Source organism: Ascaphus truei, chromosome 11 (assembly GCF_040206685.1).
Source record: "Ascaphus truei isolate aAscTru1 chromosome 11, aAscTru1.hap1, whole genome shotgun sequence".
Taxonomy (NCBI): Eukaryota; Metazoa; Chordata; class Amphibia; order Anura; family Ascaphidae; genus Ascaphus; species Ascaphus truei.
In genome coordinates this window covers 19,571,241-19,643,329 of record NC_134493.1, presented here as the reverse complement: position 1 = coordinate 19,643,329, position 72,089 = coordinate 19,571,241, and the positions used below count along the sequence as shown (strand labels likewise).

Here is a 72,089-nt window from a genome sequence, read left to right as displayed (position 1 = left end):
GACCTTCAACACATACTTCAGTCTGACTTTTTCAGACTCGAAAACTGGATTTCTCAAAACAAACTGTTTTTAAACACTGACAAGACTGTAACAATGGTATTTGGGACCAAGACTAAACTTTTAAAGCTTCCAGCGACTAAGCTCCAGATCAGAACCAACACTAACACCACCCTAACCCCTGTCACTAGTTTTAAATACCTAGGCATATGGTTTGACTCCCACTTAACATTCGGAATGCACATTGATACCCTGACAACCAAGACCTATGCCAAACTAGGGGTACTTTAGAGGAACAAATCCTCCCTAAGTCTCCTGGTCAGAAAACGTATCGCACAGCAGATGCTAATGCCAATTATTGACTATGGAGACGTAGTATACGGCTCAGCACCTCAAACCCAACTTAGCAAACTTGACACCCTCTACAATTCAATTTGTCGTTTTGTTCTCCAATGCAACTATATCACATCACTGTGAAATGCTCAAAGAACTAGATTGGTCATCACTCGAGTCTAGGCGCAAAGTTCACCTTTCCTGTCTTGCCTTCAAATTCTTTATGGGCAAGCTACCCAGCTACCTGAACAAGCTCCTCACCCCTACCACATGCAGCACCTATCATCTGAGATCAGACTCCAAAAGACTGTTCATGGTCCCAAGGCTCAACAAAGTATCCGGCCGTTCCTCCTCTTACCGTGCACCCCAAAACTGGAACAACCTACCAGAGACTCTCACATCCACCACCAGTCCAAGTTCTTTCAAATCTAAGGCTGTCTCACATTTTAATCTGGTCTGTAACTGTTTCATACGCCCATAATATATATATTTTCTTTAACTGTGCATGCAATGTCTTGTATATAATGTATACTGTACCCTGCTCCTTTATGTAACTATTTGTAAACATGTATTATTTGTCTTAACTCTGTGCCCAGGACATACTTGAAAACGAGAGGTAACTCTCACTGTATTAGTTCCTGGTAAAATATTTTATAAATAAACAAACTTCAGGCAAAGGGGTATCTATTATCTTGTTCCATAGAAGGTGCAGCTCACCCTGTACAAAACAGGGACTTATTTATTTTTTATTTTAAATAACCCAGCACGGGAAAGCTTTTGGATGTGTATTAAAAGGCAACTCATCCCCCCACATTTTTTTTTACATATAAATATCTGGCATATCTAGATACCAACATTTCATTATTAACCCTTTGTTATGAATGTGGCATAAAGTCCTGCACATATTTAACCATTTCCAATGTTTTATTTAAATTTGGGTTTTAGTAACAGAGTGCGATAAGCTTCTCCCCTCCCGCCACACGTAACCCCAGACCAGTCCTAACTTCCATTACATAAGAGAATAATAACATTCCCGCTGGGCAGATATAGATTACATTGGCATACAGGGCAGGCTCAGGCAGGCCACAAGATGCCACTAAAAATGATTAGAAATGGTTAAAGTGGCTTTTCTGCAGCCAAACAATATTGCTGTAGTAACAAGGAGTTTCTGATGCAATGCTGGGATCTAGTAAGTTTGAATGGGCATTGCTGTTTTGTGCGGTTAACCCTTTGGCAGAACATTTTACATCCTATTACAGAATACATATACTTAAGTGAGTGTTCAATATAACAGTGGCAAACAGTTTATTAAAAATAAACAAGATTTTTAAAGATGAAAGTTACCAAATTAAGCGACGTTTGAGTTAAAAATGCACTCTAAAAATAAGTAATATTAACTGAAGTTAAATCAGCGTTTAGGGACTAGGCCTATGCATTAAAATAAAGATATTAACACCCAGTTTTAGCACTAGGCATTGAAGCGTTTGCTTAGCAGAACACAGCTGACTCCTGACCCACGAGATTACAATATAGGTTTTTTTAGATAGCGATAGGATGAGGCATGGCGTCCCAATTCAGGCGGCCAGTGCATTCAGGACAAGGACACTCCAGCTTTCTCGCAGCAAAGGCAAGAAAACAAATGGTCGCTAGTAAACAGATCAGGCGTGAATGTTTAGGAGATACAGCTGCTAGTTATTCAACAAGAATCCTCTTGCCAGAAGGATCACAATACTATGGAAAGAGACCTCGCTCAAACCCCTAGATGGAGTAGCGTGCTGCCAAGGGAGTGTTGTGATGGAGATGGGGGAGTGTACCTGAGACAGGTACAAAAGGTCCCTTATATTGGCGCACAGCAGACCCTTATAATATACTATGGTCAGGGGTGAATGAAATGTACAAAGCACAAGATAAAATAAAAAAAGTTTATTAAATATTTTACAATGTTGTGTGGTGTAATTCACTTAGATAAAAATAGACTGGATAAGTCTATACTACTACTGGGTATCCCTAGTCGGTGCCAGTGTGGGATAGTGATCTCATGCCAAATGGCTCAAAATAGGAAGTGTTTGAGGCAGTGTGTGAAAGATCAATGCATACAAATGTTTACTGATACTCAGCCAAATCTTAATAGTGTGTGTAGCAAGTCTAGGTTGTATGGTAGCTGCCTGCACTGATGTAATGTGCTGATATGAAAAGGCTAAAATCCAAAACTAAACAGAAGAATTGGCATTGAAAAACGGGACAGGTTTTTTCCTATTGATTTGGCATTGAAAAACGGGACAGGTTTTTTCCTATTGTAATTGTAGAATCACCCTGTATATCAGATGGAAGATCCAGCTGGTGTATGTATCATGATTCTATTAGGTCAAATCACCATATAGAGATGTGGTCTTATACAGGTATACGTGCACCCTGTCTCAGCTACAGTTCTAACCCTTTGTAACTGAGGGAATCATTGCCAGCTCGCATATGTTAAATATAGTTTGTGGGTGAGCACAGGGAGCACTGTCAAAGTTGTAGCAGTGCTGGACACCTCTTTAAGTGGGTGTATCAAGGAGTGCACGATCTAGATATCAAGTAAAGATGCCATGAGAAGCACTAAACATTTCAGCAGTACTGTTAGGTAATACAAAAGTAGTGGTGTGTCGGCAAAGACCCGACATGCAGCATGTTTCGTCGCTGCTTGCGACTTCTTCCGGGGTGCACCCCAATGCACTGGCAATGATTCCCTCAGTTACAAAGGGTTAGAACTGTAGCTGAGACAGGGTGCACGTATACCTGTATAAGACCACATCTCTATATGGTGATTTGACCTAATAGAATCATGATACATACACCAGCTGGATCTTCCATCTGATATACAGGGTGACTCTACAATTACAATAGGAAAAAACCTGTCCCGTTTTTCAATGCCAAATCAATAGGAAAAAACCTGTCCCGTTTTTCAATGCCAATTCTTCTGTTTAGTTTTGAATTTTAGCCTTTTCATATCAGCACATTACATCAGTGCAGGCAGCTACCATACAACCTAGACTTGCTACACACACTATTAAGATTTGGCTGAGTATCAGTAAACATTTGCATGCAGTGATCTCTCACACTCTGTCTCAAACACCTCCTATTTTGAGCCATTTGGCATGAGATCACTATCCCACACTGGCACCGACTAGGGATACCCAGTAGTAGTATAGACTTATCCAGTCTATTTTTATCTAAGTGAATTACACCACACAACATTGTAAAATATTTAATAAATTTTTTTTATTTTATCTTGTGCTTTGTACATTTCATTCACCCCTGACCATAGTATATTATAAGGGTCTGCTGTGCGCCAATATAAGGGACCTTTTGTACCTGTCTCAGGTACACTCCCCCATCTCCAGAAGGATCACAAGCCAGAAATTTGTCCCCAGGAGGGATATTAACACCTTAGAAAACATGAAGTCCATTTACAAGGAAAGTTAAAATGGCAGATATTGGTTTAACCCTTTCACTGCCAGAGGCATTTGCCACACATAGTAGGTTACAGTTTAAAAAAAGGTCAGATGTGTTGGTCAACAGCACAGTATGTTATAGACAGTTACAGATCTAACATACAAATCCAACACTAGGTTGCTGAGGTCCAATATAGGACTGCAGCTGGAAGCAGTTACATGTGCAAGTGTTACTGGAGGAGAAGTGACTATTTACCTTCAGCTGGAGTTGTGCTATACAGTCATTGGTTTTACAATAAGATATCTACTGTATCTATCCTATAATTCCAAAAAGGATCAGGGGTTACACATGAAAACATTTTTCAAAGTGGTTATTAAGGCTGAATTATAAAGCAAATGAGGGGAAATGCATTATAGCAGCCATTATAAAAGCCTCCATATAATATTTTATCTAAATTCCTCCTCCCCCCCCCCACCCCCATAAAATAATTTCACAAGAAAATTGTAAATAGAGTAATCCAGGTGGGAAAACAAAAAATGTACTTTTTATTCTACAAAGCACTTCAGATCCAAGATATTTGTTCAGCAGGTAAGTAATCATGAGGGTTCCCCAACTTTTTTTTTTTTAAACAGTATCTCTGTACAATGCATACAGGCATATACAACAAATAATAAAATAAAAAAACTACAACCCTATCCATAGGATACAAGAGTATCACAATACAAACTTGGCTTTAAACACATTTTAAGGGTCATTGCTGCATTTAAAAAAAGATGGAATAGGAGAATCAAAACGATTAACCAGTTATCAAGCATTTTCCAAGTAGAGAGACACTAACAAAATAAAGCACAGCCACCTCACAGGTAACAGCCACCTCACAGGTAACAGCAACCTCACAAGTGACCTCACAGGTAACAGCCTCCTCACAGGTAACAGCCTCCTCACAGGTAACAGCCTCCTCACAGGTAACAGCCTCCTCACAGGTAACCTCACGGGTAACAGCAACCTCACAGGTAACCTCACAGGTAACAGCAACCTCACAGGTAACCTCACAGGTAACAGCAACCTCACAAGTGACCTCACAGGTAACAGCCTCCTCACAGGTAACAGCCTCCTCACAGGTAACAGCCTCCTCACAGGTAACAGCCTCCTCACAGGTAACAGCCTCCTCACAGGTAACAGCCACCTCACAGGTAACCTCACAGGTAACAGCAACCTCACAGGTAACCTCACAGGTAACAGCAACCTCACAGGTAACAGCCTCCTCACAGGTAACAGCCTCCTCACAGGTAACAGCCTCCTCACAGGTAACCTCACGGGTAACAGCAACCTCACAGGTAACCTCACAGGTAACAGCAACCTCACAGGTAACCTCACAGGTAACAGCAACCTCACAAGTGACCTCACAGGTAACAGCCTCCTCACAGGTAACAGCCTCCTCACAGGTAACAGCCTCCTCACAGGTAACAGCCACCTCACAGGTAACAGCCACCTCACAGGTAACCTCACAGGTAACAGCAACCTCACAGGTAACCTCACAGGTAACCTCACAGGTAACAGCAACCTCACAGGTAACAGCCTCCTCACAGGTAACAGCCTCCTCACAGGTAACAGCCACCTCACAGGTAACAACCACCTCACAGGTAACAGCCACCTCACAGGTAACCTCACAGGTAACAGCAACCTCACAGGTAACATCACCTACCCACCGTCTCCACCACTCTGCTCCCACTCACAACCGAAGTGACACAGGCACAATCACTTTGTTGCCATTAGTATCACATGTAAAGGCATCCACAGGAAGTCACTAGATCAATTTGGCGTGTTGAATTGTGGGGGTTGCTTCAGCTCATCAAAAAAGACTGAGCCATGATTTACAATACAGGTGGGAGTGATTTAATCAGGTAATTGTAGAGCAAGAGATCGCTTCCATTTTTCTCCCATCACCTGAATTGCTATTTGATCTTCAACATTGGAAACTGAGATCCAACAAGTTGATTGCAACCTAATTCCAAAGCCAGGACTGGCTGAACCTAGTATCTGCAGCCGGGTGGAAACTTTGAAAAATATTGCATTTAAAATGGTTTTCCAGTTTGCTCCAGATCCCCTTGTGGACTATCCAGGCCACGTTTAAAAAACGCGGGCTTAGCTGTGAGCTAGTAAGGGCCAACCCCATATAATAAGGGAAGAGGCAGAAAGTGAAGACTTTTTTTTTTTTTTTTAAATTAAAACCACTCCAGTGTTAAAATCTGGCATAGATTGACATACAATTGTTAGCAAGATCCACCTACAGTAGGTACAAGGAACGCCTGGGTGTTTCATCTCCTGCATGCATATAATGTGTCCCATATCCCTGATCTGAACTGATCCATATCTGAATGGAAGCCTCAGGCAGGTCAGGCGTGTAAATGACCTAACACAATAAACCCCTGCACTGGAGGAAGCCCATTCTTCCTGTCCCCAGGTGGTAAGCTTACTGTTATATACAGGAGTTCATGAATTACACTTTCATTTTTCAAACATATTTCAAATGATGCTGCACCACAATGGCAGGCTGCAACCCAGCTGGAAAATAAATGTAATCACATTTTTCTTAGAAAAATGTTTATAGGATTTCAGTATGATCTTAATGATATTTTTTATATTCGTCTCTTTAAGTCCTTTGCCGAGCATAGTGGACCCCTAAAGTTTGCGGGCCGTGCACCTGTTGCCCCAATTGTAGTTCAACCCGTTCCTTAATAAATCTGGTGCCGTTTTTGGTCCCCGTTGTGCAGTTAGAGACTGATAAATGGCGCGCAACGTGTTTCACACGAGAGGTTTCACATTATGGCCTAAAAGTATTTGTTTGTTTTAATCGAGAGGAAGGGACAAGCCCACCCAAAACACTGCCACTATTATCAGATTCCATGTGCAATCCCACCCAAAACACTGTCACTATTATCAGATTCCATGTGCAATCCCACCCAAAACACTGTCACTATTATCAGATTCCATGTGCAATCCCACCCAAAACACTGTCACTATTATCTGATTCCATGTTCAATCCCACCCAAAAACACTGTCACTATTATCAGATTCCATGTGCAATCCCACCCAAAACACTGTCACTATTATCAGATTCCATGTGCAATCCCACCCAAAACACTGTCACTATTATCAGATTCAATGTGCAATCCCACCCAAAACACTGTCACTATTATCAGATTCCATGTGCAATCCCACCCAAAACACTGTCACTATTATCAGATTCCATGTGCAATCCCACCCAAAACACTGTCACTATTATCAGATTCCATGTGCAATCCCACCCAAAACACTGTCACTATTATCAGATTCAATGTGCAATCCCACCCAAAACACTGTCACTATTATCAGATTCCATGTGCAATCCCACCCAAAACACTGTCACTATTATCAGATTCCATGTGCAATCCCACCCAAAACACTGTCACTATTATCAGATTCCATGTGCAATCCCACCCAAAACACTGTCACTATTATCAGATTCCATGTGCAATCCCACCCAAAACACTGTCACTATTATCAGATTCCATGTGCAATCCCACCCAAAACACTGTCACTATTATCAGATTCCATGTGCAATCCCACCCAAAAACACTGTCACTATTATCAGATTCCATGTGCAATCCCACCCAAAACACTGTCACTATTATCAGATTCCATGTGCAATCCCACCCAAAACACTGTCACTATTATCAGATTCCATGTGCAATCCCACCCAAAACACTGTCACTATTATCAGATTCCATGTGCAATCCCACCCAAAAACACTGTCACTATTATCAGATTCCATGTGCAATCCCACCCAAAACACTGTCACTATTATCAGATTCCATGTGCAATCCCACCCAAAACACTGTCACTATTATCAGATTCCATGTGCAATCCCACCCAAAACACTGTCACTATTATCAGATTCCATGTGCAATCCCACCCAAAACACTGTCACTATTATCAGATTCAATGTGCAATCCCACCCAAAACACTGTCACTATTATCTGATTCCATGTTCAATCCCACCCAAAAACACTGTCACTATTATCAGATTCCATGTGCAATCCCACCCAAAACACTGTCACTATTATCAGATTCCATGTGCAATCCCACCCAAAACACTGTCACTATTATCAGATTCAATGTGCAATCCCACCCAAAACACTGTCACTATTATCAGATTCAATGTGCAATCCCACCCAAAACACTGTCACTATTATCAGATTCCATGTGCAATCCCACCCAAAACACTGTCACTATTATCAGATTCCATGTGCAATCCCACCCAAAACACTGTCACTATTATCAGATTCCATGTGCAATCCCACCCAAAACACTGTCACTATTATCAGATTCCATGTGCAATCCCACCCAAAACACTGTCACTATTATCAGATTCCATGTGCAATCCCACCCAAAAACACTGTCACTATTATCAGATTCCATGTGCAATCCCACCCAAAACACTGTCACTATTATCAGATTCCATGTGCAATCCCACCCAAAACACTGTCACTATTATCAGATTCCATGTGCAATCCCACCCAAAACACTGTCACTATTATCAGATTCCATGTGCAATCCCACCCAAAACACTGTCACTATTATCAGATTCAATGTGCAATCCCACCCAAAACACTGTCACTATTATCTGATTCCATGTTCAATCCCACCCAAAAACACTGTCACTATTATCAGATTCCATGTGCAATCCCACCCAAAACACTGTCACTATTATCAGATTCCATGTGCAATCCCACCCAAAACACTGTCACTATTATCAGATTCAATGTGCAATCCCACCCAAAACACTGTCACTATTATCAGATTCAATGTGCAATCCCACCCAAAACACTGTCACTATTATCTGATTCCATGTTCAATCCCACCCAAAAACACTGTCACTATTATCAGATTCAATGTGCAATCCCACCCAAAACACTTTCACTATTATCTGATTCCATGTGCAATCCCACCCAAAAACACTGTCACTATTATCAGATTCCATGTGCAATCCCACCCAAAACACTGTCACTATTATCAGATTCCATGTGCAATCCCACCCAAAACACTGTCACTATTATCAGATTCCATGTGCAATCCCACCCAAAACACTGTCACTATTATCAGATTCCATGTGCAATCCCACCCAAAACACTGTCACTATTATCAGATTCCATGTGCAATCCCACCCAAAACACTGTCACTATTATCAGATTCCATGTGCAATCCCACCCAAAACACTGTCACTATTATCAGATTCCATGTGCAATCCCACCCAAAAACACTGTCACTATTATCAGATTCCATGTGCAATCCCACCCAAAACACTGTCACTATTATCAGATTCCATGTGCAATCCCACCCAAAACACTGTCACTATTATCAGATTCCATGTGCAATCCCACCCAAAACACTGTCACTATTATCAGATTCCATGTGCAATCCCACCCAAAAACACTGTCACTATTATCAGATTCCATGTGCAATCCCACCCAAAACACTGTCACTATTATCAGATTCCATGTGCAATCCCACCCAAAACACTGTCACTATTATCAGATTCCATGTGCAATCCCACCCAAAACACTGTCACTATTATCAGATTCCATGTGCAATCCCACCCAAAACACTGTCACTATTATCAGATTCAATGTGCAATCCCACCCAAAACACTGTCACTATTATCTGATTCCATGTTCAATCCCACCCAAAAACACTGTCACTATTATCAGATTCCATGTGCAATCCCACCCAAAACACTGTCACTATTATCAGATTCCATGTGCAATCCCACCCAAAACACTGTCACTATTATCAGATTCAATGTGCAATCCCACCCAAAACACTGTCACTATTATCAGATTCAATGTGCAATCCCACCCAAAACACTGTCACTATTATCAGATTCCATGTGCAATCCCACCCAAAACACTGTCACTATTATCAGATTCCATGTGCAATCCCACCCAAAACACTGTCACTATTATCAGATTCCATGTGCAATCCCACCCAAAACACTGTCACTATTATCAGATTCCATGTGCAATCCCACCCAAAACACTGTCACTATTATCAGATTCCATGTGCAATCCCACCCAAAAACACTGTCACTATTATCAGATTCCATGTGCAATCCCACCCAAAACACTGTCACTATTATCAGATTCCATGTGCAATCCCACCCAAAACACTGTCACTATTATCAGATTCCATGTGCAATCCCACCCAAAACACTGTCACTATTATCAGATTCCATGTGCAATCCCACCCAAAACACTGTCACTATTATCAGATTCAATGTGCAATCCCACCCAAAACACTGTCACTATTATCTGATTCCATGTTCAATCCCACCCAAAAACACTGTCACTATTATCAGATTCCATGTGCAATCCCACCCAAAACACTGTCACTATTATCAGATTCCATGTGCAATCCCACCCAAAACACTGTCACTATTATCAGATTCAATGTGCAATCCCACCCAAAACACTGTCACTATTATCTGATTCCATGTTCAATCCCACCCAAAAACACTGTCACTATTATCAGATTCCATGTGCAATCCCACCCAAAACACTGTCACTATTATCAGATTCAATGTGCAATCCCACCCAAAACACTGTCACTATTATCTGATTCCATGTTCAATCCCACCCAAAAACACTGTCACTATTATCAGATTCCATGTGCAATCCCACCCAAAACACTGTCACTATTATCAGATTCCATGTGCAATCCCACCCAAAACACTGTCACTATTATCAGATTCAATGTGCAATCCCACCCAAAACACTGTCACTATTATCAGATTCAATGTGCAATCCCACCCAAAACACTGTCACTATTATCTGATTCCATGTTCAATCCCACCCAAAAACACTGTCACTATTATCAGATTCAATGTGCAATCCCACCCAAAACACTTTCACTATTATCTGATTCCATGTGCAATCCCACCCAAAAACACTGTCACTATTATCAGATTCCATGTGCAATCCCACCCAAAACACTGTCACTATTATCAGATTCCATGTGCAATCCCACCCAAAACACTGTCACTATTATCAGATTCCATGTGCAATCCCACCCAAAACACTGTCACTATTATCAGATTCAATGTGCAATCCCACCCAAAAACACTGTCACTATTATCAGATTCCATGTGCAATCCCACCCAAAACACTGTCACTATTATCAGATTCCATGTGCAATCCCACCCAAAACACTGTCACTATTATCAGATTCCATGTGCAATCCCACCCAAAACACTGTCACTATTATCAGATTCCATGTGCAATCCCACCCAAAACACTGTCACTATTATCAGATTCCATGTGCAATCCCACCCAAAACACTGCCACTATTATCAGATTCCATGTGCAATCCCACCCAAAACACTGTCACTATTATCAGATTCCATGTGCAATCCCACCCAAAACACTGTCACTATTATCAGATTCCATGTGCAATCCCACCCAAAACACTGCCACTATTATCAGATTCCATGTGCAATCCCACCCAAAACACTGTCACTATTATCAGATTCCATGTGCAATCCCACCCAAAACACTGTCACTATTATCAGATTCCATGTGCAATCCCACCCAAAACACTGTCACTATTATCAGATTCCATGTGCAATCCCACCCAAAACACTGTCACTATTATCAGATTCAATGTGCAATCCCACCCAAAACACTGTCACTATTATCAGATTCCATGTTCAATCCCACCCAAAAACACTGTCACTATTATCAGATTCAATGTGCAATCCCACCCAAAACACTTTCACTATTATCTGATTCCATGTGCAATCCCACCCAAAAACACTGTCACTATTATCAGATTCCATGTGCAATCCCACCCAAAACACTGTCACTATTACCAGATTCCATGTGCAATCCCACCCAAAACACTGTCACTATTATCAGATTCCATGTGCAATCCCACCCAAAACACTGTCACTATTATCAGATTCCATGTGCAATCCCACCCAAAACACTGTCACTATTATCAGATTCAATGTGCAATTCCACCCAAAACACTGTCACTATTATCTGATTCCATGTTCAATCCCACCCAAAAACACTGTCACTATTATCAGATTCCATGTGCAATCCCACCCAAAACACTGTCACTATTATCAGATTCAATGTGCAATCCCACCCAAAACACTGTCACTATTATCAGATTCAATGTGCAATCCCACCCAAAACACTGTCACTATTATCTGATTCCATGTTCAATCCCACCCAAAAACACTGTCACTATTATCAGATTCAATGTGCAATCCCACCCAAAACACTTTCACTATTATCTGATTCCATGTGCAATCCCACCCAAAAACACTGTCACTATTATCAGATTCCATGTGCAATCCCACCCAAAACACTGTCACTATTATCAGATTCCATGTGCAATCCCACCCAAAACACTGTCACTATTATCAGATTCCATGTGCAATCCCACCCAAAACACTGTCACTATTATCAGATTCCATGTGCAATCCCACCCAAAACACTGTCACTATTATCAGATTCCATGTGCAATCCCACCCAAAACACTGCCACTATTATCAGATTCCATGTGCAATCCCACCCAAAACACTGTCACTATTATCAGATTCCATGTGCAATCCCACCCAAAACACTGTCACTATTATCAGATTCCATGTGCAATCCCACCCAAAACACTGCCACTATTATCAGATTCCATGTGCAATCCCACCCAAAACACTGTCACTATTATCAGATTCCATGTGCAATCCCACCCAAAACACTGTCACTATTATCAGATTCCATGTGCAATCCCACCCAAAACACTGTCACTATTATCAGATTCCATGTGCAATCCCACCCAAAACACTGTCACTATTATCAGATTCCATGTGCAATCCCACCCAAAACACTGTCACTATTATCAGATTCCATGTGCAATCCCACCCAAAACACTGTCACTATTATCAGATTCCATGTGCAATCCCACCCAAAACACTGTCACTATTATCAGATTCCATGTGCAATCCCACCCAAAACACTGTCACTATTATCAGATTCCATGTGCAATCCCACCCAAAACACTGTCACTATTATCAGATTCAATGTGCAATCCCACCCAAAACACTGTCACTATTATCTGATTCCATGTTCAATCCCACCCAAAAACACTGTCACTATTATCAGATTCAATGTGCAATCCCACCCAAAACACTTTCACTATTATCTGATTCCATGTGCAATCCCACCCAAAAACACTGTCACTATTATCAGATTCCATGTGCAATCCCACCCAAAACACTGTCACTATTATCAGATTCCATGTGCAATCCCACCCAAAACACTGTCACTATTATCAGATTCCATGTGCAATCCCACCCAAAACACTGTCACTATTATCAGATTCCATGTGCAATCCCACCCAAAACACTGTCACTATTATCAGATTCAATGTGCAATCCCACCCAAAACACTGTCACTATTATCTGATTCCATGTTCAATCCCACCCAAAAACACTGTCACTATTATCAGATTCCATGTGCAATCCCACCCAAAACACTGTCACTATTATCAGATTCCATGTGCAATCCCACCCAAAACACTGTCACTATTATCAGATTCAATGTGCAATCCCACCCAAAACACTGTCACTATTATCAGATTCAATGTGCAATCCCACCCAAAACACTGTCACTATTATCTGATTCCATGTTCAATCCCACCCAAAAACACTGTCACTATTATCAGATTCAATGTGCAATCCCACCCAAAACACTTTCACTATTATCTGATTCCATGTGCAATCCCACCCAAAAACACTGTCACTATTATCAGATTCCATGTGCAATCCCACCCAAAACACTGTCAATATTATCAGATTCCATGTGCAATCCCACCCAAAACACTGTCACTATTATCAGATTCCATGTGCAATCCCACCCAAAACACTGTCACTATTATCAGATTCCATGTGCAATCCCACCCAAAACACTGCCACTATTATCAGATTCCATGTGCAATCCCACCCAAAACACTGTCACTATTATCAGATTCCATGTGCAATCCCACCCAAAACACTGTCACTATTATTAGATTCCATGTGCAATCCCACCCAAAACACTGTCACTATTATCAGATTCCATGTGCAATCCCACCCAAAACACTGTCACTATTATCAGATTCCATGTGCAATCCCACCCAAAACACTGTCACTATTATCAGATTCCATGTGCAATCCCACCCAAAACACTGTCACTATTATCAGATTCCATGTGCAATCCCACCCAAAAACACTGTCACTATTATCAGATTCCATGTGCAATCCCACCCAAAACACTGTCACTATTATCAGATTCCATGTGCAATCCCACCCAAAACACTGTCACTATTATCAGATTCCATGTGCAATCCCACCCAAAACACTGTCACTATTATCAGATTCAATGTGCAATCCCACCCAAAACACTGTCACTATTATCTGATTCCATGTTCAATCCCACCCAAAAACACTGTCACTATTATCAGATTCAATGTACAATCCCACCCAAAACACTTTCACTATTATCAGATTCCATGTGCAATCCCACCCAAAACACTGTCACTATTATCAGATTCCATGTGCAATCCCACCCAAAACACTGTCACTATTATCAGATTCCATGTGCAATCCCACCCAAAACACTGTCACTATTATCAGATTCCGTGTGCAATCCCACCCAAAACACTGTCACTATTATCAGATTCAATGTGCAATCCCACCCAAAACACTGTCACTATTATCTGATTCCATGTTCAATCCCACCCAAAAACACTGTCACTATTATCAGATTCAATGTGCAATCCCACCCAAAACACTGTCACTATTATCAGATTCCATGTGCAATCCCACCCAAAACACTTTCACTATTATCTGATTCCATGTGCAATCCCACCCAAAAACACTGTCACTATTATCAGATTCCATGTGCAATCCCACCCAAAACACTGTCACTATTATCAGATTCCATGTGCAATCCCACCCAAAACACTGTCACTATTATCAGATTCCATGTGCAATCCCACCCAAAAACACTGTCACTATTATCAGATTCCATGTGCAATCCCACCCAAAACACTGTCACTATTATCAGATACTATGTGCAATCCCACCCAAAACACTGTCACTATTATCAGATTCCATGTGCAATCCCACCCAAAACACTGTCACTATTATCAGATTCCATGTGCAATCCCACCCAAAACACTGTCACTATTATCAGATTCCATGTGCAATCCCACCCAAAACACTGTCACTATTATCAGATTCCATGTGCAATCCCACCCAAAACATTGTCACTATTATCAGATTCAATGTGCAATCCCACCCAAAACACTGTCACTATTATCTGATTCCATGTGCAATCCCACCCAAAAACACTGTCACTATTATCAGATTCAATGTGCAATCCCACCCAAAACACTGTCACTATTATCTGATTCCATGTGCAATCCCACCCAAAAACACTGTCACTATTATCTGATTCCATGTGCAATCCCACCCAAAAACACTGTCACTATTATCAGATTCCATGTGCAATCCCACCCAAAACACTGTCACTATTATCAGATTCCATGTGCAATCCCACCCAAAAACAACCTGGATCTAAACTCATCACATGGAAGAATGGGCCTATTAAGAGAGCCCTGACACATAGGGAAGAGTGTCAAGCCTCTCACTATGGTTAGGGGGTTAAAAAGACCCCCACCTTGTGAGTGGGGTTGGTAATTCTCCGCCCCCCCCTCCTACCCTCCCCCATCTCTTTGCACCTCATTTTCCTGCTTAGGGATCTGGGTGGTGGAAAGCAGGTTAGGGGACAAAGGGAAGTGAAGAGGTTAACACATGGGGGAGTGCACTGGGAGAGGAGGGGAGGAGGGACTGGCAGCAGCTATATGGGAAGGAGGAAGCTTGGAGAGGTAGTCACAGGCAGCTCTGAGATCAAATATCGGTCCTTGTACTTAGCCATAGCAGAGGTTATTATGGCAGAGGAAGGCACCTGCGGAGATTCATCATGCTGGCAAGGCAGCGCGGCTCTGCTTGGCTCTGGGACTTGAATAGGATCCACAATGGAAAAAATGCCGGTGCACAGCCAATTTAAAAAAGGGAATGTGGTGACCAAAAGTATTTATTGAATGGTAAAAAACATGGAGTAGTACTGGAGCTGACACTAACGCGTTTCACATGCAAAGTGCTTTATCAAAGAGCTTGGCTCTGGGAGCACATGAAGCAGGGGCTCGAGGGGGCTGATAATCTGTGATCTGCTTGAGCCGGCTGGCGGCAAGAGTATGGCGGGAGTTATGGCGGGGAAGGGGAATGGGAAGTGCCTGAAAGTCTGGCCAGAGAAAGCTGTGAGTGAGGGAAGCGGGGGGTGAGCCTCCATGGTCGGAGCCTCTGGAAGCCAGACGGCTGCCAGAAGTGACGCCAGAGCGACGCCTGGCAGTCTGGGCCACAGGAAATCCTGCTCCCTGGAGCTGCTGAGGCCTCACCGGCAAGAAGTCGAGAGGTTGACCCTGAGACTAGAGTGGAGGATCCCTTTTAGAGGGGCGGTCCAGCACAGTGACACAGTCAACAGTGGTAGCCTCTGGCAGGATCGAGGGCTCGGCTTTTAGAGTTTGCTACCTTCTGCCTTGCTTCTCCTTCCTGCTTTCTCAGATAGCACTGTTTCTTACCTATTTCTTATTTTTATACATCCCCATACATTTTCCCTTCTTTTCCGTTCATGTTCCAACAATGAAACATTAGAAATTCAAAGAAGATTCAATTTTGTATGAAATAAGGAATTGAGTTAACTGCCTGTCTCAATTTATTAAGCCACAGTAAGCCTGGGACAGAACAGGGTGAACATGGGCCACACATGGCAGGTTTCACCGAGGGGGTGGCAGGGCAGCTGGGGGCCATTTTATGGTGTTTTTGAGGGAACTTCTTGTTGGTTGGGATGCTCACTGGCACGTTATGTGATTCAGGAAGTGTAAGAAATGCAATGATAATTATATTGTAATGTGTGAATCCAGTTATCAAGACAAAATGTAAAAGTATGCAGTATAATTGTCTGATGGTTTTTTTCCTATATATAACATATGTTGCATATTCTTAATTGGGATATATTCAGTTACATTGGAGAGTTATATTGAGGGTGCAGCTGTCACAAGGTTTTTTTTTATAGAGAACCCCTGTTTAGGCTGACACTTAAGTAATTATTGACAACTGTGGTCTTAGTTGAGGGAAAACAGAAGTTTTGAGAATCTTCCAGTACATATACCATATTTGGTTATTCTATGTATGGAGGTGTGGGCAGTTCATATGACATTAGTTTGAAGCTGTGGGACCTAATTTGGATAGAAATATATAGTAAGAGCTGATAAAAGGTATATTATCTGAATAAATATGTAGCACAGAGTGAGGAAGGAGAAGCACATCTTGATACCACGATAATGTAGCGAGAGACACAGATTGATTGATTTCACCAGGATGTGAGGACAGGAGGATTTCACCACGAGGAGAGAGACGGGTTAAAACCAAGATGAAGGAAACAGAAGTTTTATCATGATGTTAAGAATGATCCCACTCAGAAAAAAAGCAATGCAACCATTTTTAAGAACACCATAACTTATTTGGAACGTCACCACCATTTTGTACTATTTTTATGTAAGTATTTTTCTTCAAAATAAACATTTCTTTTTATGTGATGAACCAGAATTACTAAGGTCTGTTATGCTGGAGTAATTATGAAAGAGACTTAAAGGACTTTTTTATAGGAAGAAAGGGGACTTAGGGATGCTGCTTTCAGGGTGGCAGAAGCAGTGCTTTTTCTGGTAGAGGTGGTGGAAGTAAGGGCTTCTGAGAGTGAGGGACCAAGTGGCCAGGGGGTTCAGTAAAAAAAAGAAGAAACCGAATTGGGGTGTCGGGCTCCTGTTTTGCTCAGATTAAAAAATTCCCTCTGAAGTTCAACTTCAACTTCCAAATTCAGATTTTGAACCTGCAGATGTGCACATGTGCCCATCCTTTCTTTCATATTATTACATGTTTATACATCATGCTTGTAGATTGTAAGCTCCTTGGGGCAAGAAGCCCCTTCCTATTTTCTCAGTTTGTCTTACTGTGTGTATTCTTTTGTCATACAATGTTATTGTCCTTGGCCCCACATGGTACTACAATGCGGAATTTTTTTGGCACTATACAAATAAATATAATAATAATAATAATAATAATACTATATTGACCTGCAGAAAAAAATGACTTGCCCTCTCCCAATTAGTAATATACTGTACAAGTATCTTCAATTAGGTATTACAACCCTTGGGATTTGACCAGTGTTGATATATTCTGCAACAATGTTACCTCATTCATAAGTTAATTATTGAATCGTCATTACAAAATTAACCTTTCATTCTTTGGCTTTACATATTGGAGTCATCATTAGATAACCTTACTTGTCGCATTCCTTCCACATGAGACGTTACTATGGGATTATCTGATGACACATAGGGGGCTACTGTATGTATAACACAGGCAAAATCCTCGAAATTGGTCTTAAAAGCCTGTGTGCGCTGATCGCCATTTGTGAAAGTGCTCTTTATGCACTAAGTTCTGCGTTGGTGCGCCCTGCGACAGCTAATGCTTCCAGCTGGCACAGTCCTATGTACGGGTCTCTACTTTTTTCCTGGAGCAGCAGTAAAAAAAAAAAAGTTAATACTTAACGAATTAGTTCATGCTGACACCTCTGTTTTGACGTTTGTTTACTGCCACCTCGGAGATGGCGGTAGTGTGTCAATATTCCACAAAATATTAGCTATGCACCGATCTTGGTAACCAGTTTAATTATGAAGCAATGCATACACTTTTCTATAACATTTTCTGAGAAAGCGTTTTTAATTAAAGTATAAAATACAAATTTAAGAGACCTTTTTACAATAAAAATATATACATATAAATTCTGATATGTGTATATACTGTAGATATACATTCATAGAGAAATGTACATCAGCATCACATTGTGTATACACCAATCCGATTGGTTGGTGACCATGTGATGGCTGCTATTTTGTTTTTTGCTGAAGTGACATCATCTTAAAGGGAGAGACGCTGATTGGCTGCCTTCCCTCCCTTTTTGATGACATCACATCCTTACAAAAAGAGAACCTGTCACATGGTACACAAGCCAATCAGATTGGGGGTGTACCTTTTGACACTAAAATGTGACATCACAGGCCTTATATAAGGCCTTTCCCATTTGAAGCCAAGAAGACGACGGGGCAACATCTCCTCCCCTTTTGGATTATACAGCAGAGAAGACAAAAGAAAGAAGGAAAGAAAGAAGAAAACAACTTACGGCTCTTCAATTAACATATGATCGTGGACTTCTTCGCATCGGCTGTTGAGGAGCATTGCATCTTGGGTCAAGAGATGGTGCCCGAGTAGGATTCGGAGGGTGAAGACAGCAAAGGTAAGAAACATAATGATTGGCTTTTATTCAATTGTCTTTTTTTAGGTTGGCCATTGACTGCCAATGTGCTTATCTATGCCCCTTTCTAGGTATAGATAAGCACAGTGACAAGCAATGAATTTTTTGGCAAATGCTTGTTTTTATTTCATTTTTATGTATTGTATTTTTTGTGATGTTTATTTTTAGCTTGCCCATTCATTGCCATTCTGGCAATCAATGCCCATATTGGGGGCATGGTTTACCACTGTGACAATGGGTAGAGGGGGTGAGGTGGGGGTAGTTGCCCCGGGGAGTGTTGTTATGCCTCCAGGGTGCGTAGCGGTGAGGGGGTTAAATCCCTTAATTACTAAAGCGGTTACAAACGGCTAAGGTGATTGAGGGGTTAGTGTCCAGTAGTTTATTTTTTATTGTAATGTTGCTGCTCACGGAGGACGAGGAGGACAGTGATGAGGATGAGAGCGGCCTTCATCCTGGCAGGGGTAAGTACAACTTTAATTTACTTTATGCTGGCTGGATAATGCTTTATTTTTAATGGGCAAATGAGCTATTATCAATATCTGGATAATAGGTATTTTGCCCATTACTATCTGTATGTGTTAGGGGGGTTGTTGTGGGTAGAGGGGGTAGGTGTATGGTGCCCATTCATTGCCATTGGGGTTATCTTTGCTGCCATTGCATAGGTAACCCCACTGGCAATCAATGGGTGTATTGGCTAGTATTGTGCTTTAATGTTTAGTGGGGTTGGGTAAAGGTGGTATTTGGCCCATGGCGGGTGTTTATGAGCCCCTATGTTTGTTAGGATGTAGGGTTACCTTTTGTTATTTTCTAGTTAGGGAAGATGTAACTTTTAGAAAATATGGCCCCTCTGTATGGTTCTCAGACGTGTCCTACACACGAGGGGATGTGCTAGGTGAGTATGGGCATTGGAGTGTCACCCTAGGGCTGCTGCAGATGCAGCACAATGGTTGGTCATGTAGTCGGTATGGAATCCGCCATGGGTCGGACCTGGCACCCGCCTGCTCGTGGGAATCCCCATGACCAGACTAATGGCCCATCAGGATTAGCACATGGGGGTCCCTGTTTCTAAATATGACTCCCGCTGTGTGAATCCTACTTGACCGCATCAGTCTGTAAGAGACGTGCAGTGAGAGTAGACAGAATCAGCCACTCTCTTTGCGCGCCTCTAACAGGCGATTGTGCAGCTTTTGTTTTCATAACATATTATTGAAGCAGGGGATCTCCAGAGCTGAACCGCATTAATTTCAGCCCCGGGGACCCCCGGCTTCCCGAGTTACGGGCCCCGATATAGGGTGCCGGTATCTCCACAAAGTTTACATGTCCCAGTCACGTGACACGGGAGAAATAAACTTACTGGAGATACCCGCACCACATACCTGGACCTGTATATTGGGATGCAGGGGGTCCCCGGAGCTGAAATTAATGTGATTCAGCTCGGGAGAACCCCTGCTTCAAAACTATATAATTAAACTAAAAGCAGCTTCATTACCTTAGCTGCTAATCACTAATGTAATGAAGGGGTTAAACCAAACTACCTGATTTGTTGGTATAGGGGGTGGGTGAAGGAGGTAGTTGCCCCAGGGTGGGTGGTTAAGCTTACCAGGAAGGTTGCAAGAGGGGCTAAACCCTTCATTACCTTAGCGGGTACTACTGCTAAGTTAATGAAGGGGTTAACCCCTCCCACTACCAAACCGAGAGGCCTAACTACCCACCTCGGGTCAACTACCCACTATCACCAACAACTGCCCCCTCCCCCATCTCAATTTTTGCAGCAGGTTAGCGATACAAGATGCTGCATCTGTAGATGAATAGGTCCCCAGGCACCCTGTATCCAGTGGGTGGGGATGTGAACAGCTCTGCGCAGGGTGATGGGGTGTGGATCCTCCAGTAGGAGGGCACCCTGCCAGTACGTCCCATGGGATGGAAAGAATGGCCGTCAGCTAGGCAAGGGAATTCAATGTACGTGACAACAAGGTGACAAGTAATGTGCCTCTTTGGGAATGCGGGATGGGCACCCAAGGATGAAGTATGTTTGACTGTTCAATGTAAAGAAAAAGATAAACGTTCCTATTATTAATTCCACCTGCTTACCATTGCAGCCCTGCATGGAGGCCAGCACCCTGAGGAATGGCCAATAGAGACACTGAGCACCTGTACTGAATTAATACACTTTTATTGGCCCGGGAAAGAGGTGTTACATACATAATGTTTAAGCAGGGGGTAGGTTGAGATTTACTGAATCGATTAATAAACTCTTCACTAATTCCAGTTGCAGTGATCAGTGCCACCCTCAGGAATAAATAATTACTAGAGGAAGGACTTTTTTTTAAAAAGTTTAACGTTTGCACAAAACCAGAATGGAATATATCTACAGAAAATGACATTGCATTTATACATACAGTACCTTCTAAATGAGGCTATGGGTGTACTACCTATGGAAAAGCTTAGATAAATTAACAAAAAAACCACAATGACATGGTTCTTATTCCTACTGAAGAGAAACCACTTAAAAGTATATAGGAATTGTACTGTAAACCAAAATAAGGAGTTAGACCACTCGATTATATATTTATTACATATACAACAAATAAAAAAAAAGAATTAGACCTAATTAAATATTTGAAATTAACATTTCTAAAATGCCATTATTATTTTAGTAATATGTACAGGAAAGACATACCACAAGAACAATATCAGATCTATTGATTGATTTATGGGCGAAACTTCTGCTTTTCAAGAGGGAGGTCCCATTATAGTCTATAATGGCCCATTATAGATCGTTCAAACTCCTACTGTCTATTGGCAGAGTGAATTTGTTTCTAGGTTCAAAAAGGCACAACCAGTAAACTATTCATGCTATATTTATGAAAGTATATGCGTGGGACCAGAAGAAAACCCCATCAATGAAACGGTTGTGTTAACCCTTTAGACTCTTGAATGGTTAAGTAGTAGATCATTAGGAAGCCATAGGCATAGAGAAACCCCAACCTGAGCTCAGTATAAGTAGAATGCACTTTGGACATAGTGGACCTAGAGGTGATTTCCAGAGGTATTAGCACTGGACAATTTAACAAAACCAAGGCCCAGATTCACTAAGTGCTGGTAAACTTTAGAACAACTTAACTGTCATTCACTTGAACAAACATATAGCATTGAGTACCCTGCCAGCACTATCTATCTGCAGGTGACTTTACCACCACTAAGTGGCAGTGTTTGCACAAGGACACAGGCTGGATAGCTAAACGGATCCATCTATGCTCAAAGAAGCCTTATCAATAAAATACCTAGGGCATACCTCAAAGTCCGTCTTACTGGAGACATAGTGTCATTTTGTCTCTCTCTCTCCCTCTCTCTATATATATTTATATATATACTGTATATAATAAGGGCATTACTTATCACTACATTAATTTATTGCTTTAACTGTTAAGGATTAGTTTTTCAGGCATACAGTACGTTAGCCAGGATCTAGTATAGAGAGGTTGAGCTTTTGTTGTAGTAGTCAGATAAGGCTTCATTCACTGTAAGTAACGTGTATGCCGCGCTGTATAACCAACACAGCCTCTTTAGCCTGGACTTTAAGAAGCTATGTGTCAAAGAACATAAAGGCAAACTTTGCCACAAAATCCTTCCAAGTGTCAATGTATTAGGCCTTTTCCCAGCTCTTTTGCAGATTTTAAAACTGGTAGTGTTTACACGCGACTCAGCCAATGCACATATAAGGAATGTGTCTCAGTGTGGATAAGGTTCAGCCCCATTCTCCCTTTTACTAACGTTAAATAACCCTGCAATGTCTGACTTAGAGCAATGTCGCCTGAGTCTCATGGTTTGTAATGGCGTCTTCCTCATCGATGAACTACAAATGCACTGAGCCAATTCCCTTAGGAGATTCTTGATTCTGCCAATTTTGAACTGTGATTTTGAGCCTTTTGGTCACATTCTTCCGCTTTTACCTCCAGCATTTTGTCGGAGCACACTATTACTATTGAAAAGTACATAGGGAAGTACTAATGGCACTTGTCCTGTGGGAATGGGCCTGAAGAAGGGGTTCACCGCCAAAATGTTGCCCCCTTTATTTAATTACCCATGTGTCCATAGTCTCCACCTCATATCCATTTTTTCTCTTGCTCCTTTATTTAAACCACTCTGCCTGTGGACAAGTATTATTTATTTATCTTGTACTTATGTGCATTGTTGATTAGCATTCATATAGCTTGAATATATATATATATATATATATATATATATATATATATATATATATATATATATATATACACATTGTAGTATTGCACTAATACTATCATTTATATGGCTTGATCAAATTTGCATGGTGTCTATTGCACTGACTGTGTTATTCAGATTAGTTGATCTAAACTACTAGTAAAATATTGTTTTCTCACAACCATTTTGCCTTGATACTTCTTTGCTACTTTGAGTGCTGGGAACCATTTGTGTTTTCTTAGGATTTTGAACGGTCTCTTACAAATGTAGTGTTTCATCAAGGTATAGCCAACGTGTCGTTCCTCGTATGACCTTCATCAGGGGTGAATGACAAAGTGTCCGCTAGGACCACCGTACTATGCAATAAATTGCCTCCATTGCATCTCAACTTGTGCTTGGCTCCTCACTACATTCTTAATATGCTACTTGCTGTTGGTGGTGGGTTCAGCAGCTGCCATGTAGCTTCGGTTTTGTGAGTTTTGTTCTGTAATATTTTTCATTTCGTGGTGCATTAATCCACTCCTATCTTCTTTCACTTTCCATACATGAAAGAAAACATGTTATGTGCATGCACTCATACTTTTCAGGATATTGGGGCAAAATTACCCTACTTTTTCCACTCTTTGCCCTGCTCTTTAGATTGTAAGTTTCTACAAACAGGATGACCTCATCAATTCTAATAATATGCGTGGTTCTTAAATGTGTGTGTTTAATGTTATTTTCAAATTGCTGCATTTTGTCTCAAAGTGCTGCCCTACTGTATATAATATGTCAGCGATATAAATGAATGCTACTAAGTATGGTAATGTCCACATGTGGGTAATACCGATGTAGCAAGACTCGCTGTCTCTGGCATCGCAGTCGAAGAAGCAAAAAGAAACAAAATTCAGCGGTGCCAGAAACCGTGTCTGCTGCGATCGTGCTGTGGGGGGTCCATGCTCCTAAATGGGACCCCAGTAGTGTTAATCCTCCATTGCTGTGACCACCATGGTCACGTGAATTGTGGGTCGCGGCGGCTCCAAAGACACTTAGCTTAGCTACATTTGCACATTCTGACAAAATCTATAAAACAGACAACTGAACAAATATGAATGGCAAACAGGCCCATTGAGAAGTGGTTGGATGTGGTTGTGGATCTTGAATACATCCATATGTAGCAAAGAGAGTGAGTAAAAATGATTTCATAATGTAGCGTCGATCAAAATAAAAAAAGAAACATTTCACGTACATGGCAGACGGGTGTCGCTCAGCTCAGACTCATTGATAAAGACAGTACTGTACATGCACACATGTTCAAACTTCCCCTCCACATCATAGTTTCTTGTGTTTAGCGATAAGTTGATTGCAATTTGGGCAGAAATGATTCACATCTTTTATATCGTCAATGCAAAATGGAATGAGACAGCAGCCCAGCCAGCACCTGAAAGCAAACATGATTTTAATTTAACAACATTAAACTACTACAATATATTCAAACTCAAACAAGGGTTAAACACGTTTCCTAATCTGTAATCTGCCTGTAGCTATTTAAATAAATGTAACCTTACAGTAGAATACAATAATTGATAGCAAGTAGAACGATGGGACCATATTTACTTATAGTACTTGTACTATTTGGCAAATATGAGCTTTGAATTTATTTTTATAAAGCACCTTTCCCAATTAGCTTACAGCCCATTCATATGTATTTTGTAACAAAAAAACTCTAGAATTTAAACCAACAATGTTTTTGATCACTAAAGTATGATCATCAAATGAAGGTAAACATAATACATACAGTAATACAGCTTGTGTGTCCTGATCTGTGTGACTGGTTGATTTCAAGTGCTTGTTGTATTAAGTGTGCAGTTAGAACTAGAAGGAGTTTGAACAAGGAAGGAGTTACACAAGGTATAGTATAGTGAAGTACAGTTAATTGTTACTACTTATAACTCCAATGAGCAATAATGAGCAGGATTGAGAATGCCATTCAATGCACATCTTGCCACATGTATGTGCACTTGGAACAGCTGTTCCAAGGAGCATAACGCTGTGAGAAGTGTGTGCGGGTGGTCTCTTTAGAGTCAGAGATTGCTGATCTGAAGAGGCAACTTGCAATATTGAGGGACATTGACAATCTTAAAAGGGGTTCAGAGCTCACTGAGCAGGCCCTGGCTGGGACTAGTGGTGCAGATGGTGGTGTTGTGAGTGAGGAGCAGGTAGGTAGCTGGGTAACAGGTAGGCCAGGATTATACAGTCCGCTTGCTTGCGAGAGAGCACACGCATAGCGTGCAGTGCGGCCCTAGCACAAGCGATCTGTAAACTCTCCTTTCTAGCGATGTTCAGGTGATGAGGGGGCATGGCAGGGGCGCGGCCATTACATCATGCGGCTGGTTCTCCCTCATTGGCTGAACCGCTGCTGTGACGTGGTCATCGCTCGGCCGCCGCGCCAAAAGACAAAAAAAATCTTGTCTGTTGAAAGCATGGTACCGCCATCGCGCTCCGTCGTGTGTGCACGCGTGAGCACTAGGGACGGCCTCATAGCGAGTCTGCAATTTGTTTTTGCCGAACCAGCACCAACACACGGACTATAAGCTCAGCCTAAGGCAGAAACTTTCAGCATTCATAATTGATCCGATGGCACGAGCGACGTCACACACCAAATACAAACAAATGGAGGCCTTTGCGCATGTCCATGGATCGCGCATGAACGTGAGTGCCGAGGTGGTCGATGTGTGGCAAGACAAACCTGTTCGTATTTGCCGCGCGACAGCCGGGTCACGTGCGCAGTTCAGCCAATTGGGGTGAACCGTTGACGTGATGTCATGGGCACGCCCCCCCATCGCGCAACCCTATAGGACATGGATCTCCTCAAGTACAGGTGCGCGTGATGTCACACGCTTTGTCATAAGCATGTGCGAGCCTTCTATGGACCTGGCCTAAGAAAGGGAAGCAGGGTCAATAGAGAGCGGTAGGCCAGTTCTGAGCTGATCCATCCCAGTAGATTTGCCATATTGAGTGAAGGTATTGAGAGTGTCAGGGCAGTAATGGCAAGGTTGGGGGAGATTGATTCCTCTAGCAGCCAGGGGAATAGTTCCTCCAGCACCGAGGGGACTCGCGATGTTCAGATACCAAGAAAGATTGTGGTGGTTTGGGACTCCATTATTAGGAAGGTAGATAGGGCAATCTGTTGCCATGACCGCATGAACTGAACAGTTTGTTGTCTCCCGGGTGCTCGGGTTCCGCACATTGTGGATCGGGTAGACAGATATTTGGGAAGGGCTGGTGACTTGGCACCAATGACAAAGTTAGAGAAAGATGGAGGGTTCTAAAGAATGATTTCAGGGATCTAGGCCAAAAGCTTAAGGCAAGGACCTCCAAGGAAGTATTTTCTGAAATGCTACCAGTGCCATGCGCTACCGCAGGGAGACAGTCAGAGATCAGGGAGGTTAATGCATGGCTAAGAAAGTGGTGTAGGAAGGAGGTTTTGGGGTTTTTAGAGCACTGGGACTCCTTTTCTGAGAGGTGCAATCTTTATGCTAGTTATGGATTGCACCTCAATGAAAAGGGATCTTCTGTGCTAGGGGGGAGAATTTTAAAAAGGTTGGGGGAGATTTTAAGCTAGGATGGAGGGGGGAGGGACAAGAAACATAATTGAATAGATGGGGATATAGCAAGGGGTCATGGAGGTAGAATGGGGCAAGTGTGAATTTGACAAGCAGCGAGACACTCAGAGTAAATACAGATAATACTAGAAAACTTCTAAAGACTAAACCAAGAGGGCGCAGAAAAGAAGGAGCAGATAAGATAATAGTACAGGCTGAAAAAAAAACCCTGAAATGCATGCTTGCTAATGCAAGAAGCCTGACAGATAAAATGGGGGAACTTTAATTAATAGCTGCAAGGGAGCAATACGATATCATAGGCATTACTGAAACATGGTGGGATGAAACTCATGACTGGACAGTTCATTTAGAGGGTTATTCCCTTTTTCGGAAGGATCGGGCAAATAGAAGAGCAGGTGAAGTATGTTTATATGTTAAACCGGATCTAAAACCTACTGTAAGGGAAGATGTTTATAAAGGGAATTATGAAAATGTCGAGACCTTGTGGATAGAAATTAGCAGTGGAGGTAAAAGTATAAAGAAAAGGTTTGTAGGGATATGCTATAAACCACCAAATATCTGTGAGATTGAGGAAGCTAAAATACTTTTGCAAATGGAGAAGGCATCAAAACTGGGTCATGTTTGCATAATGCGGGATTTTAATTATCCAGACATAGACTGGGGAAATGAGATTAGCATTACAACAAAAGGAAACAGGTTTTTTGGGGGTGCTTAAAGACAATTATATGACCCAAATTATTGAGGAACCAACCAGGAGAGGGGCAATACTGGATTTGGTAATATCAAACACTGTAGAAATAATAACAAATATTCAAGTCCTGGAACATTTGGGTAACAGTGATCATAACATGGTCTCATTTGAAATACATTATCAAAAAACAAATTACTTGGGTTCAAAAAAGACTTTAAACTTTAGAAAGGCAGACTTTAATAAACTGAGGACTAAGCTACAAGGAATACATTGGAATTATGTTTTTGCAAGGAAAAATGTAGAGGTGCAATCCGTAAGATGTAGAAGATAAATGGGCAGTCTTTAAAATATTGTTAGAAAAGCATACTCATCACTGTATATATACCCTTGGGTAATAAGTATAAAAGAAATAAGTCAAAACCAATCTGACTAAATAAACATGTAGGGGAGGAAATGGAAAAGAAGAGACAGGCGTTTGGATATTTGAAGTCAGAAGGGACGGAGGCATCATATCAGAATTATAAGGAATGTAACAAAAATTGCAAAAGGGCAATCAAATGAGCAAAAAGGGATAATAAAAAAAAATTGCAATAGAAAGTAAGATCAACCCTAAAAAGTTCTTTAAGTATCTTAATAACAAAAAAATGAGAAAAGAAAATATAGGACCCTTTAATTGTGAGATGGGCAGGCAGATTATTGGAGATAAGGAAAAAGCAGAGGTATTAAACAAATTATTTGCTTCTGTGTTTACTAGGGAAGAATCAATTTCAATTGTAGTGCCACAGGAGGAAGCCACAACCTCCATATTAATGAACAATTGGTTAACTGAGGAAGAAGTTCACTGGCGACTTAGTAAAGTTTACGTAAATAAGGCACCAGCCCCAATGGCATACATCCAAGAGTTCTCAGAGAGTTAAGTTCAGTAATTGCCAAAACATTACATTTAATATTCAAGGACTCAATTTCCACAGGCTCAGTACCACAAGATTGCGTAAAGCAGATGTGGTGCCCATATTTAAAAAAGGAGCTACTGTAGATCACAACCTGGGAATTACAGACCTGTAAGCCTGACTTCAATAGTGTGGAAGCTACTTGAAGGTTTAATACTGGATAATATTCAGGAATACCTAATGGAAAACAAAATGATTAGTAATAGTCAGCATGGATTTATGAAGGCCAAACTAACCTTATTTGTTTCTTTGAGGAGCTATTAGGAATTTAGACAAGGATAATGCAGTTGGTGTGGTCTACTTAGATTTAGCAAAGGCTTTTGATACGGTTCCACATGAGGTTAGTGTACAAAACAAAGCAAATTGTACTCAGTAAAAATATATGCACCTGGATTGAAAACTGGTTGAAGGATAGGCTAGGGTCGTGAGTGGAGTACCTCAGGGATCGGTACTAGGCCCTCTGCTCTTTAACTTGTTTATTAATGACCTTGAGGTTGGCATTGAGAGCAAAGTCTGCATCTTTGCAGATGACACTAAATTGTGTAAGGTAATAGAATCAGAGCAGGATGTAATTTCTCTCCAGAAGGACTTGGAGAGACTGGAAACTTGGGCAGGTAAATGGCAGATTAGGTTTAATACAGATAAAAGTAAGGTTATGCATTTGGGAACCAAGAATAAACAGGAATACATTTACTAATTTGAATGGGGATAAATTAGGGGAATAGTTGATAGAGAAGGATTTAGGAGTTCTGATAGATAGCAGGCTTAGCAATAGTGCCCAAAGTCATGCAGTAGCTGCAAAGGCAAAGAAGATCTCATCTTGTATTAAACGGGCAATGGATGGCAGGGAAATAAACATAATGATGCCCCTTTATAAAGCATTAGTAAGACCACACCTTGAATATGGAGTACAATTTTGGGCACCAATCCTAAGAAAAGACATGGAACTAGAGAGAGTGCAAAGAAGAGCCACAAAATTAACAAAGGGGATGGACAATCTAATTTATGAGGAGTGGCTAGCTAACTTAGATTTATTTACATTAGAAAAGAGGCGTCTAAAAGGGGATATGATAACTATATATAAATATATTCGGAGACAGTAGAAGAACTATTCATCCCAAGAGCAATACAAAGGACACTGGGTCATCTCTTAAGGTTGGAGGAAAGGAGCTTTCACTAGCAACAAAGGGAAGAGTTATTTACAGTAAGGGCAGTTAAAATGTGGAATTCATTACCCATGGAGATTGTGATGGCAGATACAATAGATTTGATCAAAAAAAGGTTGGACATCTTTTTAGAAAGGAAAGGTATACAGGGACATACCAAATAAGTAAACATGGGAAGGATGTTGATCCAGGGAGTACTCTGATTGCCAATTCTTGGAGTCAGGAAGGAATTCATTTTTCCCCTTATGAGATATTATTGGATGATATTTCACTGGGTTTTTTTGTTTGCCTTACTCTGGATCAATATACTGTACAGTAAGTACGCATGTAGGATAAAGTATCTGTCGTCTAAATTTAGCATAGGTTGAACTTGATGGACGCATGTCTTTTTTCAACCTCATCTACTATTTCAGTGTTTCTTACTAGCTACTGTATTGTCAGTAATGTTTTATGTGAAGTGTATTTGCACTTTGTTTGTATACCATTTACTGTATCCACAGTAAATAATCACTAATGTGATTGTCTTTTTGACGTTTTTCTATATCTTGCATATTGAGTGGTGAAAATTTCCCCTTGTTTTTGTTATAACTATTTTTGAGGGACTAAGGGTCCCTTGATTGTTCCCTATGCACCTGTACCACAATTGTTACACTATACCATATATCATTAGCTGTGCTGTCTGCAGCATATACTTTCTGCTCCACGGACCCTGTTCTGTTATGTAACATAGACTACAACTTTAAAATAAATCTGAAACATTGCTTGGTAATTGGTTAATAACGTAGGACTGCCCAACAGAATGAAAATATTGCAGTTAGAAATCACAATAAAAGGCAAATTAAAACACAGGATAATAATACCCTGTCAAAAAAATAACCCAGCTTTGTTTCAAACGCTTCAACCCAGGAAATAATCAGAATAAAATGCCCTGGTTGTTTGGCTAGTATTAGCGTTGGCTATGTAATATTACTGGGCTATGCATGAGTTTATAGAATTAGGGCATTATATGAAATATAATAAACATATTTTGTTATAGATATAGACATATAGATTTTATAAGCATACATTTAAGTTACATTAGCTGAAGCAAAAATCTAGAAAAATCTTGATGATTATGATTAAGTATATAAAAAAATGGTTTTAGTATGAATATACACATTTAAGAGGCATTAGCTGCAGTAAATATATATGCTATGAGTGGAGGAGAGGGAGGACAGATTTCTCCAGAAGTCCTCCGAGGTTGCAGAAAACAGTTTACAATACTGTATCTCTATCCTCTCACCCACACAAAATATTCATTTTTTTCCAGAGGTTTGTTCTTTGTGCTCACTCATCTGCAGAATCCATTCATGTGGGCTATTGATCTATTTAAAATGAATAGAGATCTCAAACTCAAGGAGAAACCTCTCAGCCCAAGAACCCTTATAACAAACCAGCATTTTCTACCCCCTTTCATGTTCACGAATGATTTATTTAAAACCTTTGTACAGAATGTCTGGTAGAGGTTTCTGTTCTGTAAACTCCTATACTAAGAATCACAAGAATTCCCGGTATTCTAATCTCTCTCGTGCAGAAAGAATGGTGATCTGCTCTTTTTCTAATAACCATGACATAATCTGCCCCACGGACACGGTGGCGCTGTAGTTCTCTTTGACTATCGAGGATATTTTTAGAAATACTGTCCTCACTCAATGACCCCCATACTTATAAAAAAATTGCATTTCGATACTACCTAAGTCAAAACATTTCTGGATATAGTTCTGTCTAACTCGTGGGTTTCAGCCGCCACACATCCATTTTTAGTATAGGATTTTCCCAAAAAGCCCAACAATAAATACACTTTTTAAAATCCATTCAAACATTACAAAACCCACCCAGCAGGCCAATTATTTTGGCAAGGGGCTCACCGTTACAGCCTATCTTTTAAATTGACTTCTTTGTCCATCCCATACCACCACATATTTAAGGGCACTTCCAGCTTTCTCAACATAACTACCCAAATAAACAGACACTGCTTTACTTGTCACTTTAGATGTCGGCAGCCTATACACAGTCATCCCGAATTAAAGAGATATTATTGAGGCTGTCAGAACACACCTGTTGGGCAATAAAGCCTTTACAGGTACTCCTGTTACATTGTTTCTACAACTTACCTATAGAACATACATTGATGAGAAACTAGATAGTTGGCACAGCCATGGGTTCGAATATGGCCCCGGCACACAGTATGCTACTCTACGCACACTTAGGAGACTGAACATATTTCTCACTGTTGTCTTGACACTATCCCCTTCTTTACAAAATATATTAGTGATATATGTTTAATTTGGAAAGGTTCTCTTGACTCATTCAAATTCTCAATTCCTTACTCACAACAATTTGATTTACTTTATCTACACCATGATCCCCAAACTAGACATTTTTGGAATGTGAACATTTTCTGTGCTGACAATGGGCTAGGCATGACTGTATACAATAAACAAACAGACCTATAACACCCTCCTCCACACCAGCAGTTTTCACCCACCTTTCTTCAAAAAAGACTTGTCCTACTCAACACTAGCCCTACTCCATAACAAATGAAAACCTCGGGATTCTTAGAACGTGTGTATTGTCCCCAGGTGATACAAGCCAGCATCAAATAGGCAACATTAAAGACCCAGTCATATCTTCCCAGATAGTCAAAGCGAAATATTTCACAGAATTGAGAGATTCGTCAACACTTAAAATGAGCACAATGTTTGTAAAATAACCATCCATAAATATCTGCAATTAATGGGTTTTTCAAAACAAAATTGTGAAAATGAGCAAATATGAAAAAAAAATTATAAATTGAAAGTAACCAACTATGGGCAGTATTTTTGCCACAAATATAGTTTATATGGCAACATTTTAATTTATTTGACCCTGAATATTCCTTCAAAATATTTCTGCACTTATACATTTTTATAAACTGCTAAAATCAAATGAAAAGCTTATTTCAGTACACCCACCCATCTCTAATCAACATCCCGTGCTCTACAGCCTCCAACTCAACCAATAAAGCAAACAAGCAATGCTGGCCTATACTGGCAAGGGATAAAACCTTACTGCCCACTCGTCAAAATAAGCCTTTAATGTGCTGCAGGAGAGGCAGAAATGTAAGAGATTATATTTGTCAACATCAGAAGTCTCAGACTTGATTAACTACAAAAATGGGCTGTTTAAAATGCTCAAACTGTATTTCCTGCAGGTGCATGATCTCCGGATATACCTTTGTCTACTCACATACTGAGGGAACCATTCAAATCTGACACAGACTCACTTGTTGTACCAGTGAATTTGTCATTTACATCCTGCTTTGTCCATACAGACTTTACTATGTTGGTAAGACCAACAGGTGCTTCAAAGATCGAATGGCTTGTCACCGCTTATTTATCAGAACTGCCCTACACAAGACATCCGAGAAGCTGGTGGTAGAGTACTTCCTGACAATGGGTCACCAACTTCCTATGTTTCGGTATATGCTGATTGACCATGTCCCGGTGCCAGCAATAAGGGGTGATCGTTCTTCTATATGAGGAGGTCGAACATGAACACCAAGGCCCACAGGGACCTTAATGAGATGCTACACCTTGGATAGTTTCTTAAGCTCTGATGGGACATTTGCTGGAACCGTGCTATACATTGAAGCAACCCAGGTGAACTACCTTTCATGGACCAGGAATACACAGGCAAGGAAACCTTACACGTCCTTAAACATTGTGCTCCATTCAAGACCATTCATGCTCTATTTAAGAGCATTCACAGGCAAATTCCCTACTGCAAATACTCACCCTTGTATTACTTTAAGGTCAGCCTGCCTCTACTATGTGTGTTTCTTTACACATACTCTATACAGATTGCATAATGGTACATGTTGCAGGGTATATGCAACTACACACGCAGGTTCTTTGGATAAGGCTTATGTATTTAGCCTTAATTTATACAGCACACAAAACAAAAATAGCTTTTCATCAGCAAACAAAAGAAAAACGTCTATTTCTTCAGCAGACAAAACAGTTTCTCTTTAGCAGACAGAGTCAAAATAAGGCAGCTACTCTTTTCTATGCAGGAGACAGTCAGTTCATAAACCATGTACTTTGCTAACAGACCTTGTATCAAGTTGTTCTCTCTCCAGAGTTTCAGCGGATTTCCCTCCTTCAGACAGCATATAAATAGACAGACCTCTATCAGTAATCTCCTCTCTCCTGAACAGCTAGGCAGCATGTGTCTACAGCCTGCGGTTTTTAACACACCTTGATTAGGCAGCTGGGATCCAACTAATTGTCCTGAGGTTCCCAGCTGAAGTTAACCTAGTCACTGCTGCACTGCAGACTAAACATATGTCTGCCAGCCATATAGCTGGTGGCTTTTATTTACCCTGTGACATTCCTCCCATGTTAGTGTGTGGCTGGGGCTACGCACGGCTGAAGCCCGACCATCCACCCCTTCTCTAGAAAAGAAGTCAGCATTTGCGTTCTCTTTTCCCGGCCTGTGCTGAATCTCAAATGAGAAGGGTTGGAGGGCCATATACCACCTAGTTAATCTAGCATTGGAATCCTTCATACTATTTAACCACTTCAGTGGAGCATGGTCCGTCACCAAAGTAAAATGGACTCCTGCCAGGTAATGCCTCAAAGCCTCGATTGCCCACTTTACTGCGAGGCACTCCTTCTCAATCACTGAGTAGTTTTTTTCCCTTGGGAACAATTTCCTACTCAGGAAAAGGATAGGGTGTTCAACTCCCTCAAACTGTTGTGACAACACTGCCCCTGCCCTATCTCTGATGCATCTGTTTGCACTACAAAAGGGCTGTTGAAGTCCGGGCTTCTAAGGACGGGACCCTCTGATAGAAACCTTTTTATGTCCTCCAAGGCTCTCTGACAATCCCTTGACCATACCACTTGTGTAGGGGCACACTTTTTTGTGAGGTCCGTTAAAGGGGCTGCCACTTCCGAATAGTTGGGGATGAACCGCCGGTAGTACCCTGCTAAACCCAGCAGAGATCGTACCTGCGTTTTTGTTTGGGGGGTCGGAACTTCTTTCAGGGCAACTACCTTGTCGGCTAGTGGCCTTACTTTTCCACCCCCCACTGCCTAAGTATTTGGTTTCCGCCTTACCCAAGGCACATTTCTTAGGGTTGGCTGTGAGCCCTGCCTCTCTTAGAGATTTGAGGACCACTTTCAGCCTATTTAGATGGGCCCGCCAGTGTTTACTATAAATGACAATGTCATCTAGGTAGGCTGCGGCATAAGTCCTATGGGGTCTCAGTACCTTATCCATGAGTCTCTGAAATGTGGCTGGGGCTCCATGCAGTCCAAATGGCATTGTCACAAACTGGTATAAACCCACGGAGTGGCAAAGGCTGTTTTGCACTAGGACTTTTCCTCTAAGGGTATTTGCCAGTATCCTTTTGTCAAGTCCAGCGTGGATATATATTCCGCGTTACCAAGGGCGTCAATTAATTCGTCCACCCTTGGCATCGGATATGCGTCGAACTTGGATACCGCATTGACCTTTCGGAGGTCCACACAAAATCTTACCTTCCCATCGGGTTTAGGGACCATAACTAGTGGACTACACCACTCACTGCATGATTCCTCAATCACTCCTAAGTGTAACATTTCTTGTGCCTCCTTCTCTACCACAGTCCTACGACTTTCAGGCAACCTATAAGGGCGGGAACGTACTTTTACCCCAGGTGCTGTCTCGATCGCATGTGAAATTACGTTAGTTTGCCCTGGTAAATCAGAAAAAACATTATGGAATTGTGTAATTATTTCAAACAAATCCCCTTTTTGTTCAGAGGACAACTGTTTACCCATTGAGATTTTATCGTCACTCACGATGTTCCCCCGTGGAGGCTGAGGACCTAAGTCCGTTTCCTCCTCCACCGGGTGGATGAATAGAGACCGCTGCATCTTCCAGGGTTTCAGCAAGTTCACATGGTAAATTTGTTTACCCTTCCTGGACCCTGGTTGAGTGATCTCGTAATCCACATCACCCGTACGGCGGAGTACTTCGAATGGGCCCTGCCATTTGGCCAGGAGTTTACTCTCGCAACTGTGTAACAATAACATCACCTGGTCTCCTGGGTGAAACACTCTCATGCGAGCATTCTGATTGTAATGTTTCTCCTGACCGTCCTGGGCTGATCTAAGATTCTAAGGTTCTCCTGAGCCATAGAATAAGGCTATGTCTATACTTACTCAGACGGAGCGGAATGGAGGGGAGGCGCACCCACGCTGCGCGATCACATCTATTGTCCTCTTTGAGGATGCCTATAGATGGCGCCAGCGCGCACATCAGACGGAGCTCACAGCGGCGCGAAATTCAAGAGGCAAGTGATTTTTTGCGCAATGGCATCGGGATGTGAGGTAGGAAAGTGACGTCCCCGACGGAACGTTATTGACACGCCTCCAAATTTTCATTGACACGCCCCCAAATCGCGCCCGCTGCATACCCTGCAAAGCCATGAAAAAGCTCAGGCTTTAGCAAGAGTATTGCAGTGTGTGTGCGCCTCCCCTCCGTTCCGTCTGCCTGAGTATAGACGTAGCCTATGGCTCCTCGTGAGAGACTGGAGCCATTAGGTCCAAAAAGAAAGGCCAGTCCCGGCCGAGCACAACGGGGGCAGGGAGCCAAGGAGCGACTCCTACTTTGAGGTAGGTCTCCTGACCTTTTATCTGTAGCCGGATTTTGGCCGTCGGATACTGTTTTACATCGCCGTGTATACATTCTACACTCCATGGAGAGTCAAAAGAACACACGTTAGGCGGTAACAGTTCCTGGAAGACCAGAGTTTTCCCAGAGCCCGAATCTACAAGGGCCTGGACGTTTTTTCCCCCCAACCTGGGCTGGAAGTAGCCAGGGCTTGTAATTTTCTCCAGTGAAGGCCGAGGCGACGGTCCTGCTGAAGGAACAATCCATCTGTGGACAGTCCACATGCCGGTGGCCTTGTTCTCCGCCGGCGGAACATGGAGAGGGTTCCCTCGCAGGAGGGTGCCGCGGATAGCGCTCCGCTGGACCGGATACCGGAGACCAGTCATCTGGTGGGTCCTGTGGGCGACGTCCTCGGAAGTTCCTCTCATTTGGCGACAAGCCGACATCAGGAAGGGGATGAGGGTCTCGGTGGTGCCCCGCGTTTTGACTTCTTCCTTGTTGGAAGGACTGCTCCTTTTGTGGCACTTGGTGGTTGCGGATGGAGGGGCTGTAGTTTCCTCGTTGGTCCGGTCTACCTCTTTGGGCAAGCGCCGGTAAAGCCGGATCCGTCGGGTCCAAGACACTTGCCTGGTCCTCAACGAGTCGGACCGCCAAAGTTAGGGTATCAGCAGCATGGCGTTTTACCCAAGAGCATGCGGAAGGGGTTATTACTTGTAGGAATTGTTCCAACACAACTTGTTCAAGAACAGTTTCCTTAGTGTGTTGCTCAGGTTGTATCCAGCGGTTACACAAGTCCAATAACAGCTGAGCTAGGACCCGGGGTCTCATCTTAGAGGTGTACTTCAGGTTCCGGAACTGCTGCTGGTGGGTCTCTGGGGTGACGTCATTACGCAGCAACGCATGTCCGTGACGATGGTCTGATTGTGTTGCTGCCTGAGCCCAGCCATACTACGAGGAGTCTACACGGGAGAATAAGAGTGCCTAAGGTCTGTTTTTTTTCCCCATCTAGCATTCCCAGCACCTTCTCCCTTCTTGTTACAACTAGGATTTGTGTGATTTTGGGTGTTTACACCCTTTTACTCCACGAGGCTTGGGCTCTGTTGTATTATTTATTAGTGTCATTTTAGACAGCTTTGATTTGTATGTTCCTGGTATATGTGTGTTTTTATGATGAATTATCCATTTATGATATAAAATATATGTATTCATTTCGGCTTTTCTTGGTTTAATTTCATGCGCTCCTATTTTTGTTCTTTTGTTTGCTGAGTGTGCCCCGCTGATCACTAGGAGCTGCGGGGTGGAACCAGACAGCCGAGGGGGGAATCACTTGGAGGAACAGCGCGCTCAATATCACTATTTGCTCATCCTGTGCTGCCTGCTGCTGGGTTAGGAGCTGGGTTTGCTGCTGCAATAGCAGTTGGGCCTGTTTCTGCATTAACAGTCCCTGCTGTCTGGTCTGCTCGCACAGAAACTCTTTTAAAAATTCTTCAATTTTTCTCATTTTTGTGTGTGTGTGGCCCTTCAACTGCAGGGGCCTCTCAAAATCCCGGCACTTCTGACACCATATGTTGCAGGGTACATGCAACCACACACGTGGGTTCTCTTGGTGAGGCTTATTTATTGAGCCTTAAAACATACAGCACACAAAAACAAAATAGCTTCTCTTCAGCATACAAAAACAAAATAGCTTCTCTTCAGCAGACAAAAACAAAATAGCTTCTTTCAGCATAGAAAACAAGGCAGCTTCTCTTCAGCATGCACGACACAGACAGTTCATCACACATGTACTTTGAAAACAGACCTTATAGCAGTAATTTCTTCAGTCTTTCAGCCCTGTCTACTGACCAGCTAGCTTGCATGTGTGTACAGCTTGGGGGTTTTAAAACACCTTGATTATGCAGCTGGGGTCAGAATAATTACACTGGCGACACACTTTATTCGAGCTTGGCTAGTCCCACGAATTCGGGTATACCCGGGTGTATTGAGGTTTGTGACTGTTTTCTGCCCGAGTACATTGAGTTATTTTCCAAGCAGGGATTGAAGCATTTTATTCCCGCTGGCTGCAATACTGCACAGTATATATATATAAACTGCATTACAATTCATGAATTTATGCCATCTGGTAGACACGCGAAGCATTGCAGCCTATTAAATCCTAATCATTATCATTTAACAGATCAGCCGCCCATCAGCCAGGCATGAACCCAGGCTGGGAAGGCAAATGCAACGGGGCTTGTCAGAGGTTAGGAGTGGCGCATTCCAGGTATCTGCCAGGTACATACCGGGTATTTGCTCGAATAAAGTGTGTCGGTGCAGTAAGTAGCCCTTCTCAACTGAAACTTAACCTCGTCACTGCTGCACTGCAAGCCTAAACATAGGTTTGCCAGGTATATGGCTTGTGACGTTCATTCACCCTGTCACATGGCCAATTAGCCTTTTCTGGATGTTTTTTTTCTGTCACTGACAATCCACGTGGCAAAAGAATAATCCGCGGTCAGATTATTATTAATCCGCACTCAGAGGGGAGAGAGATAGGGTGTGCAGATTTTGAATAATGCGCAGTGCTGATTTCGGATTCAATATGGAATCTGAGTGCGGATACTTAAAAATCCGTCCGGATTTTATCCAATGGCAGATTCGGATTAATCCGTTCAGATTGTTTAATCTGCAGATGGATTTTACCTCGTGGAATGGATTTTGACAGTTACGCCCTTTTCTAGTTCTCATTGCCACTGAATCCTGAGGAAATGCTGTGATATTCTTCATTAAAACTCGATATGTTATGTTGTGTGTGTCAGTGGGAGCAAAGAAGTGCACTACATCTGTGTATACATTTAACCCTTTGAGTACCAGTTGGGCTGTAAAACCAGAGTGTCGCGACCCTTCTGGCACACATGATCATGTGACAGCTGCGTCATTGATGATGTCCTCCCATTTAGTTCCATTTAGTCACAGATCGCGTTCTGCGCTGAATGGGATCTCCCCATGAAAAACGAGCACAGCCTTTTGAACATAGCTACTATGCCAAGAGGCCCCTGGAGTGCCAGACCCCATGAGGTAGTAGCTACATCCATATTGTACCCAAAGTGTTACAGGGTATTAGCTGAAATAATAATATATATATATTGTTATTTTATTATATTCCTTGAATAACAATAGTACTTCCTTTTTGGAGAGGCCTCGTATGTCTGTCTGCTGCTATCTTTTATGCCATGCTCAGGGCTACCGACAGGGGAGATAGCTGGGACATCTGTCCCGGGCCATGGTGGCTACAGGTGGCCCGGTTGGTGCTGGAAGTTGGGCCCGGCTAGAGGTCAAGCCCAACTTCTGAGCCTAGCTATCAGGCCTCTGATTGCTGCTGGGCCCCTGTTGCTGCTGCTGCAGGGCTTGTTGGAGCCGGGCCGACCTCCCCCCTCAGCCAGTGCTGAAAGTTGGGCCTGCCAGAAGTCAGGCCCAACTTCTGCATCCAAGTGTGGGTCCAGCATGGCACTGGAGGCCTTCCACCCCCAAGGTCCATTTTGTGTGTGTGTGTACATTATGGTGGGATGAATTGTGTGTGGAGATTAATTGTTGGGGAGATTTTGTGTCAGATTGATTGTGGGTGGGATTGTGTTTGGGTATTGTGGGTGGGAGTTACATTTGTGTGTGTGTGTGGGGGGGGGGGGAGGAGTAGAATTGACTGTGCGGGGGAGTGACATTGTGTGTGTGTGGTGGAGGGGTTGTGTGAGGGGGGAGGAAGAAGAGTGTAAAACTGGGAGAGTGGGCAAGAGAGGGGGTGAGAGAAATACATGGGGGGGGTGAGAAAGCAGGAGCAAATAAAAAGGGTGAGAGATCAAAGAGGTGAGAAAGAGGGGGGGGGGGGGCTCGCAAGACCACCAAAAGGGGGAGATCTAGCAGAAACTCTAGTCTTGGTTCTCGGGAAATCCAGAACACGAAGCAAATAGCGCACAGCCAGGGAGTCTGCTATTTGCTTCGTGTTCTACTTGTGTTCTGGATTTCCCTTCCATGGCTGGCACACCACTACAGACCCCCAGAGACTGTGGGAGTGGGTAAGAGACTTACACTTATTTCTTATGACCACAATAGTTGAATACTCGTATTTGGATCATTTCCATAGGATGCCTTATTGCTTATGTCCCTTTGAGTGACTCACAGGTCATTTCCATTTGTACCCACTCCCACTTATTCTATTTTGGGGCTTCTCTAAGATGCATTGATGTTTGGATGAAGTTGTACTGGGGTGGAGCACCCTATTTCCCCATTGGTTCTCGGGAAGGCTGTCGGCGGCCCTGGCCATACTTGGCCAGTTTGGCCCAGTTGCAATGATGATATAACCGTAATTATGTAAATCCAGAACCCCCTCTCAGAAGAGCACAGCCTCTATTCGATATCGTGAGAAGTGTGGTAACATAGAGCTACTGAATTGAAATGACTGAATCATTAACTGTGTATTCCCTCACTTCACACTATATTCAATAGGATCCCAAGCAAGGAAGTAGCAATGAGAAGGGTATAACACTTTTGAGGTGACGTATTAAGCCAAATTGTGTCATTTTCATCTTGCCTCTCTTTGCGTCTATGTATCAAGGTCTTGACTCTAAGTTTTGTGCCGCCTGCTTTGGCTTGCAATGTGGGCAGTGACAACAGGAAGCGGCACATGGTACACATAATGTAATGAGATGTACTGTATCAAACCCTCTGTCTCTATGCGTCACTTTTCTATCTGCGTCCAAAAAATCCACCAGGTCTGAGATGGCGCAAACTTTCCTTGCCAATAATTTGCATCAAATGTAAGAAACGCATCGCAAGCAGAAAATGGGCAATGTGTCAAAATGAACTTCTATGTGCAGTTTCTTTAGGGAACAGTTAAAAGGATTTACATGCCTCCTAGATTTCATGTGAGCAACACAACTGTATGTATGTAGTTTGAGATTTAAAAATTACATAGAATGTTTGTAATTGTTTCAAACAAAAGTGTCAATCAACAAAAGTAGACCCATTAATTACAGTATATATCAGTGGAATTGGTTCACTTTGCCAAGAGCGACTGAATTTACGATGCCAATGGAAAAAGGGCTATGCGGCAAAACAATATAGTACAAATGTTATGATAATTTTTGGTCATCTTTACAATGTATCATATTTCCTACTGACTGGTGTTGAAAGCCTTGCTTCATGTCACCATGAAAATTTTCTTTATTTCTATCCTCATACATTATTTTTTTGTGAAAAACTGAGATCTAAAATCATGACCGCAGACACAATAAGACCACCACGGTCGGCATGTCTCCAGCAGCCAATAGAAAGTAACTACTAGGTGACCCTAGTGGCTTGCTGACTAGCACAGTAACAAATGTACATACCTTGAGAACCCTGTGGTCTCCTGCAATCGGACTTCAGCTGCAGGGACCACACAGTTTAAGAACTTTAATGAAAAACATATTTTAAGGAGATTTCTGCTTTAATGTTCACCTACACACTGAGATTCACCAACCTCTGATTCAGGTTATGGCATTGCAATGCCAAATGAACTTCCATTGACATGAATGACATGACTGTGCAACAACCCATTCGGAGATCAGTCCATCTCCACCATAGCTAGTTAAATACACACCACTTTTTAAGGACTATCTTAGAAAAATATATATATTTGTTTACTTTTAAACAATATGGATACTGAGTCTAGATTCCTATTACTTACCTTGTGGAGAGAAATAAAGAATTACGTCAAGTGCCGGTATGGGTTATCCCACCAAGTGCCGGTATGGGTTATCCCACCAAGTGCCGGTATGGGTTATCCCACCAAGTGCCGGTATGGGTTATCCCACCAAGTGCCGGTATGGGTTATCCCACCAAGTGCCGGTATGGGTTATCCCACCAAGTGCCGGTATGGGTTATCCCACCGAGTGCCGGTATGGGTTATCCCACCGAGTGCCGGTATGGGTTATCCCACCGAGTGCCGGTATGGGTTATCGAACCGAGTGCCGGTATGGGTTATCACACCAAGTGCCGGTATGGGTTATCCCACCAAGTGCCGGTATGGGTTATCCCACCAAGTGCCGGTATGGGTTATCCCACCAAGTGCCGGTATGGGTTATCCCACCAAGTGCCGGTATGGGTTATCCCACCAAGTGCCGGTATGGGTTATCCCACCAAGTGCCGGTATGGGTTATCGCACCAAGTGCCGGTATGGGTTATCCCACCAAGTGCCGGTATGGGTTATCCCACCAAGTGCCGGTATGGGTTATCGCACCAAGTGCCGGTATGGGTTATCCCACCAAGTGCCGGTATGGGTTATCCCACCAAGTGCCGGTATGGGTTATCCCACCAAGTGCCGGTATGGGTTATCCCACCAAGTGCCGGTATGGGTTATCCCACCAAGTGCCGGTATGGGTTATCCCAACAAGTGCCGGTATGGGTTATCCCACCAAGTGCCGGTATGGGTTATCGCACCAAGTGCCTTTACGTGTTACCGTCACAGGAATGGGTGGGATGACCCGTACCGATGCTGGATGCATGTGCCCCGAATCTCTTACCCATTTACAGGCGTGAGGGTTAGTACACTTCTTGGTATATCCATATAAGCAGTTAAACTTGGTTTGATTTATTTTTGCTTTAAATTATATATTCTTTTAAACCCAGGCATACAAGAATGTAGTTCTCTTTTCATCCTAAAGACAAAAGCTAACACAACTAATATATACTTTCCAAAATTATTTTAAAATGATCATGAAACAATACTCACCCCAAAACAGCAAGACCTGCACAAATAAGCCAAGGCAAAGCTCCGGTGGTGTAGGAAACCCGTGTGATAACGTACTGGCGGCAGTAAATGCACACGGTGGATACTGGAGTACCAAGAAAACTGCTAGTCACAAGAATTGTATTTACAGGAGCAGCCTGCATCCCGATCACTGAAAACAGCCAGAGAAAAGACAAAATGTCAACTACTGTCTAGGACAGGGGCGGCCAACTCCAGTCCTCAAGTGCCACCAACAGGTCAGGTTTTCAGGATATCCCTGCTTCAACACAGGTGGCTCAATCTGTGGCTGTCGTTGACCGAGCCACTGATTGAGCCACCTGTGCAGAAGCTGGGATATTCTGAATACCTGACCTGTTGGTGGCCCTTGAGGACTGGAGTTTGCCTACCCTGGTGTATGAGATGAATGCTACCATTTATTTTTATGGGCAACGTATGTTAGTCCTCCTGACTGAAGGGCCCAGCAGTACATTGCATATTAACAGGTTGCATTGTAGAGTTATTCAGCAGTGAAGCATTAACTGTTTTTATACATGAATTTCAGTACTAATTGCAAACTTTTCGGTGTAGTGTAATTCGGTGGTGTTTATTCATCTAAAGTGAATCTATTGACCACATGGTCTAGAGTTTGTTGTAAGACAAAATAATTGAGTTTAGTTAGTAAGTGGAATTAAATCAGGCATGCTAATTTTTGAAGACCAGGCCGGATGGCTAATGTAACATTGGACATTGGCGAGAAAAAGTTTGTGAACCCCAATGGTAATTACAGAAATTCCATAGTTTTTGCATGATATCCTTCTTGAATCAAAACCAGTCTTTTCTTAAATACCCAATCTATATATATATAAAATCAAATGGTTAGTGCTATCTGCGGTCAATCTGATTGGTCCTCAGCCAATCAGATTGGTGGGTCTGACGTCACCCAACTGCCACTCTCTTCCCCCTCGGCGACACACACACACACACACACACACACACACACACACACACACACACACACACACACACACACACACACACACACACACACACACACACACACACACCTCTCTCCGGCACTCATCTCTCCCCTCCCGGCACTCATCTCTCCCGTCCCGGCGCTCATCTCTCCCCTCCCGGCGCTCATCTCTCCCTCCCGGCGCTCATCTCTCCCCTCCCTCCGCTCATCTCTCCCCTCCCTCCGCTCATCTCTCCCCTCCCGGCGCTCATCTCTCCCTCCAGGCGCTCATCTCTCCCTCCCTCCCTCCGCTCATGTCACCCTCCCTCCCTCCGCTCACCTCTCCCTCCGCTCAACTCTCCCTCCCTCCGCTCACCTCTCCCTCCCTCCCTCCGCTCACCTCTCCCTCCCTCCCTCCGCTCACCTCTCCCTCAGCTCACCTCTCCCTCCCGGCGCTTCGCTCATCACCATCCCCGGCGGGGGAACAGGCAGTGGCCAGGCAGGCTGCAGCTGCCTCGCGGCGCCTAAGATGGTGGCGCCTGGAAGGACCCCCTTCCTCCCTCGCGGCGCCTAAGATGGCGGCAGCCAGAAGGACCCCCTTCCTCCCTCGCGGCGCCGAGTGAGAAGATGGCGGCGCCCGGAAGTAGAGGTAGGTGTCGCATGTGTGTCGCTCTAGGTGACGTGTGTGTGGGTGTGGGTCACTGTGTGTGTGTGTGTGTGGGGGACACTGTGTGTGTGTGTGTGGGGGGGGGGACACTGTGTGTGTGTGTGTGTGACACTTTGTGTGTGTGTGTGTGTGACACTGTGTGTGTGTGTGTGTGTGTGTGTGTGTGTGTGTGTGTGTGTGTGTGTGTGTGTGTGTGTGTGTGACACTGTGTGTGTGTGTGTGTGTGTGACACTGTGTGTGTGTGTGTGTGTGTGTGTGTGTGTGTGTGTGTGTGTGTGTGTGTGTGTGTGTGTGTGTGTGTGTGTGTGTGTGACACTTTGTGTGTGTGTGTCACGGTGTGTATGTGTGACACTGTGTGTGTGTGTGACACTGTGTGTGTGTGTGACACTGTGTGTGTGTGTGTGTGTGTCGCCCCCCCTGTCTTTCACGCCCCCCCTGCCTTTCACGCCCCCCCTGCCTTTCACGCCCTTGCCCCCCCTGCCTTTCACGCCCCCGCCCCCCCTGCCTTTCACGCCCACCCCCTGCCTTTCACGCCCCCCCTGCCTTTCACGCCCCCCCCCTGCCTTTCACGCCCCCCCTGCCTTTCACGCCCCCGCCCCTCCTGCCTTTCACGCCCCCGCCCCCCCTGCCTTTCACGCCCCCCCTGCCTTTCACGCCCCCCTGCCTTTCACGCCCCTGCCCCCCCTGCCTTTCACGCCCCCGCCCCCCTGCTTTTCATGCCGCCCCCCCGCCTTTCACGCCCCCGCCCCCCTGCCTTTCACGCCCCCCGCCCCCCCTGCCATTCACACCCCCCCGCCTTTCACCCCCCTGCCTTTCACGCCCCCTGCCTTTCACGCTTCCCCCTGCCTTTCACGCCCCCCCCATGCCTTTCACGTCCCCCCCTGCCTTTCACGCCCCCCCCTGCCTTTCACGCCCCCCCATGCCTTTCAAGCCCCCCCCCCCCTGCCTTTTACGCCCCCCCTCCCTGCCTCCGGGCAACGCCGGGTATATCAGCTAGTAGGGTTTATATTAACCAATTCCATGTCTTTTGAAACAAAAGGATGTATGAATTAGACAAACAATGAGTAATTAAGATTCAGGGTATATGCAAAAGTACGTGAAACTCTGGTTTTATCCGGTAAATTAAAGGAGACAAATAGAATCAGGTGTTTAAATAATTAGGTAGATCTTCAGGGGTGAGTTTGGGAGACCCCACCCTACATAAAGATCAGAAACTTTGTGAGTTTGGTCTTCACCATGCAGGTGTGTGGGAACACCTCATGCCACGATGAAAATAAATCTCTGAGGTCCTCAGAAAAGCAGTTATGGATGCTCATCTGTCTAGAAAAGGTTATTTCTTAGCAGGTCTTAAAATTAGGTAAATACAACCTCAGATGAACAACAACACATGACATGTTACACCGTGTCATGATTTATTTAACAAAAATAAAGCCAAAATGGAGAAGCTATGTGTGAAAAACTAAGTACACCCTTACTGCTTCCATAGCAATTAAGATGCTAAGTAGCAGACAGGTGCTGTTAATCAAATGTCCTTGATTAATTGATCATCAGCAAGTGTGACCACCTCTATAAAAGCCGAAGTTTTAGCAGTTTGCTGGTCTGGAGTATTCAGGTATGTGTTAACACAATGCCAAGGAAGAAAGACATCAGCAATGATCTTAGAGAAGCAATTGTTGCTGCCCATCAATCTAGGAAGGGTTATAAGGCCATTTCCAAATAATTTAAAGTCCATCATTCTACAGTGAGATTATTCAAAAGTGGAAAACATTCAAGACAGTTGCCAATCTTCCCAGGAGTGGACGTCCCAGCAAATTCACCCCAAGGTCACACCATGCAATGCTCAGAGAAATTCCAAAAAACTCAAGAGTTATATCTCAGACTCTACAGGTTAGCATGTTAAATGTTAAAATTCATGACAGTACAATTCGAAAAAGACTGAACAAGTATGGTTTGTTTGGAAGGGTTGCCAGGAGAAAGCCTCTTCTCTCTAAAAAGAATATGGCAGCATGGCTTAGGTTTGTAAAGTTGCATCTGAACAAATCACAAGACTTCTGGAACAATGTCCTTTGGACAGACGAAACCAAAGTGGAGATGTTTGGCCATAATGCACCGCGCCACGTTTGGCGAAAACCAAACACAGCAAATCAGCACAAACACCTCAAACCAACTGTCAAGCATGGTGGTGGGGGGGGGTGATGATTTGGGCTTGTTTTGCAGCCACAGGACCTGGGAACCTTGCAGTCATTGAGTCGACCATGAACTCCTCTGTATACCAAAGTATTCTAGAGTCAAATGTGAGGCCATCTGTCCGACAGCTAAAGCTTGGCCGAAATTGGTTAATGCAACAGGACAATGATCTCAAGCACACCAGCAAATCTACAACAGGATGGCTGAAAAAGAAAATAATCAAGGTGTTGCAATGGCCCAGTCAAAGTCCAGACCTCAACCCGACTGAAATGCTGTGGCTGGACCTTAAGAGAGCTGTGCATAAACAAATGCCCATAAACCTCAATGAACTGACGCAACGTTGTAAAGAAGAGTGGGACAAAATTCCTCCACAACGATGTGAGAGACTGATAAAGTCATACAGAAAACGATTCCTTCAAGTTATTGCTGCTAAAGCTGGTTCTACAAGCTATTGAATCATAAGGTATACTTAGCTTTTCACACATGGCTTCTCCATTTTGGATTTATTTTTGTTAAATAAATCATGACACGGTGTAATATGTTATGTGTTGTTGTTCACCTGAGGTTGTATTTACCCAATTTTAAGACCTGCTAAGGAACAGTTGATTGTTATTATGTCCTGATATGTAAAACCATAGAATTCAAAGAGGGTGTACTTTCTTTTTCACATCACTGTATGTCTGTTATAAAACCAGTACAATGTTGTTATGTGTGTGTGAGTGGTCCTCGTGTCTGGAGACACGAATAAAAGACTGTTGTACTACCAAGTTCCTAGCGCCCATTATTTTCCAACCTTGCTAACTCCATCGCTGAGCCGCCTGAATCCAGCACCCTGAGGTAACGTAATCCATGCTGAGTGGCTAAACATTGCACACCAATGTAAACTCCCTATGAGTCAGGCAGGGAGGGTCACATTTGTAATTCGTTATCCCTACACACAGACATCCTGCTAACTACACTTCACACCTTCATTCTAATTCCTGACCTATCTACATGACATTTTCTGCATTGCTGTGTTAGGCTAAGGCCCCGCTCCCTCAGTCAGCGCGCCCGCACTGCAGACAGGCGGGCGCTGACAGACACAGACCACGATATGCGGTCTGTAGGGAGCCGGAGAAGGAGGGGGGCGGGAGAGGGAGGGGGCGGGAGTGGGAGGGAGGGGGGCAGGAGTGGGAGGGAGGGGGGCGGGCTCTGATCGTGGTGCCATCCACCCCCCACACACATACATATATACACACACACAAACATACACACATACACACACACACTTTAATAACACGCAGCTCCTTCCCTGCTCCCCGCCCAAGGCGCCTCCCACCTAGCTCCTTCCCTCCCCTCCCCCCCATTGGCTGACTCGCGTACCACGTGACGCGTCAACGCCGAAATTCACAAGATTCTTGCAGCATCGGCCGGCTGACGCGTCACAGTACGTAGTCAGCCCTGTCGGAAGGAGGCAGCGGGAGCAGGGACCACTCGGACAAGGGTCTGGTGGTTCGCGGCCTTACACTAACTATCTGTCCTGACACCACAGACCTCTAACTGAATTCCTGACCAATCTACATGTGATTTTCTGCATCACCGTGTTATACTGTGTGTTTCACACTGTGACTAACATCAGTATATCAGTATATCCAGACTTATTAGGATGTAATTCTTGTAGAAATATGTGATGCTATTTCAGCTTCATTTGTATAAAAACAAACAAACAAACAAACAAACAAACAAACATGGTCCTGAAGAAGGGACTTGGTGCACTCTTTTTAACCACTGCGTATCACTTTGACCTTTCTTTTGCTTGTCTATTCTATGGGCTAACATGATGCTATCCTCTATTTGTGTCCCACAGTGTATATCACAGGGATTTAGAGTGGGTGCATTAAGTCTTACCTGTTGCTTGGGTTGTGGGAGCAGGTCGGTTTCCTACAACTACAAAAAAAAAACATATATCACATTTACATCCCCACATTGTTTACTCCGTTACTTAAAGCTTTATATGTGTACTTTTGCTGTAGTGGTACAGTATATACTAAGGAAAACATTAGGGCGTGCATTCCAAGAACACCCCCACAATATCTGATAAAGGTAAATATATGTTGCCTTTAATGTGGTAAAGTTGAATTTTCTATGATACGAAATGAAATTCATAGATTCTCTGCCTTGAAGGTACAAACAACTTCTATTGGGGCTGCATTATTTCTTCGGAGGCTTGTATCTTTTACAATGTCAGAAATGATAGAGGGTAGTTATAAGGGAGTAGAGGGTCATATCGCAGAACAGCTGTTGTAAAGTTATAGTTACGTAGGTTGGTTTAAGAGCCAGGTATTAGTGTTAGCTCAAAATTAATTACTATGTACTGTATCAACCCAAAAATGTATTTAATGCAGCATGGTATACTAACTCCATTCAGTTAAAGGCGGGTGTATTCAGAAAAGTAGTTTTGGAACCATGATAGTTTTAATTTAACGTTGAGTCTGATAAACAGAAGGTATTGTTTCTTTCATTTTTAATTGGGCAAGTGTAACTATTTTAAATTATTGATGAAAGTATGAAAGCTTAATTAACAGCAGATGGTGAGGAGGGTGTCGTTTATCTCGTTTCTTCTACCCTAGCGGTAATATAATCAGATATAATGTACATTATACAGTACATTCCCCTCCCAGTCAGTGGACCAAACAACAGCGAGGAGGGAAAGATGGAGGGTACTGATCAGGCAGTAGGACAAACAGAGACTCCATGTACTGTATATGATTTGCAAGGATTTCCCAAACAAAGTATTTATTTTAAAGCAGCAATCACCCCAGAAGCCTTAATGAGTTTAACTCATATAATAATCTGCCCCCCCTGAGCATTTCCTGCCCTTTAAAAAAAAATTGTAGTGTTAAAAATCATGATTTTCTTAATTTCTGTTTTACCTTAGGTTACCATGGCTATCTCTTTTAATTCAGTTAATTAGGTTATCATATGGTCATTTGACAGGGGTAGTACCTGTAAGGGGGTCACCCCCGGTACCCCTGATCTTCCTTTGCCCCCTGCCTTACCCCTGTGACAGTGGGGGAAGGGGACGGCGACTTCTCCCGGCGGGCAACGCCATCTTGGTTGCGGCGCGAGGTTCGCGCAATGCGCAGAGATTGGCCAGGGTAGCGGTGGCCATCGCCAGTGTGCCGGAGCTCTGGGAGGTTGCACAGGCGCAGTTAAGCGTAGCGGCGGCCATTACATCGTCGCACATGCGCAGTAAAGATCGTGCACGCGGTCCCCATAGGAAAGAGCTGCGCCAAGGACTACAATTCCCAGCAGCCTCTGGGGACTGCCCTTTCACCCTGGTCACAGGCAGCATTGAAGCCAATAGAGCTGGCAGATTCTCATGCTGCCGAGTTGCAACAATGTTGTGTGCAGACAGGGTTTTTGTCAGTTGGATCCAGGAAGAGATTGGGGAAGGTAGTGTACACAGAGCATGGCTCTGCTGTACTAGGCCAGAGAAAAACCACAGGCCCCAGACAGGCCCCAACTCCCCACCAGGTTAGTGGGTAATTAATAAGGGACGGCCACAGGTTAGGGACCCTACCCTTAGGTGCGTGTGGTGTGCGTCTTGTCGGTGTCACGGCTGTCAGTGCTGTGAGTGCTGACAAGACGGCATCGTGTGTGTGTGCAGCACGTTCGCTGCAGGTACCAAGCAGGTTGCAGTGCGTTGCTGCAGGTGTACTGTATTGTATGTCTTTATTTATATAGCGCCATTAATGTACATATCGCTTCACAGTAGTAATACACGTGGTAATCAAATAAATAACAGATAATATAAATAACAGATCATGGAATAAGTGCTTTAGACATAAAAGTAACATTAAGGAAGAGGAGTCCCTGCCCCGAGGAGCTTACAGTCTAAGTGGTAGGTAGGGAGAACGTACAGAGACAGTAGGAGGGAGTTCTGGTAAGTGCGTCTGCAGGGGGCCAAGCTTATGTATCATGTACATGTGTGGGGAGTAGTAGTAAGAAGTAGCCAGAGGGGACCCGGGTGGTACGGGAGAGGTAGTGTGGGTGCAGGGGGTCAGTGACCCACCTGCATAGAACAGGCTATCCCGTAGGCCCCTATGAGTTTTCCCTGAAGCCATTTAAGGATTGCTGTGCTGTAGGGATGGCCTATAGCAGCAGTGATCATCACCTTAGTTCACAGAGTCAGTTAGGGACTCAGCGGACGCTGCGCTCCCAGAGAACAGACTTGGGCTCAAGTCTGTGCCCACAGAGACAGAGACTATCTCCAGGGTGGGATCGCCCCTGGCGGACCCATGCGAGGAAACATCGGCTCAGACGGGATCACCAAGCGGCAGATCCTTTTCGAAGTTGCTTGCAGGCTCGAGTGCAGGAGCGCTCGGCAGGTATCCCCCATAAGTGCACCAACGTATCCTAACATATCACAACTACACATAGTGGCAGCGCTGACCACGGGTCAAGGGGGTTGGGCTGTGGACCCAGTGTGGGGATATACGGTGACTGTGGAGTTACTCTGTTAGTAGTGTATGTTATAAGAGTGTGTTATTGCCTGCATATATATTCTGCGTTACAGTAAACTGGTTATATACATCCCTGAGTACGTGGTTATTGTATATGCGGGTCCTGTGTAGGCAACCTTCTACATCCCTAGAACCCTACACAGGTGGAGGCGCTGAAACCGAGAACGTTCCAGAGGATTCACCCCAGGCTCTCACTGGCGGAGGCTCAGACCTCCTGTGAGCCTGACACTAACGCACAACACCTGGTAACATATAGGTTCCCCCCACATTCACTGTATCTGCGATTGGGGGTGGGGGAATACCCGTTACATTTGGAGGCGCTGCTGAGATCAGACCTGGGGTGCCCTATTCTATTTTTGTATCACATTGTCCAATTCATTTTTCACCATGTTTATAAAGTCCGGACACGAAGTCTTCACTTGGGCCTTGCGGCAAGATCTTGAACCCCGCCGCGTGGTGGCGGTAGGAGGCCTCCCCGCTACTATAACCGCTGGAGAGGTCAGGGAGTATATGTGTAAAATTCCTGGGTGGCTGTACGCATGTGGCTTAGCTGTAGAACAAGATCCCACGTCCACGTGGAAAACGATGCTTTTCGTGGTAAGCTTCACTGAGGATATATGCCTGTCCGAAGCACCGTCCACACTGTTTGTGTCAGGGGGCCCATCTGAGGGTTACCCTTTAGTCTACGGTGACCCATTCAAATGGCGTCTCCCGCCAAAGCAGGAGAGCGCACGTGTGGCTGACTGCAAGCCTGCGCTAAACTGTGTTGCAAAAATCTGTCCGGGATTGGCGGGAAAACCTAAGCCCCGCCCCCGCCAACTGAGTGGCGCAGTGCAGAACCAGAAACACCCCTTGAAAGAGTGTGCCACCCCTCCTTTAAATTTCACCACGGGGAGCAAGCACAGTGAGCCTCAATCAGTAACTGCCGTCTCCATTGAGGAAAGTACAGGATGCCGTGAACCACATCCTCAGTTGTATGGTGTTTGGCCAGTAGAAGGACAGCATGTAACGTTTCTTTTGTGCCCGTGCTTACAGAAAGACCTTAAACTCTGGTGGTATGAATTTTGAGTTCTATCAGCTACCAGGAGGGGTTGAGACAGTGAGATTGGAAGGAAAAAGGTACGTCAGAGGCCTATGCCCCAAGTGTGATTTTCCAGATGGCGAATTGAGCTGGGGACCCAAGTGTGCCTACTGCGGGGCACAGTTCCTGAGGCCCATGCTGCTGCGGCCTACAGAACCCGCAGAGGAAGAGGCTGCTGACCTCTCTACTGGGGTGATCGATGCTGTTGACCCATCTACCCCAGCCACAAAGGTTTCGGAGGGCCCGTGCACTCTAACCCCGGTTCTAGACTCGGTTCCACACTCAGAACCGCAGATTCCGGAATCACAGGGTAAGGTGTCTCTACCCCCATCCTCTCTTAGTGATTCCAGCGACCAACAACCAGCTGTGGTGATGCGCCAGCCGGTGGACCACACAAGTGAAGCTGGAGATAAAGAGACATTTATCCCATCTGCTGCGGATCCTGATATGGGCCCGTGTGCCCTACAACGGCCAGTCCGGCCTACTACGATGGTACCATCGGTCCTAGGCTGGTGATCACGTGGCCGCCACCTGCACAATTCTGTTTGGCCGCCCACGCACATCTTCGGCTGCCCGTGCATGCACATCTTCTTGGCCGCCTGCGCACATCTTTTTAGCCTGCGCACCCATGTTTTGCCGCACGCGCCCCGCCTAAATAATCTTGCGCCTGGGGCATCTCCACCTCAGTTTGTGCACCGCTGCATTCAATCACAACACACACACACACACACACACAATACACACAACCAATACTCAATCACAACCAACACACACAGACAGACAACCAACAGGCACAGCACACACACAATCACAACCAACACAGACACAACACCCACTCAATCACAACACCCACACACACACACAATCACACACATACTGCAGTCCCCCACTATATACACATACACATACACTTTGCAGTCCCCCTCTATATACACATACACACACACTGCAGTCCCCCTCTATATACACATACACACACACACTGCAGTCCCCCTCTATATACACACACACACACACTGCAGTCCCCCTCTATATATATACACATACACACACACTTCAGTCCCCCTCTATATACACATACACATACACTGCAGTCCGCCTCTATATACACATACACTGCAGTCCCCCTCTATATACACATACACATACACTGCAGTCCCCCTCTATATGCATATACACTGCAGTCCCCCTCTATATACACATACATATACACTGCAGTCCCCCTCTATATACACATACACTGCAGTCCCCCTCTATATACATATACACATACACTGCAGTCCCCCTCTATATACATATACACATACACTGCAGTCCCCCTCTATATACACATACATATACACTGCAGTCCCCCTCTATATACACATACACTGCAGTCCCCCTCTATATACATATACACATACACTGCAGTCCCCCTCTATATACACATACACTGCAGTCCCCCTCTATATACACATACATATACACTGCAGTCCCCCTCTATATACACATACACATACACTGCAGTCCCCCTCTATATACATATACACATACACTGCAGTCCCCCTCTATATACACATACACTGCAGTCCCCCTCTATATACACATACATATACACTGCAGTCCCCCTCTATATACACATACACTGCAGTCCCCCTCTATATACACATACGCATACACTGCAGTCCCCCTCTATATACACATACACTGCAGTCCCCCTCTATATACATATACACATACACTGCAGTCCCCCTCTATATACACATACACTGCAGTCCCCCTCTATATACACATACACTGCAGTCCCCCTCTATATACACGTACACATACACTGCAGTCCCCCTCTATATACACATACACTGCAGTCCCCCTCTATATACACATACACTGCAGTCCCCCTCTATATACACATACACATACACTGCAGTCCCCCTCTATATACACATACACATACACTGCAGTCCCCCTCTATATACACATACACATACACTGCAGTCCCCCTCTATATACACATACACTGCAGTCCCCCTCTATATACACATACAGTACACATACACTGCAGTCCCCTTCTATATACACATACACTGCAGTCCCCCTCTATATACACATACACTGCAGTCCCCCTCTATATACACATACACATACACTGCAGTCCCCCTCTATATACATATACACATACACTGCAGTCCCCCTAGATATATATATATATCACACACACACACACGGGAGGGAGTAACTAAGCCTGCTCAGTTCCCCCTTGTGCTGCTGAAAATGGGCGGAAAACAGACAGGAGGAGGAGGGTTTGTTTGTGTGCAGGGAAGGCCCCGCAGCAAGGCCCCGCCCCCTCTGCAAGGCCCCGCCCCCTCTGCAAGACACAGACACATAGAAGCAGCAGCGGCGAGCTTATGGCCGCCCGTGCACAGCTCTGCCCGCCCCCAGGTTTCCCCGCACGCAGCCCGCGCCCCCCTACATAATCATGCGCCCCCCCAGTTTGCGCACCGCTGTAGCTAACCCATACTGGCGACATGATGAATATATCCTTAAAAAGTAGTGGTGCTGTGCTTGCTTTGAAGGTATCGGAAACGTGTTAAATAATGGGGAAAAGTCGTTTGGATGCCATTTCAGACAGAAAAACGTAAGCTGGCTGAACAAAACATATATATTATCATAGAGATACATTTGTATTATCATAGAGTGCATTTTTGGAGGGTCTTCTCTTGATCCTTTTTGGATCAATTCGTTAGATATGCTGTTTACCTCTATTACACCATGATTATAATTTACTACAATATAATTAATAGGAGAGCAGAATAGAACATACTATGTTTGCAAGCGCTGCATAACCAGTTCCACTTTCTGCAGTTTCACGTTCAGATACAATATCTTTGCGGGTAAAACAGCAGACTGTGGGCTAAGGGCGTATTTATATTTGCATAAATACAATGTTCGTTTCCTGTCAAAAATAGGTTATTCTTTGGCTGGAATTCAGGTGTATTCATTTCCTTGTGTAGTCTGTAAATATGTTCTTTATTTAGATCATAGGTTATTTGATTACTATAGAAGCATTCAAAGTGCAAAAATATAGTTATAAAATATAAAACTTGTCTTATTAAACATGACTTTGTCACTAGGAGGGACTGCGACTTCAAGGATCAAATACTTGGAAGATAAATTACCTATATGATGATGTTGTGTTGTAGTTGTCATGGTTGAAACCGCAGGATAAGGTGGTGCACTTGGCATGGAGATTGCCATTCCAGCTGTAACAATGCGAGGTAAGAACAATGTTTAGTTGGTATACACATTTTTTTGTTAAGTGAGTAATTATAAATGTGTGCCCATGTTTGTGTGAATATTGTAATTATTTTCGAATGCATCAAGATCAGACGTTATTCCACACGTTATTCCAAAATGGTGAATGGGACGTTTTGTGTCCAGCAAACAAAGAATTTGGTCGTTTTTTCCTGTTCATCACGAAATGAAAGGGAGAATATACAATTACATTGGTCATAAATTGGTAATCTTCTAATACAATTAACAAGGTCACCCCCTACTTCCCTGGAATTAAACTATGTCGCTTCTTTAGCACTGTCTAGCATTACCCAGAGCCAGTCCTGTTTTTGTAGCTGTCATTGATCATATTAATGTTACACAGTTTATAAAAACGATGCACAGCTGTTTAACGTTACAATGCTCCCCAAAACTAAACATTGATTAAAAAAAACGTGGTTTTTAGAAACAACAGCTATCTATGGGCAGATGCACTAAGCGCTGTTAAATTAGGGCAAATAACCCAACATTACCTAGATAGGTAATGGCTTTAACGGGTATTGTGATGGCAGGGGCAGCATGGCACCGACAATACTTAAGCCTGCATGCTGCCCCTGCCCCTGCCTGTTAACAGGACTATCCTGTAGCAAGGGTTAATCTTCCACTCGGGTGGAAAGCAGCTTGGCCCTGGTTAATGTATTACCTGTAAAATCAGTGTGTTTTATTTGACGTTTAGATGGGTTTCTGTGTGACTCATTGTATGCCTGGGCCTGGGCCAGGGCGCTGTATCAGGGGTTGATTATTTTATTGTATAAGCCAGGTCCAGTGATCCAGGGACAATGGGAGGGTGGGGAGCAGGGGAGTAAATACATTTTTTGGGCCTCCATGCAAAAATAATTCAAAGCTCCCCTATATAATAAAACATAGTTTCCAAAGGGGTCTCCGTGTCATCGGCCTTATGAGCACCCCCTTCTCACACACCACCTTACGCTCACATCCTCACACTCCCCCTGTACAGTATTTATCTCCCCCTCATCTCACTCCTTTTTTACTCTTCAGCCTCCCAACCCCACACACTCTCTATTCCCCCTCCCTCCAATTACCTTTGCTCCCCCCACACACAATTCCACACACATAGTGTCACACACACACAAACACACACAATTCCACAGTGACACACAGACACAGTCACACAAACAATTCCACACACATTGTCTCATAAACACACACCTACACAATTCCATGCACAGTGTCACACACAATTCCATTCAGGCACACACAATTTCACACACACAAACATATACACTGTCACACACACAGTGTCACACAAACACAATTCCCCCTCCCACACACACACACACACAATTCCACACTCCGTGTCACACACAATTCCACACACAGTGTCTCAAACACAGACACACACAATTCCACATACAGTATCACACACAGTTACACACACACACACATACAATTCCACACCCTCTGTCACACACAAACACACACACACACTTCCCCCCAGACATACAATTCCACATACAGTGTCACACACAATTCCACACACGGTCACACACACACACACACACACACACACACACACATAATTCCACACAGTGTCACACACACACAATTACACAAACAGGGCCTCATGCAGTAAAGTCCGATAGAAAAAATCGCCAGGGTTTTTAAATCGCCATTTTTGACAGTGTTGCAATCACGGTATGCAGAAACGCCCGAATACCAGTGATAGGACAGCGTCTTCAACACTTTGTCTTCATAATGCATCTAGGACCGCGGAGGTGTAGACAGAGTCAAATGCTTTTTCCTAATCAACAAACCCCAAGCTGAGTGGTAGATCATATTCATTACTTCAGGAACTCACTTCTATATTATATAGAATATTTGTAATTGTATTTTATTTATATTTGTGTGCTTGTGGTGTTATTATATCTTGTGTTTATATAGACCAGTGTTTCCCAACTCCAGTCCTCAGGGAACACCAACAGGTCAGGTCTTAAGGATATCCCTACTCCAGCACACGTGGGTCAATCAGTGGCTCAGTCATGGTGACTGAGCCACCTGTGCTGGAGCAGGGATATCCTTAAGACCTGACCTGTTGGGGTTCCCTGAGGACTGGAGTTGGGAAACACTGTTATAGACTATTCGCCCTATCAGCCACCTTTGGCTAGTCGGGCTAATGGCCAGTACTGTAGAGGGGTTTAGATCTGTTGGGGGTGTTAGAGTAGGGGTGGTGGGTTATGGTGAAGCTGCCTTGGCAGGAAGGTTTTGCCCCCTTGGGGAAGGGGGGGGGGGAGTTAAATGGGACAGTTAACCCCTTGTACATTATGTCATAGCAGTTTTACCTCTATGCATGCAACGGTCAGTAATATATTTGGGGCGTTTGTATTAACCCCTTGGCTACTTTAGTGATCATGAAGACATGCGTGATGCATGCCTTTATGGCCACTATGGCATCTAATGGGTTAATACATAGGTTTAGGCTTATTTATTTGGGCTAGTCCAGAGTATTAACCTTGGCTTCCTATATTGCTAAGGCATTATAGGAAGCAAAGCATTACTATATTGCTAATTGCTATGGCAATATAGGAAGCCATGGTGGGACACTTCAGCACCTTGGACAAAGGCAAAACAAATAGCTGCGTCCCCCGTAATGCCAGGTTTAGCTGTGACCTCAAAAATGTACATTATTTCCAACATTAACTATAACGGCTTACTGTGGGTTTCCACACCTCTTTAGCATATCATTAACACTAACTACCGTAAAATAACGACGGGCCGCCTTAGCAATAAGACAGTCCTTAACGCGATTAATTTGGAGCTTTGAATATCCCCATTAGCACTAAATGGTACACTAACTTAAGTTAATGCCTCGTTACGTCAATAACAGAGATTCGTGCATCTGACCCTGCAGGGTTTCCAGAAAGAGAGGTTTCTGATGTACATTTTAAAGAAAGTGATGCAGGCACAGTTGTGAGTATACAGCAGTTTGATGCATTTAAGATCAATTTATAAAGGAATTACCTGTGGGTTGTGGCTGTAAAAATGTCGTTGTTACAGAAGGTGGAGCATAAGGTGGTGGATATGGACAGAATGATTCCATTCCGCCTGTAAACAGAAAAACATTTATATAAGAGGGCAAACTGCAAAAGGTATTGTTGAATATCATAAAAATATTTCTAATGTATGAATGTGACACATTTTCTGGCTAAAGAATATTTGGGGGGAAGGTTCTCTAGGTATATGAAGGATGCGTATTAAGATGAGGCTATTTACTCTTTTATATGCTACTTTTTAATAGTGTCACTTGTAAAAAATGTTTCCTACATATGGTGCTTGTAAAAAAATGTTTCCTACATATGGTGCTTGTAAAAAAATGTTTCCTACATATGGTGCTTGTAAAAAAATGTTTCCTACTTATGATATTGATTGCTTGTGTCCACAAGACCGACTTGATTTAACTGGTGAAAAGAACTTGGAAAATAGCAGCAGATACTTATGCAAACTTTACAATAATGTGCAGAAGAACATCTCCCAGCCTCAAATGCATCAATAACTATTCTGTAAAGTGCTTAACAATACAGCTACGTGGTGACAAAACCGCTCAGCCACAGAACAACAATTGAATAAAATGACTAGGTGCAGAGGGGAAATAGATACGTACTGTACACACACTTAGAAAGTGACTAAACGGTCACAAAGTCCCTTGCATAATGCACTCATTATAACACTGTTTTTCGTCGTTCCGGTGTTATAATAAAACGTTATTATTTTATTTTAATGGCATATGGAGCGCCTTGTGACCTGCTCATCCAGTCCCCTGTTGTTGATAGAGTTACGTAATCATCCATGGTGGCTCAGTGAGTAAAGGAGCGGCTCAGTGAGTAAAAGACACTGACTGGCACTGAGAGTGTGAAGCAGGGGAGCCTGGTTCAATTCCCGGTGTCGGCTCCTTGTGACCTTGGGCAAGTCACTTTATCTCTCTGTGCCTCAGGCACCAAAAAACATAGATTGTAAGCTCCACGGGCAGGGACCTGTGCCTGCAAAATGTCTCTGTAAAGCGCTACGTATAACTAGCAGCGCAATACAAAAACATGCTATTATTATATTATTATTATCCAGACAATTTTTGGGATATTGGCATTCCACGACTTCTATTATCCCCTCAGTTTTGACTGAGTGCATTATGTAAGGGACTTTGTGACCGTTTGGTCACTTTCTAAGTGTCTGTAAGTGCTTAACAATGCAAGTGAAGCAGTGTTTAATTAACGCACATAACATGTCACGACATCACATGATATTGAAGCCCATACTTACTAAATTGTGCTATGCCACAAGAAGGCTCACAGCTCATTCCGTGAACGGGCTGGAAGATGTCTTATAAAATAGCGCCACTTAAATATTTGCACTATTAAAACATTGTACCAGCAGCTGATGTACAAAGCCATAAAAATATTAAGCAAACATACTGTACCTTGTGAATAAGGTGGTGGATTCATATGGGGAGGGTAATTTGTGTCAACCACGTACCCTTTGTCATGGTTCATTATGGCAACTGTTTACCTGCAAAAGAGATTTGTGTTAGTTAGTGAGCCTAGTAAATGATCAGTGAAGTAGAAGGACTTGGTGCAGGCCGTAATAACGTCGGGTTAAATTCCTGCGTTAACCAGAACAGAGTTCCGTGGATGTGCGGTTTTAGAGGGAACACCTCTTTCGCTTATCATTAGCACCAACGGTAGTTATCGTTAACATGATGCCTGTTCCCGGTCGATGACAGCACTTTGAAGATACATGTTAACACTTACAGAGGTGTTAACTTAGGGTAATCAATGAGAGGCCTCCGGGGATCTGAGCCATATAGAGATCTAAACTATAAACCCCACTTCCTCGTTCTCAGGTACAGGAGAGCTAGGTGTTTACTTTGAAGTGCAATTTGTTTCCTGGTAATGCGGAGAAAGAACAGGTGTGTCATACAGAGGCGAGGCATTCACCTTATCTCAGAGCAGGGGAGAACTGGCCATAAACACAGCTAGGACATCTATATTTAAATCCCCTTTTATGGCGTATGGAATAAAAAAAACTCATTCCAAGATTTAAAGACAATCATTTATTGCTATAATGCACTGACTGTACACAGAATTGTTACATAGAAATTACAGGCACAATTAACCCCGAGCTTACACTTAGAGGCACAGGTATGTAAGTGATTTGCTGTAGGATACGCGGAGCGAGCGTTTTTGTGCTTATTTGCTTTTCCCACATTACTTGCGGTGAATAGTTGTGCTGCCTAATGGAACTGGACATTTGGTCGTGACCATTTTGCCACGGTTGCTGACGTTTGGCCACTGAGGGACCCTTCACCGCAGTCTCTACACCGCAGGACATTCAGCTGCTGGACACTCGGCCGCAGGCCATACCACCAATAAAGTACGTTCACTTAAGGGGTTTTAGCAATTAGGGTAGGGGGTTAAGGATAAGGGGTTTAGGGTGAGGGGTAAGGTTTGTAGGGTAGGGAATTAGGGCAAGGGTTTATGGTAAGTGGGTTTAGGGTGAGGGGTTTTAGGGTAAAGGATTAGGGTAAAGGATTAGGGTGAGAGGCTTTAGGGTAAAGGGTTTTAGGGTAAGGGGTTTTAGCGTAAGGGGATTTAGGGTAAAGGGTTAAGGTTTTTAGGGTAGGGGTAATGTTAGTATTAGGGTTTAAGATTAGGGTGTTTAGGGGCTTGCCTTGGTGGAGAAACGTCCGGCGGAGAGATGTCCCTGCGGCGATGTTTGTGGGGGCTATTGCCGGCAGCAATTTGGTCGCAACAAAAAAGCCACGACCAATTGTCCTAGAGTCCTAGCCCACTGCAGAAGGGCTCGGCATGGCTGGGTAATGCACTGGTGATCCACCGAGGACATCAGGATTTCAAAGGCATATATTTAACAAAATGTTACTTGGAAAACAATCCCCAGGACAGCATGGTTGCATAGGCAGCACAGTGCTAAGGGGATTTCCTGCTTAACTTGACGGATAGGTTTTCAGATATTGTATAACATGCCATTTCCTATTCTGCAAAACACCTTTACCAACTCCTGGATATATCCCCACACAGCGTGCTAAATTAGAGCTGTAAGAACTCCCCATGACAGACTCTGGGAACATTGTGCATACCTGTCTACTGTGCCATATCCAATTTATCCTAACAGTGACTGTTCAAGCATACTGTAAGTAACAAAATCAGGTTTAAAAATGTTTTACCTGCCTGTCAACAAGAAGAGGTTACAATTCCTAGCGCCAGAGAACCTTAGCAGAGAAGACTGTGCACAGTAGCAAGAAACATACGTGTGTCTCATGCTTTGGGTTCCTCGCGTTGCCACAGCCACTGTTGCAGGAAATACTGGTTAGGTTTCATTTTTGTGGGCTGGCTTCCATGGGGAGTTTTGTTTGAGGAAATAGAAGAGAGAAAGGAAATACAATACGCATTGCTACTTAATGTTTTTCTCGGGTCCATAAGAATCTGTCTTTCTTTGCTGGGGATGAAATCAGCTCCATTTAAAACATATACATAATATCTCACAAAAGGAGGAGTTTGCACCCTGATTTCTTCCTGACTTACAAAAGGAGATGACAGGAAAATGTTCCAGATTTCTTACAGGAAAACACACATAAATAATAAAGTTCACCTCCAAACTGTTGTGCTATATATTATTAAATACACTTGTATTAGGGATGAGGTGACATGGCTAATGGTTTTGATCACATGCATTATTTATGTTCATTGCTTATAGAAATTTCCAGGGTGGCGTTAGCAACTTAAGAGTGCTGCATCTTAAAGTGAATATCCTTACGTAAATATATATAGTTAGACTGTACTTGGACTAGAGGTGGACTGGGGACTGGAACTTTCTGCAAACTCTTCTGCACAAGGCAACAAACGGTAAGCTATCTGATCACATTATTATCCCATGCTTGTTAGTCTACACAATTAACCCCCCCTGTACACTACAGTTACTGCAGCCTCTCCCAACACTTTACTGCACACCACTGACCCTCCCTCCCCCTTCCCCTCCCATTCCTCCTCCATCCCTGAGCAGACCCTAGCATTGCAAATGCATCAAAACATTTTGACAAGGAAAGGCACACCTCTGCTGTTAACTCTGCACACACTCACTTGGCTCACAACAGCTTCATGCAACATTACCTACCTCTGATAATAAACCTGCTACTTATCTCAACTGTTCTTTATTGTGACTTCATGGAAATGCCACTACAAACTCATCCCTCCTGGCCTACACACAACCTCACCATACACCATGGATTACTCAAAAGCCTTGCACTATCTACTGAGTGTTGGTGGAGAACTCTGAAAAACAGCACTCCAACCACTGCACACTCAAATGGCAAAATTACAACTTGCAAACAACTACTCAATTTTCTATTTATACTGTTACTCTCTTTAGCAGGTGATATTGAACCTAACCCAGGCCCTCCCTATTCAACTCTGTCTCATACCCCTTAGAATACCCCTTTCAAATTCCATAAAGGTCTATCTGTCGCCCATATAAATATCCGGAGCCTGCTGCCTACACTGGACGAACTAAGGGCACCGTGCCTTATGCATAAACCCAAAGCCATCGTTCTCACAGAAACATGGCTAACCCCTAAAACCACAATGCAACTATTGCCATTCGGGGATACTCAATTTCTAGGAAAGACAGGTCAAAGAGAGGAGGAGGGGTGTTATTTTATATTGCAGACACCTTACAATTTACGCTGCTAAATTGCCCCCCAAAGCCACCCTCTTTTAAAATCCTTGTTGGCAAAATCTGCCTCGCCTTTTCTAAGCCCGTTCTTATTGCTGGCATCTACCAGCCCCCTAAAGACCCACTACGATCCCTGACTGATATCCCCCAGTTTCTTGGGTCAATTAACTCTCTGAATGAGAAGAGTGAGCTGCTATTTCTTGGGGATTTCAACTACAATTGGCTCGACCCTAAAACCAAGAATATCCAGATACAACTCAAGTCACTTAACCTAACGCAACTCATTTCCCAACTCACATGCACAAACCTAAAATCTCACAACCATTCTTTGCTAGACTGGATTCTCTCCTCTAGTCCCAGGAGAATCCAATCCTCTGGCATCTTACCCGACATTTTCAGTGACCATGCAATAGTGTAATGTGTAAGGAAAATGAAACCACCCCAATCAAGCCCTAAAGTTCTCCTCACTAGAACATTTAGAAACTTTAACCCACAACAGTTTCTGTAGAAAAAAATGTTTGAAGAGGTGGTCACTGCCTTCCGATAACAGGAATCACCAAGCGTAGTATAATAAAAATGTATATTTATTCATGAAAAAACGAAAGAAAACACAAGTAGTGTATACTCTAACGCGTTTCATCTCAGTTGATAAAATCTCAACTGAGACGAAACGCGTTAGAGTATACACTACTTGTGTGGTCTTTCGTTTTTTCATGAATAAATATTAATTTTTATTATACTACGCTTGGTGATTCCTGTTATCGGAAGGCAGTGACCACCTCTTCAAACATTTTTTCTACTTGAACCTCCGGCTGGAGCACGCACTGTGAGCAATTTGTGTGGGGGTCCTTTCATCGTTACAGCACAGACAGGCGGACACGGACAGCTCATCTTGAGTACCGGCCAGCTGACGGAGGGTGTGGGACACAGGGTGCGACAAGGGAAGCAACAAAGACACTGTAAGTACTTTACAGACACATTGCAGTACAATACCATCATTTGGATTATCTTTTGCTTATACAGACCCCCACCCTGGCTGCGTCCATTACAAACAAACCTTATGGATTGATTTATGCATAAAACTTTTCTCCCCCACAGGCTCACTTTAAACCGAAGGAATCAGAGACTGTTGTGTAAAACTCTTTATTTCATTATTTCATTACTGCCATTGAAGGAGCATCCGTTGTTTTGAGGGTTTTCCTCATTTTTTGGGGAGATCCTCATTTTTTTCACAACAGTTTCTGGCTGATCTTACCAGCTGCCCTTGGTACAGAATTGACTTAATTCCCGACCCCGATTCTGCACTCGACTATTTCCAATCCGAGTTTTTAAAACTCTGTGATACCTCTATTCCACTACGCAGAATAAGAGTACGGGGGGGGGGGGCACCTTCCGTGGGTTACAACCGACCTAATATCGTTCTACCATCCTTGTGGAAAAGCTACAACTGGCACTACAAAGGATCATAATAACTACAGATGCCTGCGGAATATGTGCACAAGGCAAACAAAACAAAAAGAATGATTCCTGCGCTCCCACCAATTAGGCTAAAATAAAATAATAATCTCATAAAAAAGGGTTATTTTGTTAAACCCTTTGGCCAAAGCATTTATAAGCCTGCATGCCACGACAAGGCATAACCGTATGCAGGTACCTATATTTAGTATATATACATACTGTTACTAGTTTTAAATATTTGGGCATATGGTTTGACTCGCATTTAAACTTTGGGTTTCATATTGATACCCTGACAACCAAAACTTATGCCAAACTACGTGTATTTTATAGGAACAAATCCTCCCTGTCTGCTGTTCAGAAAGCACATTGCACAGTAGATGCTAATGCCAATTATAGACTATGGGGACATAGTATATGGCACGGCACCCCAAACTCACCTTAGCAAACTTGATACCCTCTACAATTCAATATGCCACTTTGTTCTCCAATGCAACTACAACACACATCACTGCGAAATGCTCAAAGAACTAGATTGGTCATCACTTGAGTCTAGACGCAAAGTTAATCGATCCTGTCTTGCCTTCAAATACTTTCTGGGCAAGCTACCCGTCTACCTGAACAAGCTCCTCACCCCTACCACATGCAGCACCTATCACCTGAGATCTGACTCCAAAAGACTGTTCATGGTCCCAAGGTTCAACAAAGTATCCGGCCGCTCCTCCTCTTACCGTGCACCCCAAAACTGGAACAATCTACCGGAGACACTCACATCCACCACCAGTCTAAGTTCTTTCAAAACTAAGGCTGTCTCACATTTTAATCTGGTCTGTAACTGTTACATACGCCTATAACATATATTATCTTTAACTGTGCATGCAATGTCTTGTATATAATGTATAACCCTGTTCACTTAATGTGCATTTGTTACCATGTATTTGTCATCATAACTCGATGCCCAGGACATACTTGAAAATGAGATGGAACTCTCAATGTATTACTTCCTGGTAAAACATTTTATAAATGAATAAATATTTTTTTTTTTACTTTTAATACTAGCTGAATGTTATCACGTTTAACCACTACATGTTACCACTTTCAATGAAAATACTCCTTATTTCGAGTACTCCCCTGAAAGAAAAAAGTTTAAAAACACATAATTTTATTTGTCATATTACATTTAAGGGTGGGTATCGGTATTTTGGTTCCAAAAATGTTTTGTGTTTTGGCTGTACCGGAACCCAATTGGTTTTAGAATTAAAACTAATAATTTTTCTTTTTTGTTCATAAACCCGAAAATGTGCACTATTTATTAAAAAAAAAAAAAAGGAAACAAACGTCTGTTGGTGAACCTTCAAACCTCCTCATCCCAAATTACATGCAAATCAATGTGTACATGCTTAGAAAGATTAAGAGAGTAGTAGTTGAGCACCACAGTTACTACGTTTCTGCTTAGAAAGATTAGCAAGATGTACTGGAACCAGGGGATAGCTATAGGGTGGGCAGCTCGGGCAAAGCCCAGTGGCCCGCTCTCCAGCAATGTCGGTCGCCCTGCTGACCATCTGTCTCTTCTCCCCCATATAGAGGCAGGCGGGGGGAGATGATGGTACGTGGCAGCGGGCCGCCAGTGTGAAGCAGAGGAGCAGCCGAGGAGTTAGGAGTTGCACGGAGGGAGAGCAGGACAGCCGGGGAGGATGGATTGCAACAATAGCAATGAATGAGCAACATTACAATTAAATAAAAATAAGTGTAACGGATTTTCTGGCCTGGCCTGACCCACCCAATCTCACATTGGCCCCTGTGGTCTAACCAGTCCCCATTACATGGTCGTGTCTGATGGTGCACCTGTTGGCAACAGGACTCCTGAGTCTCCCGCATGATGTCGTGTAGGGAATGCCAACCCAGACAGGCAGCTGAGGTAGTGTGCATGAGTCCTACCTATATCCAGTGCAGCGCCTCCACCTCATCAGGATCCCTGCGTCCGCATGGGGATGATTCTGATAAGGAACTCCTCCGTGGTGCCATCATATGTAGAGTAAGTTCAGACTCACACATGAAGATGTCTTTGATCAAGGTTGACTTTATTGTGGCTTACGGTGCGGGCCAACTGCCCCTTACAGTGAGTTTCTCTTAGCCACACATCTTGCTGTGCTGTCCTTTCAAAGGTACACCCTCCCAATGGAGTGGGATCCCCTCTCCCCTCGGGAAGATCACCCCTGTGCCAGGTCCCTGGACACAGTATGGCTTTGTCAGCTAGATGTTACTAAACATAGAATGGGGCCACTAGTTAAAGCACTAGTGTGCCACCCACTCCCAAGTCTCAACGCAGACTTGCTCCTTACTCCAACAGACTAACTTTGATCAGTGCTGTGCCTTATATATCTCCAGGAGGCAGGCACATCTCTGATGTCACTAACGGTGGACTCAGAGTATGTAGCCACTCCCATCCATACATAGGGCACCTCACCAGGGTGTGAGGGCAAACCTCCATGATTACTGCTGGCATCCCTGTAACTTACAAGGTTTACTGCCAGCAGGAGAGGAAACTGCAGACCATTTTACAGCATGGCTATATTCTCCCCCTGGTGAATCCCAAGCCCCGTCTGGGACCTAAATTTGTTGTACCTTCGTCCGGGAAACACTGTAAAATGCAAACATAATTGGTTATAACATCATTGAATTCACATCATATGTAATGCAGAGCACTCTCTGACCAGCAGGGGCACTAGCTAGTGAAACATACTATCCTGGCTCTCCTAATAATAGTGACGGGGGTCAGGCTTCTTAACTTCCCGGCCACCCATATCAGTGACAGTTATGCTGTACTCCCGTGGTAACCCACTCTCAGGTCTATACACAGCTTTATGCATATAGATGCTACGGCCTATGCTCCACACCCGCATGAGTTGAGCAATCCTCTCCTCCGCTTTATGCCCAGTAATTGCGCCACCTCGGTTCACCATATACTGCTCTATGGTTTCCCGCAGCCACCTATCCCTGTTATCCTCTATCTCCTGCATGAGGGGTTCAGGGACATAGGGATACTCCAACCCATGTGAGGTTTTGTATTTAGTTATGATGACCCTCTCCGCTCTACTGGCCCATATCAACCTAGTGTTGCCCGCTTTCCCTGGCAACACCCATGATAGGGGTTCATCCGGGTCCACCGGATCCTCCAATTTACTTGGACCCATTGGTTCTATTATCCCATGACGGATCTGATACCACCGTTCCTGTAACGCCTTCACCCGTTCCTCCTCAGTGAACTCCCCACGAGCCCACCAATAATCCACTACACCCTCTCTTTCTAAAAGGAACCTAGTGCGGTCTAGCCATGCCTCATAACCCTCGAATAAGGGGGCCCACCACCGGGTCTCCCTAATTTCTTCCTGGGCTGACTCCACTGAATCCCCTTCTGGTTCCCCCCAGTAGGACACCCCAGATGTCCCGGTAGACTGGGAATGAAGCCCTATTCTCTTGGGCCTAGTAGCAAGGGTAACACTGACTACGCTTGGGCAGTCGCTAGACATGGACACTTCCAGAGAGTACCCTCCACCCATTGACCCATCATCAGAGGTAAAGCAGTCCAGTCTCTCCCCAGTCCGTTCTTCGGAGGTGCCTTGGGACCCCCCAGACATCCCCAAGCACGAGGATGACCCATGGGAAAAAGTGACCGGGGTTGGGGCTTTAACTAGGGCCTGGGGTTGGGCATAGAGATGGAGGGTCGGTATCGCGGGGTTCCGACCCGCTTTCCACCACTACATGGTCTGGGGCCACCGCACGGGCCCTCCGTCAGTCGGGTCTCACCGCTCTCAGCTTTCCGCAGGGCCTGCCAGCTCTTCTTGGGTCTGGGTGATCGGGAAACACCGCCCGATTGGCAAGGCGCGGTCATCTCTTCATCCGCTCCGCTACGGCCACCGGAAGTGACTCCCTCAACTGTGCTGGGTGCTCCGCCATCTTGGGTTGGGTCCCCAAGCGGGACCTCTTCCTCCACCACGACATCCGGAAGTTCAGCTTGTCTCTGCCGCCCCGCCTGGGCCAGGCACCGCCCTTCCTCCGCCGATGCCACCCTCGGAGCCTGGTACGAGCATGGACTACTCTTACCACTCCGTGGAGTCGGTGTAGATCTGCCCTTGCCACTGAAACCGCCGGCTCCCAGAACCGGGGGGCTCCGTCTCTCCGTTTTTCGCTGTACCGGCGACACTCGACTTCTCTCACGGACGACACAGGTAAGTGGTACCTTTCTGCCGTTACCGCCACAGGGGTTCGTTGGCTGCCGTGTTACCACTGCGGGAGACACCACGGGTTCCTCATCGGAGGTATCCAATCCCAATTGGTTAGGGGCACTCCACTGGTTGACCGCCGGTTAGTCTCTCGTCCGGCACCACGGCCGATAGTGTCCTTTTCCTCGGGTTTGGTTTTGATAACCGGCCCCGATCCCCATGCTCCGGAATCCGCAGACTCCCTCCAGAGCGCGCCGGGGAGTTCCGCCGACAACATGGCCACGTCTCCCGCCACCTCTACAGCCTGGACTGGCACAAAAGTTGGCATTGGCCACATATATTGGAGGCCAGATTGCGGGCAAGGGGCAGCTGTACCCACCGCGCCTCCTGGTAGTCTGCACTGTAGGCACAGACATGCCACCATCTCAGTGCCTGCCACTCGAATCACCAGGAAGCCTCCTGGTGCCGAGTAAGGTTGAGTGGATACCATGGATCCTTCTTCAGGCTTGCAGGCCATGGTCACTATGGGAGGCACTCTCAATAGTGGACTGATCTGCGTACTGGCTCCTCGTGACTGACGAGTAGGAGTTGAATTGCCAACTCCTCCCTTAGCTAGCTCCACCTGCATCTGGCAAAGCTGGAAACCACTCCCACTGGTGGAGATTAGGGGAGGGTCCCACAAATTTATGGGATGTCCCGGGATTAGTGCTGAACTTCTCACAGTCCTGGGGGGCGCGGCCTCTGGTTTCGCGCCACCACTCCCGGAGCACCATCCCTTATTTGGCGCCATACCCGGCCAAGTTCTCCCAATCTCTTTGTCTTTTCCTCCACAGGCAGCATTAAGTACAGGAACTACTTTCTGTAAGGGTGCGGCCGGTTCACCAGCTCCTCGCTCAGCTGGATCTGTTCCCACTGGGCATAATTGTAAACCACTCCCCCTGGTTGAGATTAGGAGGAGGTCCCATAAATTGATCGGGTGACCCAGCACTGGGGCTGAGTTAGTCATTGTCCATGAGGGCGCTAATCTGGGCTCGCTGCCAACCTTCTTCTCCCAAGTAATGCCTCGTGGTGGGTGGGGTTTTCTTGTTGCCGCCACTCCAGGCCAATTTTCTGTAAGTCCCGCATTTGCAGAATTTTCTGCAATTGATCCACGCGGTCTCCCAGGGAAGCGGGAGCTGCCATTTTGGTTTGCACTGTCAGTCTCTTTGACGGTTGAGGTAGCTTTTGACTGTTTGTACGCCGACTGCCAAGCAAATTCATCATGTTCTCCACACATCACTGTAATGTCCTCCTCAATGTCCTCAGGGGTAGTACCCCTAGGTCCCAGACAGGACAAAAACGGTGCGGCCACAGCTCTCGCACCACTCCACAGCAGGCTAGCCAAAGTCACTTCAGTAGCTTGCTCTTCAGCGGAACGCACACCACATGCGCTCCCTCCATCTGCCTCCGTCCGCCATTGTGGACCTTCCGCGCCGCGCGGATCCTCCATTCTTGCGGTCGCCATTTGGTTGCTGTATTTGCGGTTATTGTACATGGAGCTCCTCTCTGCGGGGCAGCTGCCACACCGGTACAATAAAGACTGCCTTGATGCACCACCTTGTGTACCTAATGTAGGCTGGACTCGTGTTTGCACTACCTCAGGCTAGGCTCACTCTCTCTGTGTCTGCTGTATCTCCTTCCTCCCAGTCTGTGCTCCCTTTGGTAAGTGGTCTGGAATGGGCTAGAGTACTCTGGCTCTTCCATGCAGTACTTGGGCGTCTACCTACTATTGGCTAGCCTAGCGCAGACCCTGTCCAGAATTCCTGACCTCGTTAACAGGCTATCCCTTCAGGCATCCTACCACTAGCACTACCTCAAGGTGACTAGGACAGCTATAGCCCCTCTCTAAACCTCCAACTCCTCTCAGGCCCCTAGGTCGTCCCTGCGAGCTGACAATACTCCATCAGCCCCCTGACTACCCCTAGGCTCCGTCCCAACACAGCACAAAGTGGCAGCATACACTCTCCCTGTTTCCTAGTGTGCCTAGCAAAAGCCTGTCCTGTTGACAGGTCTCTCAGCAGCACCTCCAAATGTAACGGATTTTCTGGCCTGGCCTGACCCACCCAATCTCACATTGGCCCCTGTGGTCTAACCAGTCCCCATTACATGGTCGTATTTGATGGTGCACCTGTTGGCAACAGGACTCCTGAGTCTCCCGCATGATGTCGTGTAGGGAATGCCAACCCAGACAGGCAGCTGAGGTAGTGTGCATGAGTCCTACCTATATCCAGTGCAACGCCTCCACCTCATCAGGATCCCTGCGTCCGCATGGGGATGATTCTGATAAGGAACTCCTCCGTGGTGCCATCATATGTAGCATAAGTTCAGACTCACACATGAAGATGTCTTTGATCAAGGTTGACTTTATTGTGGCTTACGGTGCGGTCCAACTGCCCCTTACAGTGATTTGCTTAGCCACACATCTTGCTGTTCTGTCCTTTCAAAGGTACACCCTCCCAATGGAGTGGGATCCCCTCTCCCCTCGGGAAGATCACCCCTGTGCCAGGTCCCTGGACACAGTATGGCTTTGTCAGCTAGATGTTACTTAACATAGAATGGGGCCACTAGTTAAAGCACTAGTGTGCCACCCACTCCCAAGTCTCAACGCAGACTTGCTCCTTACTCCAACAG

At 44.2% G+C, this 72,089-nt stretch overlaps 1 protein-coding gene and 1 long non-coding RNA gene across 7 annotated transcripts; one reads left to right on the top strand and one right to left on the bottom strand.

The window, feature by feature from the left end:
- Positions 1–21,437: 21,437 nt before the first annotated feature.
- LOC142463066 (lipopolysaccharide-induced tumor necrosis factor-alpha factor homolog) lies at positions 21,438–62,432 on the bottom strand. 4 transcript variants are annotated; one of them, XM_075565318.1, is made up of 7 exons: positions 62,241–62,432; positions 60,473–60,561; positions 59,023–59,106; positions 55,890–55,973; positions 49,036–49,074; positions 43,343–43,511; positions 21,438–24,924 (listed from the first exon to the last, which is right to left on the bottom strand). In XM_075565318.1, exons 2-7 carry the CDS (start codon positions 60,543–60,545, stop codon positions 24,816–24,818), a joined length of 558 nt encoding a protein of 185 aa, XP_075421433.1. In that variant the 5' UTR covers positions 60,546–60,561; positions 62,241–62,432; the 3' UTR covers positions 21,438–24,815. The 4 variants fall into 4 exon arrangements, with proteins under 4 accessions (XP_075421433.1, XP_075421434.1, XP_075421431.1 ...); XM_075565319.1 differs by having other exon boundaries at positions 62,321–62,432; XM_075565316.1 differs by having other exon boundaries at positions 62,237–62,425.
- LOC142463068 (uncharacterized) lies at positions 58,892–66,944 on the top strand. 3 transcript variants are annotated; one of them, XR_012787358.1, is made up of 6 exons: positions 58,892–58,971; positions 61,277–61,425; positions 62,091–62,202; positions 62,767–62,915; positions 64,605–64,700; positions 66,781–66,944. It is a non-coding gene; the product is annotated as an uncharacterized LOC142463068 (long non-coding RNA). The 3 variants fall into 3 exon arrangements; XR_012787357.1 differs by lacking the exon at positions 58,892–58,971 and having other exon boundaries at positions 60,679–61,425; XR_012787359.1 differs by lacking the exons at positions 58,892–58,971; positions 62,091–62,202 and having other exon boundaries at positions 60,690–61,425.
- The last annotated feature ends 5,145 nt before the right edge of the window (positions 66,945–72,089 follow it).

Excerpts from the sequence above, each read along its gene's own strand:
- LOC142463066 (XM_075565318.1), bottom strand. The coding sequence starts at position 60,545 with ATGAACCATGACAAAGGGTACGTGGTTGACACAAATTACCCTCCCCAT. Across the intron at positions 49,075-55,889 it reads AACACAACATCATCATATAG|TTGTAGGAAACCGACCTGCT; the intron begins GTAATTTATCTT and ends TTTTTTTTGTAG. Across the intron at positions 43,512-49,035 it reads TCCCACAACCCAAGCAACAG|TGATCGGGATGCAGGCTGCT; the intron begins GTAAGACTTAAT and ends GGCTGTTTTCAG.